The sequence below is a fragment of the Hemiscyllium ocellatum genome, chromosome 13 (assembly GCF_020745735.1).
Source record: "Hemiscyllium ocellatum isolate sHemOce1 chromosome 13, sHemOce1.pat.X.cur, whole genome shotgun sequence".
Lineage (NCBI taxonomy): Eukaryota > Metazoa > Chordata > Chondrichthyes > Orectolobiformes > Hemiscylliidae > Hemiscyllium > Hemiscyllium ocellatum.
The window spans coordinates 21,252,457-21,324,545 of record NC_083413.1 but is presented as its reverse complement, the minus strand read 5'-3'; the positions used below and the strand labels follow the sequence as shown (position 1 = coordinate 21,324,545).

Below are 72,089 nucleotides of genomic sequence, written 5' to 3'. Positions count from 1 at the left end.
GACCACTCCCCTCTCTTTACACAGGTCACTTCTAAAACATGACCACTTTGGCCTGAAGTCTCATCTGTTTACATATAAACAAAAGGCCTTTCAAAATCCTTCTCATCTCTGTATCAAATCAGACTGATCAGAGCCCAGCCCAGTTTATTGCCCCTCTGAACAAAATCAAGGACAGAGTCTCCTTGAGCCAAGGAACAGCTCTTAGGAAAAAAAGGACTAGCTTTGTGACAACATTGTTCTGCTTTAACATTGTTAATTTTAAATAGTGACAGTATATGTGTTTGATTCAGTATGAAATTCAGTTTGTTTGCTACAGATTTTCTTGTGGTCTTCTTACTCTCAACGTCTTTTTCCCCATGTCTCCACTCCCCACATAGTGTCCCTAGCACTCCTCTGATTCCTGCCCCTACCCTCAGTACCACTTCACCTCCCACTATCACTACCCCAGCTCCCATTCCCACCCTCTATCCTCCCCATCTGCTGGACCCTGTTCTGAACTCGCACAAGAGCTCTGGCCTCCCCCTGGTGGCAGAAAAGTGCTGGTGCCACTTGTTCTGTCTTCCTCGACCAATTTCTACCAGTAGGTGGAGCATAGTCAATGCCAACTTCATCAAATGAGTGTAAATTTAACACGTAGTGGATTCACGGTACTTAATTTATATTTTCTTTCTTCTTTTAAAACTTTTTTTAAAAGCTTGTTTTATTTATAAATGCAGACATTCAGAAATGTAGGCCATTTGAACTTAATAATGTTTTAAAGTTGTTTTCCACTGAGAAATATCCTGAAGTACCTAATTGTACAATGTTTCTTTTATACTTCAGAGAGTTAATTTGTTTTTCACACGTATAGTGGAGTATTTCAGACTGTACATTTTTTTTCAAGGAAAGGATGTCCGCAGGAACCTAACTCTAGCTTTAACAATGATTCCTATGAGAAATGATGCTTCACTAAAAGTTTATTCACTTAAACTACCAATTTTTATGAAAGCACCCAAACATATATGAGCATATATGTTTACATATACATATATATATATACTTCCTCCCTCGCAGTAGTGTGGGTGTACCTTCACTCTATTGACTGCAGATTGTAGCTCATAAGGTCATAGAGTCATAGAGATGTACAAAATGGAAACAGACCTTTCGGTCCAACCTATTCATGCTGACTAGATATCTCAACTCAATCTAGTCCCTCCTGCCAGCACCCGGCCCATATCCCTCCAAATCCTTCCTATTCACATACCCATCCAGATGCCTCTTAAATGTTGCAATTGTACCAGCCTCCACCACTTCCTCTGGCAGCTCATTCCATACACATACCACCCTCTGTGTGAAAAAGTTGCCCCTTAGGTGTCTTTTATATCTTTCCCCTCTCACCCTAAATGTATGCCCTTTAGTTCTGGACTCCCCCACCCCATGGAAAAGACTTTGTCTATTTATCATATCCATGCCCCTTTTAATTTTATAAACCTCTATAAGGTCACCCCTCAGCCTCTGACCCTCCAGGGAAACCAGCCCCAGCCTGTTCAACCTCTCTCTATTGCTCAAACACTCCAATCCTGGCAACATCCTTGTTAATCTTTTCTGAATCCTTTCAAGTTTTACAACATCTTTCCGATAGGAAGGAGACCAGAATTGCACGCAATATTCCAACGGTGGCCTAATCAATGTCCTGTACAGCTGCAAAATGACCTCCCAGCTCCTGTACTCAAACATTGTCTTCTTGAGGGCAATTAAGGATGAGAGTAAATGTTAGAGTTGTAAATTATGTCTAAGTCCTGTGATAGATGTTTTCAAAATTGTCTGTACAAATTAGCATTGCATCTCTTCGATGGTTCAAATGTTCTGTGTTTGATTGAAATACATTAACTATTGAGGCACACCGTGTTTGATTGGTCAGACCTGCTTGTGAACCCACTGTTGAACAAACAGGAAGCCAGACCAGACCTGTTCAAAGCACTGTGACTAAAATCTGCTACACACGTAGAAACTCATATCATCTCGACATCGATCTGAGATATTTAAAATATCCATCACCAAACTTATTTTAAAAATCAAAAGAACTGCAGATGCTGGAAATTAGAAACAAAAACAGTAATTGCTGGAAAAGCTCAGCAGGTCTAGGCTCTACCCCTACCTATTGTTTCCTTCTTACCCCTCCCCCACCCACCTTATCTCCTGCATATAAATCATTTTTTTCCAAGCTACCATCAGGTTCTTCAGAAGGGGCACAGGACCCAAAATGTTAGCTCTGATTTCTCTCCACACCTAGCTTTTCCAGCTAGTTCTGTTTTTGTTCCAAACGTTTTTCTTCTCGAGAGTCAATGAGTTTAGTGTGACATCCAAAACACAAGCCCAGTTTTGACACAAAGCTCGTTTATATACCTTATTAATCCCCTCTCTCTCAGTTCCCAGAGCATCAATGCAGCTCTAGCTGCATGATATCTTTTGTGACTGTGTATGTGACACTTTATCGCAGTTGTGGTTCATTTTACTAAATTAAAAGGTTGCAGGTTGAATACCTGCTGCAGAGCCTTAACTCCCAAACTGTGGATGACAGGCTTCGCTGCAGTACTGTGCTGCATGGTCACATGTGTCAACTTTCCAATAAAACACTGGACAGAGGGCCAATTGTGATCTGTCAAGTGAACGTAAAGGATCCGACAGTGTGACTTGAAGATGAGCAGATGATGCACAGTCCTCTGGCTACTATTCCTTGACACTCACAACTAAAATGAATTTATCTGGTCATTATTGCATGCTGTTTCTGGGATTTTGCAGTGCACAAATTGTCTACTGCATTTCCAACATCACAACACTTCAACAGATTCTTCCTGAACTTGTGAAATGCCTTGGGATGTTCACCGAGTCAGCCCAGTCTCAGCTGTCTGAACGAATGTCGAACAAAATCGCAAGAATGTCAATAACCTTCTTTGTTTCACCAGGATAAGTGCTACCATCTTCTCTCAGCTACCTCACACTCATTCTATCTCTGCCACTGAACCTATCCCACACCAAGGCCCTACTACTCTCACTACTGCCTGCAACTCCTTCCTTCACTCACTCCACCCACAGAATTCCCTCACACCACGAACACTGCCTGGCCTCTGCACTGTGTCCTCCCTCACTCAGGACCTGCAGCACTACCAAGAGCTGTGCCAGCCACGTTTATCTCACTCAATCCCTCCCTTTGTCCCATTCCAGGAGAAAACAGTCTCCAAGAGGGCAAAGAGAGCCAAGACAGTTGGAGGGTGACTGACTTTTAGCTCCTCACCCCCTACATGGATAGGATTCCGACCCTGACCATATGAGCAGCCAAAGAATTGTATTCAATCCCCTGCACTGATATTGGAGACTGAACTTTAATGACTGTGAGGGACTCCCTGACTTTGATTTGACAGAGAATTGCTCCCCTTTTACTCTGAGCCATTTGCTTGAAGCATATGCAGGGTGTGTGCTGTGTACAGTGCTGTCACCTGATGCAGGTGTGACATTGGCATTGCACAGCACATCATCACTGATCTATGCTGACAACCACGACAAGCTGCCTGCCTTTGTGTTTGTGCTAAAAGCCTCAGCAAGACACTAGTACTGTGGGCCCTTGAGCTCCTCCTGAGGCAAAGGGAAGTACAAAAAGTCAAGGCCAGGATGCTGTCAGTAGATGCTAACTGAAGGAGCTTTAAGTGACCTGAGATGCAGCATGGACCAATCGAGGTTCTGGGTGTCTCTCTGTACACAAAACCAGCATTGGAATGACAATCGCTGGTGCGCGCCACAACGTCCACCAGTGATATACTGAAATGTAAGTGGACTGGAGATGTGCCATGATGGTGCAAAGAGGTACGTGTGGGATGCCAGTGTGTGCAGCTACTGCCCTGGACCATGCCCTAAAATGTGAAATGTTGCTGGGTGCCAAGCTGGAGATCCAGCCATCCGGTCACTGAGCTGGACTCACCACGTACCCACGTCGGGAATTCTCGGTGGCATTTATATCTGGAAGCTGGGTCCAAAGGAAGCTGGGTCAAAGCGCATATTAATAAAATGAGCTTAGCTATTAATGAGGCTGATAATAATTGATGACCTCCATGAATAGGCCACTCACTGGTATGAATCTTGGCTCAATATCTGCGTCCTGTTTCTCCCGCTATTGAGAAATGCCTCGCTCAACTTCTTACAGCCATTCTCCCAGATTTCCACTCTAACCCAATCCTCTCAGTGCCTGAGAAGATTCCACCCAGGTCCTGTTAACTGCAAGAGACTGTTCTACTTGGATCAGAAAGTAGCCATTGTTTCCAACTCTCAGAGGACAATGGCAGCAATATTTATAAAACTATAGGAAGTAGGAACAGAAGACAGCCCTTTGGCCCCTCAAGCCTGCTCTGTCATTCAATAGGATCCTGACTGATCCAACATTCCCCACGTCCACTTTCCTGCCCTTTCCCTATAACCCTTCATTCCGCTACTGATCATAATCATAGAATTGCTACAGTGTGGAAGAAGGTAATTCGGCCCATCGATTCCACATCAATCCCTCCCAGACCCAGCCACCTACTCTATCCCTGTAATCCTGCATTTCCCATGGCTAATCCACCTAACCTGCATATCCCTGGACTCTATGGGACAATGTCGCACTCTCCTGATGAAGAGCTTATGCTTGACACGTTAACTGTTCTGCTCCTCAGATGCTGCCTGACCGACTGTGCTTTTCCAGCACCATACTTTTTGACTCTGATCTCCAGCATCTGCAGTCCTCACTTTCTCACAATTTCTCGTGGTACACATTGGCACCAATGATATAGCCAGGAAAGGGATTGAGGATCCGAAAAGTGACTACAGAGAGTAGTGATCTCAGGGTTTGCTACCAGTGCCACGAGACAGTGAGGTGAGGAACAGTCAGCGAGTGCAGCTTAACACGTGGCTGCAAGGCTGGTGCAGGAGGGAGGGCTTCAGATACCTAGACCATTGGAATACATGAAGGACAAGTTGCATCTGAACTGGAAGGGCACAAATGTCCTGGGTGGGAGATTTGCTCGTGTGATTTGGAAGGGTTTAAACTAGATTGGCGGGGGGGGGTGGGAATCGGAGCCACATGTCTGAGAGGGAGACAGTTGCAGATGGGGCAGTGACAGGATGTAGTGAATCTATCGGGAAGGTTTCTCATGTGATGAAACAAAGGGATTGGTTAAAGTGTGCCTGCTTTAACGCAAGGAGTGTCAGAAATAAGAGTGACGAACTTACAGCATGGATCAGTACTTGGGGCTACGATGTTATGGCCATAACGGAGACGTGGGTTTCACAGGGGCAGGAATGGTTGCTTGATGTTCCAGGGTTTAGAACATTTAAAAAGAACAGGGAGGGTGGAAAATGATTGTTCCACAGAAAGGGCATAGCAGACATATGGAAACAGTTTAAGGAGCAGTTGTTGCAAATGATGCATGTATTTATTCCTCTGAGACAGCTAAGAAGGGGTAAGATTAAGGAACCTTGGATGACGAGAACAGAGGAGCTTCTCGTCAAAAGGAAGAAGGCAGCTTACATAAGGTGGAGGAAGCAAGAATCTAACATAGCTTTAGAGGATTACAGGCTAGCTAGAAAGGAGCTCAGAAATGGATTGAAGAAAGCCAGGAGAGGGCACGAAAAAGGCTTGGCAAGAAGGATTAGGGAGGACCCAAAGGCATTTTACTCATACATGAGGAATAAGAGAATGATCAGGGAGAAGGTAGGGCCGATCAGGGATAGCGGAGGGAACTTGTGCATGGAGTCTGAGCAGATAGGGGAAGCCCTGAATGAGTTTTTTGCTTCAGTTTTCACTAAAGAAAGGGACCTTATTAGGAATGAGAACTTTGAGGAGCTGGGATACAGACTTAAACAGATCAAGATTGATCAAGTTATTGTGCTGGAAATTTTGGAAAACATTAAGATTGATAAGTTCCCAGGTCCAGACCAGATTTATCCTAAGCTGCTCCGGGAAGCGAGAAAGGAGTTTGCTAAACCACTGGAGAGGATCTTTGCCTCCTCACTCTCCACAGGAGTTGTACCGGAGGATTGGAAGAAGGTAAATGTCGTTCCTCTTTTCAAGAAGGGTAATAGGGAAATCCCTGGCAATTACAGACCAGTCAGTCTTACGTCTGGGGTCAGCAAAGTTTTGGAAAGAATTCTGAGGAACAGGATCTGTGACTATTTGGCAAAGCATAGTGTGATTAAAGGCAGTCAGCATGGCTTTGTGAGGGGCAGGTCATGCCTCACAAATCTTATTGAGTTCTTCAAGGAGGTGACAAGACAGGTCGATGAAGGTCGAGAAGTGGATGCAGTGTATATGGATTTCAGCAAGGCATTTGATAAGGTTCGGGTAAAAAATTAGGTCTGCAGATGCCGGAGATCACAGCTGAAAATGTGTTGCTGGTTAAAGCACAGCAGGTTAGGCAGCATCCAAGGAATAGGAAATTCGACGTTTCGGGCATAAGCCCTTCATCAGGAATTAGTAAATTTGATAAGGTTCCCCATGGTAGGCTTATTCATAACGTCAGGAAGTATGGGATACAGGGAGGTTTGGCTGTCTGGATTCAGAATTGGTTAGCTGACAGAAAGCAGAGAGTGGTTGTAGATCGAACATATTTTGCCTGGAGGACAGTGTTGAGTGAGGTCCCGCAAGGCTCTGTTCTTGGGCCTCTGCTCTTTGTAGTTTTTATAAATGACTTGGACGAGGGGGTTGATGGGTGTGTTAGTAAATTTGCAGATGACACAAAGGTTGGAGGTGTCGTCGATAGTATCGAGGGCTACTGCAGGCTGCAGCGTGACATGGACAGGATGCAGAGCTGGGCTGAGAAATGGCAGATGGAGTTCAACCTGGATAAATGCAAAGTGATGCATTTTGGAAGGTCGAACTCAAATGCTGAATATAGGATCAAAGACAGGATTCTTGGCAGTGTGGAGGAACAGAGGGATCTGGGTGTGCAAGTCCATAGATCCCTCAAATTTGCCACCTAGTGGATAGGATTGTTAAGAAAGCATATGGTGTTTTGGCTTTCATTAACAGGGGGATCGAGTTTGAGAGCCGTGAGGTTTTGCTACAGCTCTACAAGTCCCTGGTGAGACCACACTTGGAATATTGTGTCCAGTTCTGGTCGCCCTACTATAGGAAAGTACAGAGGCTTTGGAGAGGGTGCAAAGAAGGTTTACCAGGGTGCTGCCTGGATTGGAGGGCTTGCCTTATGCAGAGAGGTTGAAAAAGCTCAAACTTTTCTCTCTGGAGAGAAGGAGGAAGAGAGACCTGATTGTGGTATACAAGATAATGAGAGGAATAGATAGAGTCAATAGCCAGAGACTTTTCCCCAGGGCAGGATTGACTGGTACGAGGGGTCATAGTTTGAAGATCTTAGGAGAAAGGTATAGAGGAGACGTCAGAGGTAGGTTCTTTACACAGAGAGTTGTAAATGCATGGAATGTGTTGCCAGTGGTGGTGGAAGCAGAGTCATTAGGGACACTTAAGTGACTGCTGGACATGCACATGGATAGCAGTGAGTTGAGGGGTGCATAAGGTTAAGATATTATATTTTACATTAGGATTAAACCTCAGCACAACATCCTGGGCCAAAGGGCCTGTTCTGTGCTGTAATTTTCTATGTTCTATGTTCTATTAGCCTGGCCAATCCACCTAACTTCACATTGTTGGACTGTGGGAGGAAACCGGAGTACCCAGAGGAAACCCACGCAGACACGGGGAGAACATGTCTGTCACACGGACAGTTGCCCAAGGGAGGAATCGAACCCAGGTCCCTAACACTGTGACCCACCATGCCACTGATGAAGAATCTCTCTCTGCCTTAAATGTACAAAAGTGCTCTGCCGCACAGCTGTCTGTGATGGAGTAATTAAAATTTTGGACATTTTCTGTTCATCCATGGGATGTAGATGTCAGTCACCCAGCCTGCACTTATTACCCATTACCAGTTGCGCTTGAGAGGGTGATAGTGAGTTGCCTTCTTGAACCGCTGCAGTCTATTTGGTGTAGGGACACCCACAATGCAGTTCGGCCGCGATGTCCAGGATTTCGACCCAGAGACATTCAAGGAACGGTGATCCATTTCAAAGTCTGAATGGTGAGTGTCTTAGAGGTGTGGTCCCATGCATCTGCTCCCTTTGTCCTTCTAGATAGAAGTGGTCAGGCTGTTGGAAATGCGGTCTGAGGAGCTTTTGTGAGGTGCAGAAGCCCAGAATTAAAGGAGAGAGAGATCAGGGACCAGAGAGGGGGAAAGGTCAAAAATGGCTTTTGAAACATGTACGGGAATCACTGTTTCCTTGACCACGTGCGTCCGATTAAAAAAAAATAGAAAGTAATGTATCACAAGTCATTTTTCTTTTGTAAATGCCTTGGGCTCGATCTGTCTCTAAAAAGGAGTTTATTTTTTCATGGTAAAGCTGGCCTCCGAAAGATGGGTGTGCTTTCTGTTAACTTCAGCCCCGAGGTTGCCGTTTTGTCTCAGCGTTTTTTGCTCACAAGCAACAAAAGGCCTTTTCATCGTCATGAACTGAGATTACCCTCTGCTGGAGGGTTACAGACTGCCGTGTACAACAGAAGAAAAGGCAGCCGGGGCTCCCAGGCACTTCATTTTTGCCTTTGTTTCTCCAGCCGCCTCCATCCCTCCCCCAGCACCCCAGCAACACAGCCCCACTCCCCAGCCAGCATCCCAACCCCTCCTTTCTCTGTAGAGGTGACGGATGAAGTCATGTGAAACCTTTCAGTGATGTAACAGATTTAAAACTGTGCTCTTTCTTCAGTGGATTGCTGTCACTTCAACAAGTGAACTGGGCTTTTCAATATTTTAGCAAAGTGGGCTAAAAAGCAGTTTTAAATCGAGCAACTGATCACAGGAGGAGGCCATTTGGCCCATCGTAGTGGCCAAGAGCTAGTAAAAGAGTTTACAAATGATAGAACTATAGAGCGATTGTCAAATTCTTTGAAAGAGCCAGCCAATTAGTCTCACTCCCCCACCCCCTCTACACTTCGTCCCACTCCTCTCACCCTGAAATTACTCCTTTTCAGGCGTTTATTCAATTCCCTTTGAAATGTTGACTATTGAATCTGCTTCCACTGCCCTTTCAGACAGCGCATTGCAGATCACAACAACTCGCTGTGTGTAGAAAAAAAAACTCCTCATTTCGGCCTTAGTTCTTTCATGGGAATGTCTATTAAATCCGTGTCCTCTGGTTACCGCCCTCCTGCTGCTGGAAAGGTTATCCAATAGGCAGTGATTGTCCAGGTTTTTGAATCCCTGCCTGGCCTCTCCCCGCAATATCCAGGCAATCTCTTACAGTCCCACAATCTGCGGAGAGCTTGGTAATTCTCCAATCCTGGTCTCTTGCACATCTCTCCTTTTTTATCTTTCCAACATTAGTGGCCATGCTTTCAACTGCCTGGACTCTAATTCATTTCTTGAACCTCTCTGACTCGTCCCCTCTCTCTTCCCCTTTAAGACACCATTTAAACTCTACCTCTTTGGCCAAGCTTTTAACCTATAGTCTAAATATCACCTTATCCAGTTCACTGTAAAATATTGTTTGATAATTGATCCTGTAACACATATTTCATTCCATTTTTGCCCTACTACTGTAAAAGTTGAATCATAGAATCCCTATAGTGTAGAGGCAGGCCATTTGTCCCATTGCGTCCACACCAACCCTCCGAAAAGCATGCCATCTAGATCTATCTCTTCTACCCTATACCTATAACCCTATATTTCCCATGGCTAACCCACCTAGTTTGCACATCCCTGCACACTATGGACAATTTAGCATTGCCAATTGACCCAATGCACATCTTTGGACTATGGGAGGAAATTAGAGCACCAGGAGGAAACCCATGCAGACACAGGGAGAATGTACAAACTCCACCCAAACAGTCATCTGAGGATTCGAACCCAGGTCCCTGGTGCTGTGAGGCAGCTGTGCTAAAATATGACGATAGAGTATGTTCCAATATGAGCCAATACCCAACATGAGCAAATCTAATGTAGTTTACAAAATACCATGCAAGGACTGCACAAAACACTATATAGGACAAACAGGAAGACAGCTAACAATCCGCATACATGAACATCAACTAGCCACGAAACGACACGACCAGCTATCCCTAGTAGCCACACACTCAGACAACAAGCAACATGAATTCGACTGGGAAAACACTACTATCATAGGGCAAGCCAGACAGAGGACAGCCAGGGAATTCCTAGAGGCATGGCATTCATCCACAAACTCCATCAACAAACACATCGACCTGGACCTAATATACCAACCACTACAGCGGACAGCTGAAACTGACACCCGGAAGCGGCAAGGACAGACCACTATAAATACCGGAAGAAACATCAAAGAAGCGCTTCGCAGGAGGCTCCAGAGCGCTGATGATGTCTCCTAGCCAGGGGACGAAACGTTTGCAACAAAAACTTCCAGCTCGGCGAACAGAACCACAACAACGAGCACCCGAGCTACAAATCTTCGCACAAACCTTAGAGTATGTTCTCAATGCTTCCACCAAGACTGGATGTCAGACAATTGGTTTGACTAGTCTGAGGGTAGTGGAAGGTTTGGGAAAATGATAGAGTCAAACATCATCAATATAGCTGAGGACGTTGTGTGCAGATAATATGGCAATGTCTGGATGCGCAAGAGATCTGGTCCAAGGACAGATCCTCCCAGGACATGGGAAGAGAGGAATGGGAAATGAAAGAAATAAAGAGTTCCATTTCTATGGAGTCTTTCATATCTCCATGACATCCCAAAGCCAGAAGTGGACTCCCAGTTTAGAGCAGCCACTGCTGGACAATCTGGAGGCTATGTTCACAGGCCAGAGCAAATCTAATAAAGGCTGTCCCGATGAATGGTGTGATAGATGAGAGGAGTTTGGAACAGAACAATGTAGTCGTTTCTGATGACTGTGACTAAGACATTTTTGCAAGTTGAGTATTGTGTGCAGTTTTGGTTCCTTGACTTCAGGAAGGATATACTTTCCATCGAGGGTTTGCAATGGAGGCAAACCAGATTCATACCTCAGGATAGAGCACTGCCCCCTGAGGAGAAATTGAGGACATCACACTTGTGTTCTCAAGACTTTCAAAGAATGAGCGGTCATTTTATTAAAATGTTCAAAATTCTTAAAGGACTCGACAGGGTAGATGTAGGAAGGATGCTTCCCTCCATTTGGGGCTTTAGAACTGGAGACATGATCTCAGAAATAAGAGGACAGGCCGCTCAGGACTGAAATGAGGAGGAATTCACTCAGAGGGTGATCAATCCTTGGAATTCTCTATACCAGAGACAAGGGAAACTCAGTCATTGAGTGTGTTTATGATAGAGATTGATAGATTTCTGATTATGGATGAAATCAGGGATGTGATAATTCTGGCATCAATGATTAGCCTTGATCTAGAATGGTTGAGTAAGCAAAGAACATAGAACATAGAAACGTACAGCACAGAACAGGCCCTTCGGCCTACAGTGTTGTGCTGAGGATTATTCCTAATCTGAAATAAAGTAACCTAACCTACACACCCCTCAATTCACTGCTACCCATGTGCATGTCCAGCAGTCCCTTAAATGTCCCTAATGTCTCTGCTTCCACCACCACACTGGCAATGCATTCCATGCATTCACAACTCTCTGCGTAAAGAACCTACCTCTGGCGTCTCCTCTATACCTTCCTCCTAAGATCTTCAAACTATGACCCCTCATGCCAGTCAATCCTGCCCTGGGGAAAAGACTATTAACTCTATCCATGCCTCCCAATACTTTGCATACCTCGATCAGGTCACATCTCTTCCTCCTTCTCTCCAGAGAGAAAAGTCCGAGCTTAGTCAACCTCTCTTCATAAGACAAGCCCTCCAGTCCTTGCAGCATCCTGGTAAACTTTATTTGCACCCTCTCCAAAGCCTCTGTATTTTTCCTATAGTAGGGCGACCAGAACTGGACACAATATTCCAAGTGTGGTCTCACCAGAGTCTTGTAGAGCTGCAGCAAAACCTCGCAGCTTTTAAACTCGATCCCATGTTAATGAAAGCCAAAATGCCGTATGCTTTCTTAACAACCCTATCCACATGGATGGCAACTTTGAGGGATCTATGCATTTGAACACTAAGATCCTTCTGTTCCTCCACACTGCCAAGATTCTTGTCTTTAATCCAGCTTTCAAGTTTAACCTTCCAAAATGTATCATTTCACATTTATCCAGGTTGAACTCCATCTGCCATTTCTCAGCCCAGCTCTGCATCCTGTCTATGTCGCGCTACAGCCTGCAATAGCCCTCAATACTATCAATGGCACCTCCAACCTTCGTGTCATCGGCAAATTTACTAACCCACCCCTCAACCTCCTCATCAAAGTCGTTTTGAAAAACTACAAAGAGTAGAGGCCCAAGAACAGAGCCGTGCAGGACACCACTCACCACTGACCTCCAGGCAGAATACTTTCCATCTACAACCACTTTCTGCCTTCTGTCAGCTAACCAATTCTGAATCCAGACAGCCAAATCTCCCTGTGAGACAGTTGTGACCACTGTCACCAAAGTGTTCTCCCACGTGAGATCTGATACCTGTCCTGGCTCATTGCCGAACACCAAATCCTAAATGGCCTCTCCCCTTGTCAGCCTGTCTACATATTAAGTAAGGAAACCCTCCTGAACACACCTGACAAAAATGGTTCCATCCAAACCATCTGCAGTAAGGCGGTTTCAGTCAATATTGGGAAAGGTGAAGTCACCCGTAACAACCACCATGCTACATCTGCATTTTTCCAAAATCTGCTGACCTATGAGTTCTTCAATCTCCCTACTGCTATTATGGGGTATGTAGAAAACCCCCAATGACATGGCTGCTCCCTTGCTGTTCCTAACTTCCACCCATACTGACTCAGTAGACAAACCTTTCTCAACAACCTGTGTCTCTGTAGCTGTGATGCACTCTCTGATTAGCAATGCTATGCCCCCTCCTCTTTTTCCACCCTCCCTGTTCTTTTTAAACATTCTAAACCCTGGAACACCCAGCAACCATTCCTGCCCCTGTGAAACCCACGTCTCCGTTATGGCCACAACATCGTATCCCCAAATACTGATCCATGCTCTAAGTTCATCACTCTTATTGTTGTGGTTCTGCTCGCCGAGCTGGAAGTTTTTGCTGCAAACGTTTCGTTCCCTGGCTAGGGAACATCATCAGTGCTAATGATGATGATGTTCCCTAGCCAGGGAACGAAACGTTTGCAGCAAAAACTTCCAGCTCGGCGAGCAGAACCACAACAACGGATACCCGAGCTACAAATCTTCAATCAGATTTCATCACTCTTAATTCGGACACTCCTTGCATGAAAGCTGACACACTTTAACTGATCCCTTTGTTCTATCACATGAAAAACCTTCCCGATAGATTCACTCCATCCTGTCACTTCCCCATATCTAACCACCCCCCTCTCAGATATGTAGCTCTGATTCCCACCCCCCAGCCAAACTAGTTTAAACCCTCCCGAATCACACGAGCAAATCTCCCACCCAGGACATTTGTGCCCCTCCAGTTCAGGTGAAACCCATCCTTCATGTACAGGTCCCACCTTCCACAGAAGGTATCCCAATGGTCTAGGTATCTGAAGCCCTCCCTCCTGCACCAGCCTCGCAGCCACGTGTTAAGCTGCGCTCGCTGCCTGTTCCTCATCTCACTCCCTCCGTCCTGCTCTTCAACTTCCAACCTAGCTCTCTGTAGTCTCTTTCAGATCCTCAATCCCTTTCCTGGCTATATCATTGGTGCCAATATGTACCACGATTTCTGACTGCTCACCCTCCCTCTTCAGAATCTTGTAAACCCAATCAGCGACATCCCGGACCCTGGCACCAGAGAGGCAACATACCTTCCGGGAGTCCCATTCCTGACCACAAAATCTCCTGTCAATCCATCTAACTATTGAGTCCCCTACCAGTAGCGCTTTTCCATTCTCCCCCCTTCCCTTCTGAGCCTCAGTGCCAGAGACATGACAACTAAGGGTTTCCCCTTGAAGGCCGTCACCACCAGCAGTATCCAAAATGGTATACCTATTGCTGAGGGGAACGGCCACAGGGGATTCCTGCTCTGTCTGTTGTTTCCCTTTCCTCCCCCTGACTGTAACCCAGCTGTCCTCATCCTGTGTCTGAGGAGTGACCACCTCCCTGTACATCCTCTCAATTTCTTCCTCAGCATCCCAGATGATCTGCAGTTCATCCAGCTCCAGCTCCAGTTCCCTAACTTGGTTGACGAGGAGCTGGAGTTGGGTGCACTTCCCGCAGATGTGTTTGACAGAGACATGTGTCGTGACTCTCACCTGCTATATTCTGCAGGAGGAACATGCAACGGCCTTATCAGCTAAACCCCACTAATCTGAAAGCCCACACAGGACTTGGTGGGCGGCACGGTGGCACAGTGGTTAGCACTGCTGCCTCACAGCGCCTGTAGACCCGGGTTCAATTCCCGACTCAGGCGACTGACTGTGTGGAGTTTGCACGTTCTCCACGTGTCTGCGTGGGTTTCCTCCGGGTGCTCCGGTTTCCTCCCACAGTCACAAAGATGTGCGGGTTAGGTGAATTGGCAAAGCTAAATTGCCCGTAGTGTTAGGTAAGGGGTAAATGTAGGGGTATGGGTGGGTTGCGCTTCGGCGGGTCGGTGTGGACTTGTTGGGCCGAAGGGCCTGTTTCCACACTGTAAGTCTAATCTAATCTAAACAAGGAAGACTCAACAAGAAAAGAAAGAAAATGAGAAAACCTGAAATCTTACCGATGTTACAGACCCTGAGTAAGGTTAGAGGAGGTGGGTGGGAGGGAGGCCCTACAGTTTTGGCTTTCGGGTTTAGGTCTCACCCACTTAAAAATTTCCCGGCAGCCCTCATTTCTCTCTCCTTGCCACTCTGTTCAAGCTTGAGGGACTGAAAGACCTATTTTGTCTCCTTCCCTCCTTTGAGAAAGAAAACATTTCAGTCTGAACCAATTTGAGCGCATCCACTTTGGAGATAAAAGAGGGGCTTTCTGAATTCATTGCTTAGATGAGAGAGTGACTGAGGACTCTTGTGCAGTTTTAGTGCCTCTACCTCTAAGCTAGAAGGTTTAGGTTCCAGTCTCACCTGCTCCAGAGAAGCATCATCATATGGTTAAACATATCTGTGATTGTGACCGACAAGAGCAACAATTGTCTCTCCTGAATTGCTTGAGAAATATAAAACTTTTGACCACAAAATGACAACTGGCACTAGATTAATTGTTCATTTTATCTCTGAGATTGATTGAATTTCCTTAACCAAGTGTATTAAAGGATATGGGGCAATTGTGTATATATCAAATTAGCTCACAAATCAACCATGGTTTCGATGAAAGGCAGAACAGGTTTGAGGAGTGAAATGGCCTCCTCCTGTTCCAAGGTTCTTAATTTCACAGGATGTGTTTTGTGACGTTGGTCCTGTTAATAAAAGACATAGTGCCAACTGATAGGACCTTCAGCGAGATTATTACACTGACCGTACCAGAAGAGAGTAGAAGGGAGAAGGGAGACAAGTGCAAGAGACCCCAGGGGAAGTACCTGTCAGGAACACGTTGAATCTTTTGGAAACAGCAGAGACAGACGACACTGCCAGTCCGCAAGGCGGTCAGGTCTGCCAATCAAACGTTGGCGTGGAGGCAGAGCCGAGGAGTCAGACATCGCACAGAGCCGTGGTAATACGGGACTCCATAGTAAGAGGAACTGAACGGGGTTTCTGTGGCAACAGGCAGGATTTGAGGATGGTGTGTTGCCTTCCTGGTGCCAGGATTAAGGAGATCACAGACAGAGTGCAGGAAATCCTCAAGGACGAAGGTGAAGAGCCAGAGGTGGTGGTACATGTTGGCACAAATGATGTCGGGAAGAAGAGGAGGGACATTCTACAGCGGGACTTCGGAGAACTAGGAAGAAAACTGAAAAGCAGGACGTCCAAGGTGGTTATCTCCGGTTTGCTTCCAGTTCCTTGGGCTGGAGAGGCCAGGAACAGGGAGATAATGGACTTGGATGTGTGGCTGGAGAACTGGTGCAGGAAGCAAGGATTTAAAATTCTTGGATCAGTGGGGTATGTTTTGCAGTAAGGTTAAATTATACAAGAGGGACAGGTTATACCTTAATAGGTGGGGGACCAGCATTCTGGCAGGCAGGTTTGCCACTGCAACACAGCTGCGTTTAAACTAAATAGCAGGGAAACGGGACAAACTAAGTTTAAGAAGGAAATTGAAGGGAAACTTAGAACAAGAAAGTCAACAAAGACAACAGTATCAATGGAGCAGAAAGCTCAAAAAGTGATCATGCCATAAGGTTAAGTGAAATAGGGATTGATAGGAAGGGTGAGGGCAGTAACAAATTAAAAATATTATATATGAATGCATGAAGCATAAGAAATAAGATGGATGAGCTTGAGGCTCATTTGGAAATTGGCAGTTACGATGTTGTGGGCATAATGGAAACATGGCTTCAAATGGGCAGGGCCTGGGAAATGAATATTCAAGGCTATACGTGCTATCGTAAGGACAGACTGATGGGCAGAGGGGGTGGGGTAGCCTTGTTGGTAAGGAATGATATTCAGTCCCTTGCACGGGAGGACCTAGAATCAGGGGATGTAGAGTCAGTATGGATAGAGCTGAGAAATTCTAAGGGTAGAAAGACCCTCATGGGAGTTATCTACAGGCCCCCAACCAGTAGTCTGGATGTAGGGTGTAAGTTGAATAAGGAGCTGAAATTGGCCAGTTGCAAAGATATTACTACAGTTGTTATGGGGGATTTCAACATGCAGGTAGACTGGGAGAATCAGGATGGTACTGGACCCCAAGAAAGGGAGTTTGTGAAGTGCCTCCGAGATGGATTCCTAGAACAGCTGGTGCTGGAGCCGACCAGGGAGAAGGTTGTGCAATGAACCGGATTTGATCAGGGACCTCGAAGTGAAGGAGCCATTAGGAAGTAGTGACCATAATACAATAAGCTTTAATCTGCAATTTGAAAGGGAGAGGGTACAATAGGAAGTGACAATATTTCAGTTGAATAAAGGGAACTACGGAGCTATGAGGGAGGAGCTGGCCAAAGTTCATTGGTGCAATACCCTAGCAGGGATGGCAGTGGAGCAACAATGGCAGGTATTTCTGGGTATAATGCAGAAGATGCAAATCAGTTCATTCCAAAAAGGAAGAAAGATCCTAAGAGGAGGCAGGGGTGGCGAGGGAAGTTAAGAAACATATAAAGTCAAAAGGGAGAAAGTATAACATAGCAAAGAGGTAAAAACAATGACTGCAGATGCTGGAAACTAGATTCTGGATCAGTGGTGCTGGAAGAGCACAGCAGTTCAGGCAGCATCGATTTCGCTGCTCATTGGATGCTGCCTGAACTGCTGTGCTCTTCCAACACCACTGATCCAGAATATAACATAGCAAAGATAAGTGGGAAAACGGAGGACTGGGAAGCTTTTAAAGAACAACAGAGGATTACTAAGAAGGAAATATGCAGAGAAAAAATGAGGTACAAAGGTAAACTGGTCAAAACTTTATGGGAGGATAGTAAAAGCTTTTTTAGGTATATGAAAGGGAAAAAAATGATTAAGACTAAAATTGAGCCCTTGAAGACAAAAACTGGTGAATATATTACAGGGAACAAAGAAATAGCAGAAGAGTTGAATTGGTACTTTAGATCTGTGTTCACTGGGGAAGACACAAACAATCTCCCTGAGGTAATAGTGGCTGAAGGACCAGAACTGAAGGGAATTTATATTTGCCAAGATTTGGTGTTGGAGAGACTGTTAGGTACGAAGGTTGATAAGTCCCCGGGGCCTGGATGGTCCACATCCCAGACTGAAGGAGGTGGCCCTAGAAATCGTGGATGCATTGGTGATCATTTTCCAATGTTCTGTCGATTCAGGATCAGTTCCTGTAGATTGGAGGGTGGCTAATGTTGTACCACTTTTTAAGAAAGGAGGGAGAGAGAAAGCAGGGAATTATAGACCAGTTAGTCTGACCTCAGTGGTGGGAAAGATGCTGGAGTCAATTATAAAGGATGAAATTATGACGCATCTGGATAGTAGTAACAGGATAGGTCAGAGTCAGCATGGATTTATGAAGGGGAAATCATGCTTGACTAATCTTCTGGAATTTTTTGAGGATGTAACTCTGAAGATGGACAAGGGAGATCCAGTGGATGTAGTGTACCTGGACTTTCAGAAAGCCTTTGATAAAGTCCCACGTAAGAGGTTAGTGAGCAAAATTGGGGCGCATGGTATTGGGGGCAAAGTACTGACTTGGATTGAAAATTGATTGGCTGACAGGAAACAAAGAGTAGTGATAAATGGCTCCCTTTCGGAATGGCAGGCGGTGACCAGTGGGGTACCGCAGGGATCAGTGCTGGGACCGCTGCTTTTTACAATATACATTAATGATATAGATGATTGTATTAACAGTAATATTAGCTAATGATCCAAAGCTGGTGGCAGGGTGAAATGTGAGGAGGATGTTAGGAGATTACAGGGTGACCTGGACAGGCCAGGTGAGGGGACAGATGAATGGCAGATGCAGTTTAATGTGGATAAATGTGTGCTTTTCCACTTTGGTGGCAAGAACAGGAAGGCAGATTACTATCTAAATGGAGTTAAATTAGGTAAAGGGGTAGTATAACGAGATCTAGGTGTTCTTGTATATCAGTCAATGAAAGCAAGCATACAGTACCAATGTTGGTTTTCCCTTATTTGAGTAGACATTTCCCTGAAAAAAGCAAGTAAAAATGTTTGAACAAAACATGTTTTTTGTTCAGCAATGCTCAAGTTCTGCACAATTTAATGACAACTTGTTATGCCCATTCTTTAAGGAGGGTTGAAGCATAAATGGGTCACCTTTACAGGGCACACTTCAACTACATGGACTAAAAAGGTGCAGCACCATAACAAAGTGCACTCAGGGAAATGAGGAATATTGTATTATGATGTATACCACAGGACTTGCTCTCCTCATGGTCACTCCAGTGGAGGAAGAGAAAGGTGGGTGTGGGGTAGGACAGCTACAAAGGGCAATACAGGAACACAGATGAGCGGCAACCCCTTGTTGGAAGAGGCTGAAGAGGAGAGGCCTTTACCACCTGGAAAAAAAAACTCCGTCCTGAAATCCTTCTCATGAATCGAACATCTATCAATTGTGATAAAACGCTGTCACCATAGCACCTTTTTCCCAAGCCAACAATCACTGATTTACAAAAATAAACAAGTGACACATTCCTGATATGTTGTCCAAGGCTCACGTTCACCAGGCCGTAAGACCAGTGCATAAACTAACATTTAACTGAAGGAGGATTGCATAGCTCCCAATGGAAATCCATTTGTCCTGTTGGACCCAGTTTCATTGCAGATTTGTTCACGGTACTACACAATGGACCAAATGGCTCAGCATTTCTCAATTTCTGTGGGAATTATTTAGAGATCCCACTCAGTTTGTCATCTCTAGTTTGATATATTTCTGGAGGTTTCATTACATGTCCTTCCTGCCTTGATAACTCAAAAATGAAAAGTGCTCAAACAAAATGGGAGAAAAAGAGAGTTTATTGAGTGTCTTGATGATTATACCCTCCTGGTTCATTTGCCACACTGTCCTCGAGCTTAAATTCAAACTCTTGTAAACTCCAGGACAATCCTGGATTGTTGGTACGTTACACACTTTTTGCAAAAACTATAATATCAATCCAGTTCATATTTTCTAACAGATACTTGATGTGGAGCTTTAATCCAGTCCAGGTTTTGTACCCACATAATTCAGATTGATTAAGTAAAAGGTCTTCCTATGTTGCAGTTGGAGATTGTGACAATTACCTTACCTCTGTGAGCTCTGCTTACCATCCTTTCTGTCAAAGGAAACAGTTATTATTAAGACCCTTCATGAATTGGGCCAGCGCTATTAAATCTCCTGTTAATTATCTCTGGATCAAAGACGTACAGCAAAAGGAGCAGGAATAGATCATTCAGCCCATCGAGAGTGGTCCACCATTCAATATCATCATGATTGATCTTCAGCTTAAACTCCACTTTTCTGCCCACACTTCTGGATTCCCTGGGGGTAAAAAGTATCCATCTCAACCTTAATAATCACTCACTGATGAGCATTCACTGCCCTCTGGATTGGAGAATTCCATCGATTTACAATACTCTAAAATGAAGAAGAAATTTCTCTTCATCAGAGTCAAAGTCAGTTCCTAAATCCCCAAAGCCAGTGCACAAAGCAAAAGTTAATAGTGTAATGGAATACCCCCTACTTCCCTGGATAGGTACAGCTCTAACAACACTCAAGAAGCTTGACCCCATTCGGACTGCTGGAATGGCACCACATCCACCACCTTCAACATTCATGCCCACCATCATTGATGCACAGTGGCAGCTGTACGTACCATGCATAAAATATACTGCAGAAATTCATCAAGGGTCCGTCCAAGAAGGACATGGACAACAGATACATGGGGACATCATCACATACAAATTCCTCCAGACCCCCTCCCCCAGCCACTCACCATCCTGACTTGGAAATATATCAGCATTCCTCATGTATGACTGAGTCAACCTCCCACCCTACCAGACTACAGGTGTACCTAGGAGAAAGTGAGGACTGCAGATGCCGGAGATCAGAGCTGAAAATGTGTTGCTGAAAAGGCGCAGCAGGTCAGGCAGCATCCAAGGAGCAGGAGAATCGACGTTTCGGGAATGGGTACCTACACCACATGGGCAGCAGTCATTCAAAAAGGCAGCTCACCACCATCCTGTCAAGATACATTAATGATAGGTAATAAATGGTGGCCCAGCAAAAAACATAAACCCTTTATCCTGAGACTGCTCGAGATTCCTCAAAGGAACCAATCTCTCATATAAATGTTGGTTTTATTGATTTTGAATTGTTCTGATGAATGCAAGATGAAAAGCTTTGACAAATGGTGGCTTTTCTCGATAATGCACTGTTCCTTACATGAAGTCTCACTAATGCATTGAACAATGATCATCTCCTGTCCCCATTATCCAGCTCCTGGCGCCCAGAGCTCAGCACCCAGAACCTGACCACCCACTCTTTTGGGTGATCCACTTCCCTCACTGGCTCTGAGAGCTGCTCCTCCAATCAGAGCTTGCCTATCTCTAGCATTTGTTGCTGATAGGCTCAATAGTGAGCCTATCAGCAACAAGCACCGGAGAGAAGCAGTCTGAGACTGGAGCAACAGCTGCTCACCATTTCCTTCTATTTCTGGTTGTACTGTTTCTCTGGTGATTTGAGGGACACAGGAGTGGATTTGTCCCCCACTCCCGCGTAGCTTGACCACTGGTTTCACACATTATAACAGACATTATAGTTCAAAAACACTTCCTCAGCTGAATTAGCCCTCCGGAATATCGTGCAATCAGAAAAAAAAAGGTATTATGGAAATATAAGCTCTTTCTTTTTCTTTCTAGTCTGCCTGGAGTGTTTTTTTTCTGAAACTGTGTCTCTCTTCCGACATTTGGCACAGTCAGTTGGTCCAGATTCAACACTCAACTTTCTTCCTGGCCTAAACCTGACAGAACAAGATCAGTCACTTGTTATAGAAACAGCCTGATTTAATCCTCCTTTCATAAGTGGCAAATATTCACAGCTGCTTCTTTCAGCTTGTGCGTTGTTATTTGCACATCTGGTTTCGAATCTGTTTGTCGGCTTTGGTGAATGTTTCCGGGATTAACACGAATGAGTCAATGGATGTTCCGTTAATAAAAATGACCATCCTAGTGCTGACTGAGAGAGTTTGTGCATTGCCTGGTTTCACAATGGGCTATTTCACGGTGGAAAGTTTAAACATCAGTAATGTTGGAATAAGGGGAGACCATCCCGTCCCTTGAACCTTTTCTCTCAATGTATTAGATCATGAAAGAACAGTAACTTAACGACTTACCTCCTTGGTTCTGTCTTCAACAGAACCCATTGGCTTACAAAAATCATCCCCTAATCTCAGTTGCCCATTTCATAAATTTATAAAATCATGAGGGGCATGATTAGGGTAAATAGACAAGGTCCTTTCCCTGGGGCGGTGGAGTCCAGAAGTAGATGGTATAGATTTAGGGTGAGAGGGGAAAGATTTAAAAGGGACCTAAGGGGTACGTTTTCCATGCAGAGGGTGGTATGAGTATGGAAAATGCTGCCAGAGGAAGAGAGTTCCAGATTCCCACGTTGTGCAAAGTTAACCAATGTGAACTGGAGCAGCAGTTGGCATTATTGGTCTGGCTTGTAGTGGGTGATGCTTTCAGCTCTTCATCCTGCCCATCATTGTGCGTGATTGATTATCTGAATGTGTTTAGCTTCAGGTGTGTGAAGTACTGAACCTAACCTTTTTTTTTAACAACTGTTCATGGGATTTGGGCATCACTGGCTACGCCAGCATCCATTACCCATCACTAATTCATTCTCTTTCAGATTGTGGGGATGAGCTGTTTCTTCAGCTCCAGTCCATATAGTATATGGACACCCACAATGTCAATAGGGAGGGAGTTCCACAATTTTGAGCCAGTGACAGTGAAGGAATAGCGGTACATTTTGGAGTCAGGGTGGTTAGTGGCTCGGAGGGAATCTTGCAGTTGGTGGTGCTACCCTTGTCCTTCTGCATGCAGGTTTAGAAGGTGCTTTTGAAGAGCTTTGGTGAATTTCTGCAGCGTACCTTGTAGATGATGCAGTCTGCTGAGACTGAGTGTCAATGCTGGAAGGAGTGATGTTGATAGGCTGCTAGTCGATTGGGATGCTTTGTTCTGGATGGTGTCAAGCTTCTTGAATGATGTTGGAGCTGTAGTCATCCAGGAAAATGGGAAGTATTCCATTACACGCTTGACTTTGCCTTGTGGACAGGCTTTGGGGAATCAGCAGGTGAGTTACTCGCTGCAGGACTCCTAAACTCTGACTCACTCTTATAGCTACAGTATTTATATTATGTTCTTAACATTCAAATTAAAATGTGGACCAAAGTTTCAAAACAAAAAATACTTGAAGCACAGATCAGATATGTCTGACTGAACTATGAGATGGGCTGAAGGGCCTCCAGTTGTTCCTAATACCTGGATGGTTGGATACCATCAAGCTGTGTTCCTTTAAGGGGACAGCATTCCAGGAAGAACAATTCAGAAATGATGTTAATTGATGAGACTTCAATCAGTCTTTGGCTTAAACAGGATCAAACCTTAAGAGTGATGGCGCAAAATTCTGCTCCCCATCTCCTAACTCACAGCACGTGTCAGTCACCCATCACTCAGGTGCCCACTCACCTCAATTTGCTTCTGATCCTCCAATATCTCAATGTTAACATTCTCCTCCATGTGTTCAGATTGTTCCATGGCCTCACTCCTCCCTGTCTGTATAACCTGCCCCAGTCCCACAGCCATCCAGAAACGTTATGTTTTTTCCAATTCCTGATTTTCTCAGTTTTCAGCAGCCCATCCACAATCGTCCTCACTAAACCAGCTGAGCCCTATTGCCCACCTTATAACCGACCTCACTGACTGAGAACATTGGTACCCACCCTAATTTCTCCAAGAGTTGGTATCAGAAACATTTGATAATACAACTGTGAAGCACTTTAAGATATTTCATCATGCTGAAGTATTTAGGCAAGTACAAAGCTATCACTCCTTGTATTGCCTCAACTATTTAAATTACCCAGTCAGCTGGTGGGAGATCTGATAAAAACTACACTGTTTTCAGATGCCACTTTAAGCGTGGCATCTACTGAAAACATAAAAGGTTTACAGTCCGACTTCCTTCATTGAAACGGTTCAGAAAAAATTTATAAGGATGTTGCCAGGGTTGAAGTGTTTGAGCTATAGTAAGAGACTGAACAGGCTGGGGCTGTTTTTCCTGGGGTATCAGAGACTTATAGAAATTTATAAAATCATGAGGGGCATGATTAGGGCAAATAGACAAGGTCCTTTCCCTGGGGTGGTGGAGTCCAGAAGTAGATGGTATAGATTTAGGGTGAGAGGGGAAAGATTTAAAAGGGACCTAAGGGGTACCTTTTCCATTCGGAGGGTGGTACGAGTATGGAATTTGTTGCCAGAGGAAGTGATGGAGGCTGGTACAATTACAACATTTAAAAGGCCTCTGGATGGGTATATGAATAGGAAGGGTTTAGAGGGATGTGGGTCAGATGGTGGCAAATGGGACTAGATTAATTTGGGATATCTGGTTGGTGTGGACAAGTTGGACTGAAGAGTCTGTTTCTGTGCTGTACATCTCTGTGACTCTGTGACTCTATGTGATAGAGCATATGGAGGAGACAGTCCAGCCTCTCCAGCCTGTTCTCTCAATCAATTAGAAGATGGCTGATCTGCAGCCCAAATGTAACCATCTAATCTTCCTCCTATACCCTTAGTTCTGACCAGGTTCTTCAATTGAGTGAACAAGGGATTATTGTGAGTCCTGTGCTGTTCAACTCTAAGAACCCACCATCACCTTTTCCAGGGAAACTAGGGAAGTGTATTAAATGCTGGCTCAGCCAGCAATGTCCATATACTATATGTGAATATTTAAAAGAAAACTCAAGAACAAAGTTGATCAGTAAGTATGTACAAGGCTGAGATAGTTGGTCAATAATCAAGGCTTATTGGGGTTGTCAGCAGTAAACTGAGATTAAGGATTATCAGAGCAACCATGATTTCACTGAATGGTGGAACAGAATCAATGGGCAGAATAGCCTACTTCTGCTCCTATGTTTTAATATCAATGTGCTTTTCTGCCTGATAGCGTTGAACATATTTGAAAGCTCCATGGGTAGCACTGAATTGGTGCAACTCTTCCTGTTCCACTCCAGGGATAGAAGGGAACGTCACTTTAATTTCACACTCATTTCTGGCAGAGCAATATTTCCTCAGCACTGCACTCAACCAGCTTGAGTTACTGCACAGGTCCTTGGAATGGGTCAGGAACCGTGAAGCCCAACACAAGGAAAGATGTTGTGAAACTTGAAAGGGTTCAGAAAAGATTTACTAAGATGCTGCAAGGGTTGGAGGATTTGAGCTGGAGGGAGAAGGTGAATAGACTGGGGCTATTTTCTCTGGAGCTTTGGAGACTGAGGGGTGACCTTATCGGGGTTTATAAAATAATGAGGATCATGAATAGAGTAAATTAGACAAGGTCGTTTTCCCCATGTGGGGGAGCATTGGTTTAAGATGGAAGGGGAAAGATTTAAAGGGGACATAAGGGGAAACTTTTTCACGCAGAGGGTGATGCATGTATGGAATGAGCTGCCAGAGGAAGTGGTGGAGACTGATACAATTACAACATTTAAAAGGCATCTGCATGGGTATATGAATAGGAAGGGTTTGAAGGAGTATGGGTCAAATGCTGGCAAATGGGACTAGATTAATTTAGAATATCGGGTTGGCATTGAGGAGTTGGTCCAAAGGGTCAGTTTCTATGCTGCACACCTTTATGAGTGTATGTTGGCTCACAGTGTAGTGTTGAGGGAGAGCTACACTGCCAGAAACGAGTATGAAATTAAAGTGGGGTCCCTCGGTGCTACTAAAATATAGAAACAATGTCAGAGGTTGGCACCAAGTTAAAATGCTCATTTGGAGAGCTGGAGACATTTCTAATACTGGACATGATTTGGAGATGCCGGTGTTGGACTGGTGAGGACAAAGTTAAAAAAAATCACACAATATCAGGTTATAGACCAACATGTTTATTTGGAAGCACTAGCTTTCAGAGCACTGCTCCTTCATTAGGTGGTTGAGTGTAAGATGGTAAGGTCTTATGATTGGATTCTCCACAACCACCTGATGAAGGTGCAGCGCTCTGAAAGCTAGTGCTTCCAAATAAACGTGTTGGACTATAACCTGGTGTTGTGTGAGTTTAAACTCTAATACTGGAGCAATTCTACAATTTGGGGACTTTCTCACAGACGACAGCAACCACACTCAATATCTTGAAGGGGAACTGCCATGGGATGTCCTAAAAGAAATGGTGTGGGAGTATATTTTTCTGACAGAGATAAAGGGGACTGACGGGGGATCCCAGTTCCCAGTGAGTTCCCCTTTACCTTACACGTGTTCAGGTCATCACAGAGGCGATTGGATTAATGAGGTTTCTTGGACTCTTTCCTGGCTTGAAGCCATGGGGCCAGTCTGAAAGGAGGGGAAGGTGGTGAGCGAGAACAATAAACATCAGTCACAGTGCGAGAGAAGTGGTGGGCTAGGGAGGGTGATGGATAAATCTGTTCATAAACCCAACATTGACTGAAAGGAGACCCGTCCCCTTTCTCTGGACGTTAGCCAAAGCCTGAAAGAAAGAGACCACTAGAGAGAGAGAGAGAGAAGGGGATGGATGAAAACTGAGTAACAGAGCGGGTGTGTGAAAACTAACATGAAAGCATAAACAGAGGGAGAGGTCGGAAGAATAGCTGCACAGATCAGGTGAAATTAGTTGTCACGATATGAGAAACAGTACTTTCTCTTCCCTTTTTTTAAACCACACACTGCAAGTTTTTTTTACTGGGGTGGAGGGGAATGGGGGGAGGGTGGGAGGTTTCCGTGACAACGGGGTTCATTCGGCTGGAGTGGTCTGTAAAGCCTGGCATGGTCCGGGACCGGCTGTGGACGGAGAACCGACAGCCAGTCCGTGCTGAACTCACCCAGTACCGCCAGGCTCAGGCAGCTGCTGGACTGGCCTCTGCTCCCCTCTCCTCCCCTCCCCTCTGCTCCCCTCCCCTCCCTCTCCTCCCCTCCCCTCTGCTCCCCTCCCCTCCCTCTCTTCCCCTCCCCTCTCCTCCCCCTTCCCTCCCTCTCCCAACCCCCGATTGCTGAGAGCGGCCGGGGGGAAGCCACATTCATTTCTGTAGCACCTATCGCGTCCTTCGTTAAGAGTCACTTTTGAAGCCTACTGTCGGAATCGGAGCACGGACACGGGGTGGGGAAAGTGGGCCATTCGGCCCGACGTGTCTCGACCTGCTCCTCTCAGTCAGCTGTGGAGGACTCAGTGCCATCCTCCTGCCGCACTCCATATCATTAAAATAAAATCATCTGATGACTTAAGGAAATTGTGGCAGCCAACTGGTTCATACCAAGTGCCCACAGCTGGCAATTAATAGCTTACCAGCAATGTTTGGAGGGTGTTGGTTAGCTTAGTTGACCGGACAGCTGGTTTGTAATGTAGAGTGATGCCAACAGTGTGGGTTCAATTCCCTCACCAGCTGAGGTTAACGTGAAGGACTCTCAACATCTTCCCTCACCTGAGACCCTAATGGGAGAGTAGTCCTATGCGTTGATAAGACTATAGTGGCTTTTTTTTTCAAAGCCCTGCTGGTCAATGGCAATATATTGGTTTATTGCCAATAAATGTACGAAACATCTGCGGCTCTTTTCCAAAATGTAGGCATGCGGCCAATTGGATCGACCTCACAGAGAAGACGGAGGATGGAGATGGGGTGGGAGGGCTCACTTTAACACATAGTCCTGAAGGAGTGCATTTTCACTGCACTCCATCAGAACTGCATTGGCAGCACTAATTCTGAGACAAGGAGGAGGTAAAACAAAAAAACAGAATGGTAAAGTTACCACAGCCTTACCATACCACAGGGCTGCTGCCTGATTAGAGAGAGAGAGAGAGATAGCTGGTTCAACATGAGGGTCCACGTCCCTCAGCGGTAAGTGAATTGAGCCCATACTGTTAGTATCACTGAGCACTGTAAACCAGATGACCAGGGGAGGGAGTGTTGAGACCAGGTTCTCGAGTGGGTTTCTGTCAGAACTACTTTCCATTCAGCCACTGAGCACAGAGCGCTAACCTCCATGGGTCCCATTATCAAAGTTGGTGAATGTGGCATCAATCACGGCTCCACAGTACAGCCCAGGCTGGACCTGACAATGCAGAAAGCCGTGGTCTGAGTTCCCTGCCCCCACCCTCATCCAGCCCCAGTGGTGTGATGTGTGATTGCTGCAACTGAATGGGAATCAGTTACAATAGTGTGTGTGTGAGAGAGGGAACAAAATTAACAGGGAAAAAGAAAGCTGGAAACACGACCTGTAAATGCAGTGTGGCATTTTTATCAGCAGTATCCAGCAGGATAATACTCATCATATTCCAGCAACCTCCTCAGGAATTCTCTTAGATTTATCCTTTAAAACAACATGGAGAAGATTGAAAGAGGTGCAATTTTCCTCGATATTATCCAGCTGTTCTAACATAGACAGGTATAGCACAGAAAAAGGCCCTTTGGCCCATCGGGTCTGTGTTAGCAAAACGAAAGACATTGAATGATTCTAATTTCATTTTCCAGTATTGGTAGATAAGTTCTAAACACCAGGACACCTACTTGGTTCTTTGCACATAACCTCCACTTAGCTATCTCTCTCAAGCAGCAAGTACATTCCCCACTGTGTTGGGACGGCCTCGGGCCATCATCATCATGGGCAGTCCCTCGCAGACAAGGATGACTCTCTTCCTCTCTCAGGGTCAGCCTGTAGGTGGCTGTAAAGACCAATGTGGCATCTGCACTCTCCGTTACACTTGGGGTCAGAAGGTAGTCAGGGGAAGGGTTGGGGTAGCGATGGTGGGGCAGCATGCCCCTTACACTGTTTTCTCCTGGCTTCTGCTTTTTCCCAACTGCACACCTTGAGGTGCCCAACACCTTCCTGGATATTCTTCCTCCACTTTGGACAATCTTGGGCCAGGTGTCGCTGGGAATACTGCACTTCACCAATGCTTCCTCTGTCCACCTGGGGCTTGCCTGCCATTCTGAAGCTGGGAGTAGAGCACCTGCTTGAGGAGTCTCATGTCCGTCATGCAGACAATGTGCCCAAGTCCTCGTAGCCGATCAAGGACAGAGGACAATCCAAAGTGAGTTCTCACTGCGCAAGGAATTGTAGGGTCAGAGGTTTGTGCTGGCAAATATTCCTTGATATTGAAGAAACTTAACAAAATGCCATGATTGATTTCCCAGTGAACGAACTGTGGGAGGGGAACATTTCCTCCTGAACAGAGCCCAGCTATAAGCTTAGTTTGTAGAAAAGGGAATCTTGTCAGGTTTTTCCAACTGGACCCCCCTCGAAGCCATTGAAAATTCCTCAGGTTCAGACAAAACTATTTGAAGACATGGAGACAAGGGGCGGGATGTGGATATGGAGACAGTGGTGGTTGCACAAATAGCATTTTTTTATTGTTTCATCACCAACTAACACTGGCAGAATAACACAAAGGGATAGAACACAGCAGGACAGTCTCTGAAACTGACATCTGCAGTTTACGATTTAAGAACACAATCATTCTAAATTCCTCTTGTGACATATTAACACAAGAAGAGACGTACATTTATATAGCACCTTTCACAACCTTAGGATGCCCCAACATGCTTTACTGCCAACAAATTAATCCTGAAATGGAGTCACTATTGTCAGAATTGCAGCCGCATCCAGTGTGCAGCATGCTCCCACTAATTGCAATACAATGCTGTTATATTCTTCTCTTTGACATAAGCATGCAAAACATTGTTGAACCAAAAATGTGGGCTCTTGGGGAGGCTAGGAATGTCACATGGGATCACTATGTAGGGTGCTTCAAAACTGAATATAAGTCATGGGACAAATACATAAAATTCTTGTGAGACAGGAGCAATTAACATCAGTTTAAGATATAGCCTCTGAAAGGTACATGTACCTCATATCACAAGATGTATAGCCAGATAATGCATTTTGGAGAGATTAATTAAAAATTGGGCTAGGAAGAACTTTCCTCCTGTTCTCCAAGTAGCGATTGTGAGATCCTTACATCCACCTGAGAGGACAGACTGAGCCTCAGTTTAACAACACATCCAAGCCAACTTTCCTTCACTGTGTTAACCTTGACTGTGTGCACAAGTTGCTGGAGCAGGACACAACCTCACAAATGTCTGGCTCAGATCATCAAATCCCTACACTGTAGACAGGTCCTTCGGCCCAGCAAGTCCACGCTGACTGTCCAAAGAGTATCCCACCCAGACCCATTCCCCTATTACTCTACATTTACCCCTGACTAATGCACCTAACCTACACATCCCTGAACACTATGGCCAATTTAACATGGACAATTCACCTAACCTGCACATCTTTGGTCTGTGGGAGGAAACCAGAGCACTGGAGGAAACCCACACAGACACAGGGAGAATGTGCTCAAGGCTGGAATCGAACCCATGTACCTGGCATTGTGAGGTGGCAGTGCTAAGCACTGAGCCACCATGCCACCCCTGAAATGACTCTGAAATAATCATTGAATTATTTTTAGATTAAATTTACTCACAATGTGGAAACAGGCCCTTCGGCCCAACAAGTCCACACTGACCCGCCAGAGCGCAACCCACCCATACCCCTACATTTACCCCTTCACCTAGCACTACAAGCAATTTAGCGTGGCCAATTCACCTGACCCGCACATCTGTGTGACTGTGGGAGGAAACCGGAGCACCCAGAGGAAACCCACGTAGACACGGGGAGAATATGCAAACTCCACACAGACAGTCGCCTGAGATGGGAATTGAACCCGGGTCTCTGCTGCTGTGAGGCAGTAGTGCTAACTACTGTTCCACCGTGCCACCCACACAATTAACATCACTTGGAGAAAAGGATGGGGGTCGGATCTTGACCAATCATGAAATACATGATGAAGGGCTCTGGCCCGAAATGTCGAATTTCCTGTTCCTTGCATGCTGCCTAACCTGCTGTGCTTTAACCAGCAACACATTTTCAGCTCTGATCATGAAATACAGCAGATATGGCATGTTCTCGTCCTCCCTTAACATCCCACCAAGCACAGGGAAAAGAGACCTTCAAAGGATAAGGCACTGCAAGGGGGTGTTCATGATAATACCACTAGATCAGTAACCCAGAGGCCTGAGCTATTGCTGTGTGGACATGGTTTCAAATCCCATCATGGTAGAATTTAAAACTTTGATTCCTAAACCTGGAACTGAGAGTTAGCAACCATCGATTGTTGTCAAACCCCATCTGGAAATCTGCCATCATGATGGCTAGCATGAGGGGCTATAGCTTTAAATTGAGGGGTGATAAATATAAGACAAATGTCAGAGGTAGTTTAGCAGGGGCGTGGAAGGCACTGCCTGCAACATTAGTAGACCCGCCAGCTTTAAGGGCATTTAATTGGTCATTGGATAAACATATGGATGAAAATGGAAGAGTATAGGATAGATAGGCTTCAGATTGGTTCCACAGGTTGGTGCAACATTGAGGGCCGAAGGGCCTGTACTACACTGTTATTAGTTTAGATTATATTACTACAGTGTGGAAACAGGCCCTTCTGCCCAATCAGTCCACACCGACCCTCCAATTATGTTCTATGATCTATGTTCTATGTTCTATACCTCATACTATGGCTCCAGACTCCTAAAGTGCCCTCTGAAATCCTCCCAGCTGGACAATTAAGGATGGGAGGAAATGCAGGCCCTGCCAGTGACACCCAAATCCCATGAAGTAATTGATTTGAACAAGACTGGGCTTCCCATGGTTTCCAGTCTGCTGTTGGTAACACATGCTTGGCACCCTCATGCCATTCAACCTCTCAGTGTGGCAGGACAAACCCATCATAATCAATCTGTCACTGTCTGAGGGGCCATCTTTTCCAGGATAACGTTATACCCAGGGAAGATGCTGACATAGCTGAAGCCACTCGATCAGTCATTCAGAGTAATGATCTGAGGATGATTTGTGATTGCTTGTCTTCATCCAGTTTGGCCAACATCTGACTCCAGACCAACTGCAACATGATTCATTCTTAACTGCTCTCTGCCCTCTGCCCTTTGGGCAGTATGGTGGCTCAGTGGTTAGCACTGCTGCCTCGCATGCCAGGGACCCGGGTCCGATTCACACCTCAGGTGACTGTCTATGAAGAGTTTGCACAGTGTCGCTGTGTCTGTGTGGGTTTCCTCCAGGTGCTCCAGTTTTCTCCCACAATCCAAAAGGTGTGCAGGTCAGGTGAATAGGCCATGCTAAATTGGCCATAGTGTTAAATGCCTTTGTCAGGGGTAAATATAGGGAATGGGTCTGGGTGGGTTACACTTCGGAGGGTCGGTATGGACTTGTTGGGCCAAAAGGCCTGTTTCCACACTGTAGGGAATCTTAAAAAAAAGCCATGCAAGCAGTTCAGTATGGATTAGGGATGGACAGCAAATGTTAGTCTTGCCCCCATGCCTTGAAAGAACAAAGGGAAAAAGAGTACATCCTCTGCTGTGCTCTTCCAGCACCACTAATCCAAAATCTGGTTTCCAGCATCTGCAGTCATTGTTTTTACCTCAGTGTTGAAGATCCAAAAGCATTTTGTATTGAAAGGTAGGGGAGTTTTCCCAGTGTCTTGGCCAACATTCCTCCCAGTGTGAATAGAAATGTGGAGAGTTAATAAGGAACAAATTTCGTCCTCATGGCTGATTGTGGGATCTTTACCTGATCAGAGTCACGCTGCTCATTGTGGGATCTTGCTGTGCATAATACAATAGTGAGCACACTCAAAAAACACTTCATTGACTGTGAAATGCTCAAGTTGGTCACGAAAAATCATTGATAGGAAAGTCTTTCTTTCTTTCCTTAACTGGCTGCTTCAATTTGTTGGCAGCACTTTTGTAGTTTGGTTGAGGGACCATTGTCATTTAGAATCCCCTGGGGCACTGGGGCCTTGGCAGTGCCCATTAACATACAGTGGCCTGTGGCATCTTGCTGTGCATGCACATGCTCCACTGTGCATCCCGACCCAACGGTAGTGCCTACACATTAGTGGCAAATGTGTTGTATTGACTGTGAAGCGCTTTGCACTGTCCTAGAGCCATGAAAGACGTTAAATAAATGGGAGTCCTTTCTTCCTGTAGTAACTGTGGCATTTGTTATGAAGGGTCAATGATTGTGACAGGGATATTCAGTAAAACTGTCGACGGGAGATTAATGTCCTTGGGTTAAAACAAAATCATGAGCAGGCTGTGTTTTCAGCTCCCTGGACCCACTAATTAGGACTGGATCTTGTCATTGAGCCCATTATTAAAGCTGAATGACCGTCCCTCAAACAGAGAGAGTCGTATTTAATGCTAATTACATGGATATTACATTAGGTAAAGCTCCCAATCATTGAAAATTCCTTCATCTCTTGAAGAGGCACGTAGGCTGTCTTCAATGGTGACTGTTACCTACACACCACTGAACTGAAACAGGCACCTGAACAACAACAAACTCACTAACCTGCATTTACATGGCACAATTAGAATCATCATGTCATCCCCAAAGCTCCGCACAGGGACACTGTTATCAAGTAAAGTTTGTCTCCAAGCCTTTGAAGGGAGTGTTAGCACAGCAAGAGCAATGCTTGGTTGGAAGGTTAGGTTTAAAGTAACATCAGAAGGATTAAAGCGATATAGAGATTTCTACATCAGAGAGCTTGGGGTGGTGGTGATGGCAGGTTTGGGGGGTGGGGTTGCAGGCTGATTAGTGGAAGAGTATCTGAGCTAGGCCAAGCCAGCGCAGTGGTGCAGTGATTATAATCAGGATGCTCAGGGACCAGGATGAGATGAACCCAGACATTGCGGGTGTACAGCCAAGGATAGAAGTACAGAGGGTCAGCGTGATGGAGAGGATGTTACAGAGTTACAGAATCATACAGTGTGGAAACAGGCCCCTCACACTAACTCATCCATACTAACCAGGTTTCCTAAACTCAACCAGTCCCATTTACCTGCATTTCACCCATATCCCTTTAAACTTTTCTTATCCATGCACCTATCCAAATATCATTTAAATGTTATAATTGTACCCACCTCTGCCACTTCCTCTGGTAGCTCATTCCACTAATGCACTACCTTATGTGTAAAAAGGTTGCCCCTCAGGTCCCATTTAAATCTTTGTCCTCTCAACTTAAGCCTGTGCTTTCTAGTTTTGAACTCCCCTTTCCTGTGGAAAAGATGTTGGCTATTCACCTTATCTATGCCCTCATGATTTTATGAACCTCGATAAAGTCACCCCTCAGCCTCCAGGCAAAAAAAATCCCAGGCTGTCCTTATACCTCTCCTTATAACTCAAACCTTCCAGTCTCAGTAACACCCTTGTGAATCGTTTTTTTACACCTTTTCTAGTTTAGTAACCTCCTTCCTACAGTCGAGCAACCAGAATTGTACTCAGTACTCCAAATGTGACTGTACAGCTGTAATATGACATCCCAACGCCTACACTCAGAACACTGACTGATGAAAGCAAACGTCCAAATGCCTTCTTGACCACACTGTCTACCTGTGACACTAGTTTCAAGGAACTACATACCTGCACCCTCTCTGTTTGATAACACTCCCCAGGGCCCTACCATTAATTGTATAAGTCCTGTCTTTTACCAAAATGCAACACCTCACATTTATCTAAATTGAACTGCCATTTTAAACCACTAAAACATCTAGCCCACTGGCCCAGTTGATCAACTTCTCATTGTATTCTCCCATTGTACCCTGTTGATGGTTATTGCAAAGCAAATGAAATATAAAAGTTGGAAAGTTTTGCTGTTGTGGTTGGTGAGATCACATCCGAAATGCAGTGTTTCATTTAACTGACACCGGGGGATGGCTGGGACTTGGTCATGTGGTGAAGAAAGGTTGGACAGGCCTTAATCCATCGGAGGATATGAGACGTCATATTATTGAAACACGTAGGATCCTGAGAGGACTTGACAAATTAGATTCAGCAAAGATGGTTCCCCTTGTGGAAGACACTTGTATTTGGGGACACAATTTAAAAATGAAGAGATGTAGAATAGGAACATAGAACAATACAGCATAGAACAGGCCTTTCGGCCTTGGATGTTGCGCTGACCTGTGAACTATTGTCAGCTCATCCATCTACACTATCCTACACTTTGAGACGGAGGTGAGGTGAATCTCTTTTCTGAAGGTTATGAATCTTTGAAAACCTCTTTGGCAGAAGCGGGGATGGGTGGGTGGTGTCATTGAATACATTTAAGGCAGAGGTAGACAGTCAAGAATCTATCTGGGGATCGGCAAGCATGTGGAATTAAGGCCATGATTTTGTTCAATGGCAGTGCAAGCTGGAGGGACTGAATGACGTTCTCCTGCTCCTGGTTTGTAGGTAACATTGTTTGGACTTTCAGCGTAAGTCGACAACTGCCGGGATCATCAGAAATGAAGGGGGGGTGGTGCGGAGATGAGAGTGTGGTACTGGAAAAGCACAGCAGGTCAGGCAGCATCCGAGGAACGGGAGAGTCGACGTTTTGGGCATAAGCCCTTCATCAGGATCAGAAGTGGAGTTTGATACAAATTAACACATGGTCAACCGAATTTTAGGATGAGGTTTATGTTGCTGCAATAGAAAGATTTTCAGTCAGAAAGTAATTCAAAGGATTTGGAGAAAGGCATGAGAGTGGAATTGAGGATTAGTCAGTGTATTGAGTATAGGAGTCGGGAGGTCATAGTGTGGCTGTAGAGGATATTGGCTCGGCCACTTTTGGAATATTGCACTCTGTTCTGCTCTCCCTGCTCCAGGAAAGATGTTGTGAAACTTGGAAGGGTTCACAAAGATTTACAAGCATGTTGCCAGGGTTGGAGGGTTTCAGCTGTAGGGAGAGGCGGAATAGTCTGCGGCTGCTTTTCCTGGAGCGTCGGAGGCTGAGGGATGACCTCATAGCAGTTTATAAAACCATGAGGGGCATGGATAGGATAAATAGACTAAGTCTTTCCCCCTGGGGTGGGGGAGTTCAAAACTAGAGGGCATAGGTTTAACGTGAGAGGGGGAAGATATAAAAGTGATCTGAGGGGCAACTATTTCATGCAGAGGGTGGTGTGTGGGGGAATGAACTGCCAGAGGAAGTGGTGGAGGCTGGTACAATTGCAACATTTAAAAGGCATTTGGATGGGTATATGAATAGGAAGGGTTTGGAGGGATATGGGCCGGGTGCTGGCAGGTGGGACTAGATTGGTTTGGGGTATCTGGTTGGCGTGGACAGGTTGGACCGAAGGGTCTGTTTCCGTGCTCTGCATCTCTAGGACTCTGTCAGAGCAGCCATGATCTTGTTGTATGAAGGAGCTGACCCGATCGGCTGAATGGCCTGCTTCTGCTCTTATGACTATGAAGATGGGAGGCCAATTAGAAGTGCAGTGTAATAACAGAGGAGTCACTCCCAACTCACATGATACAGTCAGTGTGTGTCTCAGTGTCAGCCCCTACACATGTACGGTATGCGGTGGTGAAAAGGGAACAATTCATTCATGCTGTGTGTCTCAATCAGCAGCAGACAGAGAGAGGATTTTGATGCCATTAGTCCAGACTGGATTGCAGATCACAGGGAAACAAGTTCATTTCACATTCAGTCCACTGGATATTTGTTAATCTGTTAGTGGAATCAAACTTTACAGGTAATTGCACAAATTCCAAAACTCTGTGAAAAGCTTCTACTATTTTGAGACTTCTTTGAGGTTCATCACTAATTGCCTGGTTGAAAAATGCAATATCCCATCGAGCCCGTAAATCCATTTGGGAGAAATGGTTGAGACAAGGACTGCATTTTGCCAAATGAATGTTCTGAAGGTGCTTCTGCACAATCCTGAATTTTTCATTGTGTTCACAACCAATGGTAAACAGCTTGCCGAAATATACAAAAAGTGCCCTGTAACCACATTCTAGGCATGGGGGTGAATGTGCCATCGAGGAGGTGTATGGGGAAGCACAAGATTCTAGATCAATACCACCACCTAGTGGGCGCAAATCAAACTGACATTCAAGGAGGTCAGACCATTGATTGTGAAATCTTGCAACACAGAAGCAGCTTATCCCACCCATTATGCTCCTTTTTAAAATAATTATTCAATTAGTCTTAAAATACCAGACACTTGTGCATATAACAGAAACAAGGAAAGGTCCACAGCACAGGAGTAGGACATTCAGCCTATCATTTCTATGCTGGATGAGAAAGCATTATCCAGTCTAATCCCATCTCTGGTCCAGGCCTGCACTGAAGGAGTGTTGCGTTGTCAGAGATACCATCCTTTTACATGGTGATATTGAACCAAGTCCATATCCATGCTGTCAAACTGACATTACCAATCCCATTATGACTATTACAAAGAAGGAATGTTCTCCTCAATATATTTAACCCTCATTCAAACTCACTGATACAGGTTCTCCTGTCACCATCTCATTGGCAACTATTGGACCTTGCTGTCTACAAATCAGCTCCTGCAGTTCCTGAATTTCAAAATTATGGACTTCAAAGAATCTTCAATGTTGGAAAGATGTTATGAAACTTGAAAGGGTTCAGAAAAGATTTACAAGGATGTTGCCAGGATTGGAGGAATTGAGCCATAGGGAGAGGTTGAACAGGCTGGGGCTGTTTTCCCTGGAGTGTCGGAAGCTGAGGGGTGACCTTTTCAAGGTTTATAAACTCATGAGGGGCATGGATAGGATAAATAGACATTGTCTCTTCCCTGGGGTGGGGGAGTCCAGAACTAGAAGGCATGGGTATAGGGTGAGAGGGGACAAATATATAAGAGACCTTAGGGGCAACCTTTTCACACAGAGGGTGGTACGTGTATGGAATGAGCTGCTAGGGGATGTGGTAGAGGCTGGTACAATTGCAACATTTAAGAGGCATCTAGATGGGTATATGAATAGGAAGGGTTTGGAGGGATTTGGGCCAGTTGCTGGCAGGTGGGACTAGATTGAGTTGGGATAGCTGGTCGGCATGGACCGAAGGATCTGATTCCCTGCTGTGACTCTAAAACACTTTGGAGCCTCTTATTGTGAATAGTCCTGCAATAATGCAATCCTTTCCATTTTAAGGAGCCTCCCCCTTAAGGTGAAGTGAATTTTTTTCTCTCAGAGGTTAGTAAATCTCTTTACCACAGAGAGGTATGAGTCATTAAGAATACTGAAGCCTGAGATAGACCATTTTTAATTGGTAAATGGATCAAAGGTTATGGGGAAATGGTAATAAGAGAAGTTAAGGATTGTCAGATCAGCCTTGATCCCATTGAATAATGAAGCAGGCCTGATAAGAGCTGAAGTAGGCTATTCAGCCCATCTCTTTTGATCTAATTCAATTTCCGTTTTAAAAGTTACCATTGGATTTGTTTCCGATAGCTTTTCACAGGCAATGTACTCAGAACAATCAAACTTAGTGTAATTTTAAAAACGTGTTTCTCCTCAGTGAAAACCAAAAGAACTGCAGAAGCTGGAAATCAGTAACAAAAACAGAATTACTGGAAAAAACGGGTTCTGAGGAAAGCTCACTGGATCCAAAATGCTAACTTGATTTCTTCCCACGGTTGCTGCCAGACCTGCTGAGCTTTTCTAGCAATCTCTGTTTTTGTCCCTCCTCAGTCCTCATCTCACCTATCAAACTAACCCCAGCCCCTCTCCCCGTTCACTGGTGTGTGTGTGTGTGTGGGTCCAGCTGAACAGAAGGTCACATCAGCCAAGTCACAGCGAGAGTTAACAAGAAAGCTGTGAAGAATATGCAGTACACAGAGTGAAGGACACAGTCGAGGATGTGACCAATCTGCAGCCACTCGTCCTCCAGCTCCCGCTCTTGGTCATGTCGTTCCAGGCCCTGTTTGATTTCCTCCACTCCCTCAGCGATCCTATTCAGCAATGCCTGAAGAACATCAATCTCCTCTGACAAGGAACTCTTCATTTCACAATCTGCAGGGAGAAAGGATTCAGTTGGGTCAAGGCGCTCTACATGCTCCTAACGCTGGGAACAATGTTATGGTAAATGTGTACGTCAGAAGTGGGAAGGGTTTGAAAGGGTCTGAGGCGTCAGCTCAGAGAGTAGGGCTTTCTTAAATTTCCTTTACCTCACAATTGATGGCTGTGCGAGTTTTGAGCTTGAGAATTCCATCTTTTAACCTCTGTGCCTCTCTCTCCTGCCTTAAGACATTCAGTAAAGTAAATTAATAAACTAGCCATTTGTTCACCTTGACCTTGCAGGGTCACACAGTACAGAAGAGGGTCTTCAGCTTGTTGAGTCTGTACTGACTAAAACTACTCTAAATCTATACTTGTTCCATTTTCCAATATTTGTCCCCTTGAATGTTATGACATTTCAAGTGCTCATCCAAGTACTCTATGCCACCTCAAACTCCAGCCTTATGCCACCCCCCGAGTGAAAAAAATCCTCTTCAGGTCCCCTCTAAAGCTCCTGTCTTTCACTTTAAAATTATGCCCCCTTGTTATTGATCCATCAACTCAGGAGAACAGCTGCTTTCTCCCCACCCTGTCCATGCCCTTGTTGCTCCTTGTATAGTTCTGTGCCAAATCCTGTTGATTAAAATTTTCCCCTAAAGTCCTTAGGACATGTTAGACTGTTAAAGTTGCTATAAAAATGTAAATTGGCGTTCTTGCTGCAATAATCTTATTTCTATAAACTCGTTTCAGAAGAAATATCACTCTGCTTTTCCCTTCATTTTCTCCTGAGTGCCTGTTATGTTTCAGGACTTTGTGGGAAGCACAGCAGGTGATGTAAAATGACAAGCTTTTCGACTAGGGAAGGCACCACAGTTGAGACTGATGCACTCCTGCACTCTCCAGCAGGGGTCAGCAAGAGGAAGTGGGAACTCTGGTTGGCTCCAGCCTGGTGCCGGTGAGGGTTTAGGAAAATTTGGCTTTGCAAGCTGGCCAATAATTGGCTGATGCCAATGATAAACTGAAAGTGATAGAAACAGCTAAATGATGAGGCTAGTTTGTCTAGACTGCAAATGTACTCTCTTAAATTTTAGATTAATGGGTGATATATTGCTGGAGTTTAAGATGATTCAAAGAGATGTCAGTGAGCGTAAAGAGAAACTACTTCCTCTGGCAATGGGATGGAGGAACTGGAGAATTCAAAAGAAGAGGGTGGATCCTTCAAACTCAGGCCAGGCCATTCAGGGGCCCTGTGTGCAGCTATGCTTCCTGTCTCGAAGATATGGACTGCTCCACTGAAACACTGCTGAGGTTGAGAATGAAACAATTTAAGAACTAAGATCAATAGACTGGTGTTGGTCGAGATTACAGAGGGTCACGGAACCCTTTGTTACTGGGATTTTTTAAAAAACTCAACCTATTCAATCTTATTGAATAGGGGAGCAAGCTAGAAGGGTCAATAGTCTTCCCTATCATGGAAAATAACAGGTGCAGTAGGCCATTCAGGCCTTTGAACCTGCTCAGCCATCCAGTATGATCATGGTTGTTTCTATGTATCAATGCTCTAATTTCAATGTATCTAACCTTCTACTATACCTGTCTTGGAAGTTTTTGGTAGGCACAGTGTCGAGGAAACTTTACTTTCAGTTTAAAAGAGTAGAGGGGGCTTTACTCTACACCTAACCCTGTGCTGTCCTTGCCCTGGGAGCGTTGATTGGGACAGTATAGGATAGATTGGCAACTTGCATTTGAGAATAATACTGTACACAATGGATTTTTTTTGTGATGGGCAGCTTACTAGCAACGTCAATTGGATGTCCAATTTTGGGAGGGGCAACTTGAAAACTCAGGGGGTATAGAATCCCTACAGTGCAGAAAGAGGCTACTTGGCCCATTATGTCTGCACTGACCCTCCAAAGAGCACCCCACTCAGAACCACCACATCCCTCATAACTCCATGTTTACCATCACTAATCCACCTAGAATATCCCTGGACACTACAGGATAATTTACCATGGCCAATCCACTTAACCTGCATTTGTTTGGACTGTGGGAGGAAACCCACTCAGACAGGGTGGGTGGTGGGGGGGAGAATGTGTAAACTCCACACAGACAGTCACCCAAGGTTGGAATTGAACCCAGGTTCTTGGCATTGTAAGGTAGCAGTGCCAACTACAGAACCACCATGCCATCCCTAGTCTCTGGAGTGAAGGTTTCCATTTACATCCTGAACACCCCCGAACCCAGGTGAACTGGCAAAGAGCCTGAGAAAAGAGTGATGTTACCTTGGACTGTGATTTTAGTGGCCGGTGGGACACGGGAAATCTGATGGTAAACGGGTGGCTTCCCTCTCCGCCAGAACAGTTTCGCCCCATAGTTCAAAACGATGGTTCTCATCCAAGCTGGGATTGGCTTCCTCTGTTTCGCATTCTGGTGGATGATGTTTATAATGATGATTGTCTCAAACAAACTGCTGACCATGAAGGTCAGAGACACCAGGAAGAAAATGGCTGCCAGGAGATCAGCAAAAGCAACAGTGTCAGATTGGTATGGGGAGCGTTCCTACTGCTGCCTTCAATCATTTGGACAAACCAGGCATTCAGCAGAGAGTCTGCCTGTTGCCAGACACTATCCAATGTGTTTGCCATCATAGCTTCTTGCAAACCAATTATGACAAGTTACATTAGTCACTAAATAAAATGAGGAAAATACACTGTCTTCGGGCCAATATTCACATTCTCAAAGCATGTAAACGCATATAGATTTTCTTGTGCATTTCATCATTAAACAGTAAAAGAATACACAGAAATTCCAAGTGCACTTTAGTCACAATGATTGTTTTACCTCCATGGTTACTAAATGCTAGCAGATCTTTGTTCAGTAAATATGGACCTGCTGAAATATTGTGTCGTTTTATAAACAAACACACAAAGTGCTGGAGAAACCCACCAAATTGGCAGCATCTGTGGAGAGAGAAACCGATGTTAACAGTTAGAGTCCATTATGACCGCTTTTCAGAGAAACAGGTTCTGAAGAAGAATCATATTGGAATTGAAACCTTAACTCTGTTTTTCTCTCCAGGTGCTGGCTGAGCTGCTGAGTTTCTCCAGCATTTGGTTCAGATATTCAGCGTCCACAGTATTTTTCTTTTATTTATTAAGTGGTTGTGTGTTTTGCACGAATGTAAGGCTTATTGCTGATACCTGGTGGTGCACTCAGAAATACAGCTGCATGAGCAGTTACACATACCTCACATTGAAAGGGCAGGATACGCACGCGTGCACACACACACACACACACACGCACAGGCAAAAACACACGTTTAGAAGTTCAACAATGTAATTGACCCTCCCTAGTCAGCAGTTTGTGTGCACAGTGGATAATGATGTACAGCACTATGGCAACAAAGAGTATTACAGCCTTTTTATTCATTCATGAGTCATAGGCATCATTGGCAAGGTTAATGTTAGTTGCCCAGCACATGCCCATGAGAGCAGTTGTGAGTCAACCACATTGCTGTGGATCTGGAGTCACCCATAGGCCAGACCTGGTAAAGGCGGCCAATTTCTTTCCTGGAAGGGCATAAATTGATGATAGTTTCGTCGACTTGAAGTTCAGATCAAAACACAAATTCCACCAGCTTTCATGGTGGGACCTGAACTCATGTCCAAGTGATGAGTCTGGGCCTCTTGATATTTAGCCCATTGACATTACCACTGTGCCAGCTGGGAACATATTACGAGTAAGCACAATGGAACTCCAAGTCTTACCTATCAATGGAGTGTGGGATGAGTTACTGGGTAACAAGTCCTTCACAATGATGAGGAAAACTGAATAGCCTAACATGAGGGTCATCTTAAAGGAGGCTCGGTCAAAACTATGAGCAGGCAGATAAAAGCTCACAATGTCCGTCAGCATGAGGAAGGCACTCGGGATGAGTATGTTCACAATGTAAAACATTGGCCTCCGCTTCATTGACACCTGCATGACGAGAGACGATGATTGTGAGGGCTTGGTCCAGTCACTGAACTAGAGCAACAGCTGAAAGCCAGAAATGAACGACAACAAATACACAAGAATACCATCACATTCAGGATTCCTTGTTTCAAAATCACAGGGCGGCATGGTGGCACAGTGGTTAGCACTGCTGCCTCACAGCGCCAGAGACCCAGGTTCAAATCCCACCTCAGGTAACTGTCTGTGTGAAGCTTGCACATTCTCCCCATGTCTGTGTGGGTTTGCTCCGGGTGCTCCGGTTTCCTCCCACTGTCCAAAGATGTGCAGGTCAGGTGGATTGGCTACAAGCTAAATTGCCTGTAGTGTTAGGAGAAGGGGTAAATGTAAGGAATGGGTCTGGGTGGGTTGCGCTTCGATGGGTCAGTGTGGACTTGTTGGGCTGAAGGGCCTGTTTCCACACTGTAGGTAATCTAATCTAATAAATCACAAAGTAGATTAATAATGTTGACATGGAGAAAGTTATCTTAATTTGTGGAAAATACCAGAAAGAGGGACCAGAAATAAAAGACAGTTGCTGATAAATTAAGTAAGGAATTCAGGAGAAACACCTCTATATAGAGAGTGGTGAGAATGAGGAACTCTCTACCACCAGGACTGGTTGAGACAAATAGAATAGGTGCATTTAAGGTGAAACTAGAGAAGCATATTACAGAGGGGAAAGAAGAGAAGCAATTAATTGATGGACTGAAATGAAGTTTGGTAAAAGGAGACTCAAATGAAGTAGAAATGAGAGCAAGGAGGAGTTGGGCCAAATGGTCTGTTTCTGGAGTTTATACATAATTGTTAGTATTCAATGGTATGCACTTGCATGCTTCCCAATAAAGATTGCAAAAAATAATTAATTACCAAGATAGGAATTTTCAGCTCATGGAGAGAGAGGCTGGCATTGTTCTCCTTCAGGCAGGACTGGTTGGGGGAGATATCACAGAGGAGTTTAAAAATATAAAATTTGGTCAAGTAAATGAGGAGAAACTGTTTCCACCGGCCGGTGGATGGTGGTTGAACCAAAGACCCTGGCTAAGTAAATGGGAAATAATCATTTCTACAAACCAGGAATATTGCTGACAAAAGATACTTTGCCAAAGCTTTTCATCTTGCAATCATCGGGTCAATTTGCAGAAAATGCCAATGCAAATAGAAAGTCACATTTATACTGTTTGAGAAACCATGATTTTGCTTATGCATTCTCCATGGCAATGTATCTACCAATCAGAGTCCTCTAGTCAACCAATCAGAACTCTCCTCTCATACGGTATAAATATTGGTTTTTCCCTTAAAGAAGTTATTCTTGTGAATTTTCTGATGAGTTCAAGATGTAAAGCTTCAACAAAATTTGCCTTTTCATCAGTAATTGGGAAGAGAGTGAGGGGGAGATGAGGAGAGATTGTGTGGGTACACGTTTGGAAGGAATCTACTGGCTGGAAGGAAGAAGACTCAATGGTAACGTTCACACAGGAATTGGTAAGAAGAACAGTGTGAATAGGATTAACTGGATAGCCCTTTCAAAGGGGCCGCTACAGAAATGATGAGCTGAATGACTTCCTTCTGCAGGGTCCCATTGAAGAACACCAGCCCCAAACTCTCTGTGGCAGCATAGTAGCTCAGTGGTTAGCACTGCTGCCTCACGGCGCCAGGGACCCAGGTTAGATTTGCACCTCAGACGACTGTCTGTATAGAGTTTGCACATTCTCCCCGTGTCTGCGTGGGTTTCCACTGGATGCTCCAGTTTCCTCCCACAATCCAAAGATGTGCAGGTCAGGTGAATTGGCCACGCTAATTTGCCCATAGCATTAAGTGCAATAGTCAAGGGTAAATATAGGCTCTGGATGGGTTAGTCTTCGAAGGATCGGTGTGAACTTGTTGGGCTGAAGGGCCTGTTTCCACACTTTAGGGAATCTAACCAACTCCAATTTTGATGGAGATCAGGCCAATCATGGACATGAATGTCAATTACTCATTACCATCTCAAGTTGAGCTACATGAGGCGAGGAGACAGACATTGTACTTACCTCCAAGGATATAAAATCAAAGCTTCCCCAGTCCCCCAGAACACTCTCCTCAGAAGCTGTGATCTGGAGGAGTTCCCACTCTCCTTTGCTTGCAAAAACTTTCTTGGATTTGGACGTTATCTCCTCAGAAGTCTCTTTGATGTGCAGTTTCACATCTTTGTCTACAAAGAAAGAGATTTGGTTAGGAGACAGAAAGACTTACATTTGTGCTATTACTTTCACAGAATTATAAAGAAAGACTAGATAGGCTGAGACTTTTTTCACTGGAGCATAGGAGGTTGAGAGGTGATCTTATAGTAGTTTATATGATAGTGAGGGGTATAGATAGAGTTAAAGACAGTGTCTTTTCCTTGGGACAGGGAATTTCAAGACTAGGGGACAAATGTTTAAGGTGAGAGGAGAGAGATTTTAAAAAAGACATGAGAGGCAATTCTTTTTTTTATCCGGAGGGTGATTCGTGTGTAGAATGAACTTCCTGAGGAAGTGGTGAATGTGGATACACTTACAACTTTTAAAAGACTTTTGGATAAGTACATGGTTAGGAAAGGTTTGGAAGGATATGGGCGAGAAGTAGGCAGGTGGGACCAGTTAGTTTGGGATTATGTTTGGCATGGACTGTTTGGACTGAATGGTCTGTTTCACTGTTGTATGACTATGACTCTGTCAGGACAGGCGAAAGTACTTTACAGTCAATTATTTAATTTTGATAACTGGATGCTATAGCGAAAACAGAAACATGTAGCCAATTTGAACAGTGCAAACTCTCACAAACAACAATGTGACAGTGACCAGTTATATGATGCCAGAAAACCCATTCTACATTCCAGGAAACGTACAGCAAAGGGTTATACACAGAGTAAATCTCCCTGAATATTGTCCTTATCAAACACTCACAGCGTGGGTGTAGCATGGACTTAGGTGCTTTAACCAAAGTTTACTGCAAGATGTGAAATGTGAGAGCAGGAAATTCAATGGAGGGTGAGCAGCTGGTGATTTTTTCCATCTATTCTCTTTCAGTTCATTCATTGATTTGTAGGAAGGTGCAATGAGGGCCTGTCTTCCAATTGTTAAAAATTTGAAAACTGTTTTTTTTTAAAAAGTAGTTATATATGTATTTAACTGCAAAACAGTAGAAATAAGAGGTCAGGGTCAGTATTAAAAAAAGTAATCCAAAATAAAATAAGGTTAACGGAAGGGAAGTAAACTTCACACATGGTAGCGCAGCTTGGTTGAGTGGAATGTGTGGCCGATAACATGTGGGAAGTCACACAACTTCCCAGTGTCTCAGAAGACCACATGTGCAGGAAATGCTGTCAGCTGTAGAAACCTGTGCTCTACATTTCAGAGCTTGAGTGGTGGCTACAGTCTCTGTGCCACGTCTGTGAACCTGAGAGTTCTATGAGAAACACATCCAGAGAAGTGTGGCAGATTGACTTTAATTTGGATAAATGCGAGGTATTGCATTTTGGTCAAACAAATAAGAGCAGGACTTATACAATTAAAAGAAGGGCATTGGGTAATGTTGTAGCACAGATAGACTTAAGTATTCAGGTGTATAATTCTTTTAAGTTTGCACCACATATAGATAGAGTGGTTGAGAATGCACTTAGCACACTTGCATTCATTGCTTAGACCTTTGAGTACAGAAGTTGGGATGTTCTGTTGAGATTGTACAAGATGTGGGCGAGGCGTCTTCTGGATTACTGTGCTCAGTTCTGGTTGCTCTGTTGTAGAAAGGCTGTTGTCAGGCTGGAGTGGATTCAGAAGAGATTTACCAGAATGTTGCTGGGAAAGGACAGTTTGAGTTATAAGGTGAGGCTGGATAGACTGTGCCTTTTTTCACTGGAGTGTAGGAAGTTGAGAGGCGATCTTATAGAGGTTTATAAAATCATCAGTATCATAGATTAGGTAAATAGCAGATATCTTTTCCATAGGGTGGGGGATTTCAAGACTAGGGGGCATATTTTTAAGGTGAGAAGAGAAAGATTTTAAAAAGACATGAGGGGAAACATTTTTTATACAGTGAGTGGATCATGCATGGAATAAACTTCAAGAGAAAGTGTTGGATACAGGCACAGTTGCAATGTTTAAAGGAGGTTTGGATAAGTACATGAATAGGAAATGTTTGGAGGTACATAAATGCAGGCAGGTGGAACTGGTTTAGTTTGGGATTATGATCGGCATAGACTGTTTGCACCATAGGGGCTGTTTCTGTGCTCTGTGACTCATGACTGTAAGTGATCACACCACAACAAAAGGGCCTTGAGGCAGAAAGAGAATGGACACCACCAGACAGTGCCAGAGAAATGAGCAGGCAATACAGCTGTCCCCTCAGCGCTCACTCAAGCTCACTCAGCTTACTACCTTGGAAGTTGATGAGGGCACTGGTTCCTCAAGGGGGTGCAATCAGAGACAGTTTTGTAGCTCCAAAGTACCTTGGATGAGGTGAAGAACACAAAAAAGGAAGTGCAAGAGTGAAAAAGATTCATTAGTTGGGAGGTGTTTCTATGGTCACAGATGTGATTTTATAGTGGTCTCCTTGGTAACAGAATTAAGGATGTCATAGAATAGCTGAAGGACATTCTATAGTGGAGGGTGAACAGCTTGATATCATGGTCCACGTTGGTACCAATGACTTTGGACTGGCAGAGGATATGAGCTTGGCAATCAAAATTTAGGGAGCTGGGGAAAAAGTTAGCCATAAAAAGTAGTAATCTTTGGATAGCTCCCAGTGTCACTTACAATTGAGCACGTAAATATAGGTTAACGCAGATGAATGTATGACTGAAAAGATGGTGTGGGGTAGGCCTTTGAATTCCTGGGACTGGCTCTGTACAAGCCGGACAGGTTGCATCTGAATGGAGCTGGGACTGAGTTCCTAGCAGCGTGTTTTACGAGTGCTATTAGAAGGACTTTAACCTAACTTGGCAGAGGTGTGCAAACTAACAGAGAATATCCAAGAAAAATGTCAGGACCTGCAAAATACCTGGAGAGACAGACAACAATAGCATCGAGAATAGTAACTTAATAGATGAAGTCAGGGTAAGGGAGAAATGAATGAGGTCTAAATCAGGGTTACTGTGCATGTATGTGAAATCACAGAGTACACTTAACAAGATTGGGGATTACAGGTGTGGATTGCAATGTGGAAATATCATGTTGTGGCAAATGGCTCAAGGGAGGGTAGAAGTGGGTATGAAATATTCTTGGTATGAAGTGTTCAAAAAAGATAGAAAAGGAAGGAAAGAGGAAGGGGTGGTGGCATTTGTTTGGAAGAGCATTACAGGAGAAAGAGGGTGTAACAGAGGATTCAAGGACACAATCGGTTTGGCTAGAATGAAAGAACAAAAAGTATGCAATTGCATTGCATAGACACGACAAAAATATAGGCCCAGTTCTGAGGAGAACAGTGGTGCAGGCTAGAATTCCAAAGTCCCAGGTTAATGATTTGGGAGAGTAGATTCAACTCCACCATGGCAGATGGTGAAATTTGAATTCTTTAAAAATCTGGAATTAAAATCTTGCCGAATGGCGACCAGAGAACAATTTGGTTCAGTAATGTCCTTTAGAGAAGGAAATCTGCCATCCTTACCTGATCTGAAAGTGACTCCAACCTCACAACAATGAGGTTGACTCTAATGACTCTCTGAAATGACAGAAGCAAGCCATTCAAGGAGCGATATATGGTGGCCCAGGTGGCAATGCCCACATCCCATGAATGAATTAAACAAAAGCAAATTGAGGGAAGGAGGCCAAAGAACAAAACTGCTGGGAATTTACAAAGAAATACCAACATCACCAAGTGATCCAAATCAAGACAGGATACTGGTGGTGTCAGGCTTCTGGTCAGAAAGTTTGGCCAAGGGGATCAAATGTCAATGGCAGGGTGGAAGGTGAGGGGGTTGGTGGTGGTGGGGGCTCATCTACAAGTCAATGATTGTTGGTAAGGTTTAAGCTGATGATGGAGAATGGTAATGATCAATCTTGAATAGGAATAAAATCAATTGGCAGAGAATCAACTTTGAGTTAGAACTAAACTGGACTGGATAGACTGTAAAGTAAGGTTAATGGTAGGATCTATAACTGAATCATGCTGAAGAGGAGATAGTTCAGGTACAGTCAAGGTACATTCCTTCAAACGGGGAAAGGTAAAACAAACAAATCTAGAGCTCCCTGAATGACCAAACAGATAGGAATCAAGAAGAAATAAAATGTATGCTTCTGGTGTAAGGTGGAAAACGCAAATGAGAAGCAAAAGATATACAGAAGGTTCAGAGAAGTGGTGAAAAACCATATTAGAGAAGCAAAGAGGAATTGTGAGAAAAGACAGGCAGCCAACATAAGGGGCAATTCACATAGTCTTCTAGAGAATATAAAAAGAGTGGTAAAAGGCGGAGTAGGACTGAATAAGGATCAAAAGGGGGATTTACAGCTGGAGGCAGGGGGCATTGCTGAGGTATTAATTGAATACCTTGCAACATCTTTATCGAATAAATGGATAATGCCAAAGATATGGTGGCAGAGGAAGAAACTGTGTCACCAGAAATACTCAAAATTGATAAGAAAGCAGCATTGGATAGACTGATGGTAATTAAAGCTGACAAGGCACTGTCAAGATGAGACACATCCAAGGATATAGAATGAAGAGACAGTGGAAATTTCAGGGGTACAGACCAGTTATGAGGATAGATTGGAGAGCATGAAACTGTTCTCTTGGAAAGAAGGCTAAGAGCAGATCTGATTGAAATCACTAGGTTGAATAAAGTAGATAGGGAGAAACTGTTCTCACTTTTCAAAGTAAGAAGAAGGAGCGGGCATAGATTTAAAGCGATTTGCAAAAGCGGCACAAATGATATGAGAAAGAAATCTCTCCACGCAGTGAGTGGTTTGGATCTAATGTGTTGGAAGCAGGTACAATTGAATCGTTCAAGTGGGCATGACAGTTATTGAAAGGGAAACAATGTACAAGGGAATGGGGAAAAGGGAGCAGTATGCTACTGAGTCATGACTCTCATTTGGAGAGCTAGTGCAGTCGTGATGGACTGAATGGCCTCTTTCTGTGCCATAACACCTCTATGATGCAGTGTAAAGCTCCACCTATACCTCGCCAATAATAGATCTCAAAGTCAGTATGAAATTAATAGCAACAATTCCAGAAACATAGCTGTTATCCTTCCCACACACTAACAAGCTCAGATACCACTTCTGAATTCATTCGGTCTTCCAATCCTGAACAAGAGCTGAGATTGCCCATGCAATCCATTATGTTTTCACTAGCATATTGCCTGCCGAGTTTGTACACTTCCTCCAACTTCTTGCTGTTGCCTTTAAATTACATTTCTCACATTAAATTGTGTCTGTGTTACTACACAACTCAGAATTACTCTGATTAGTCATTACCAGAAAAGGTGATGGATGAAACTGTAAGTGGACATTTCTGAATGTCGAACGGAAAGTACAAGATATTGAGATTACACGAACTGACGATCCTCAGCGGTTTCCCATAGATGACCAACCCTGTGTGATGCACATACAGATATGGGGTCTCAGCAGATTTATCTTCATCTACCCTGTTTCAAACACAAACAAATTTGACATGTTAATAACTCCCTTTTCCTTAGTACTATCTTAGTTTTATTTAATAAAGGACATCAGGCAGGTAGAAAATGGAGCTTTTCTTTCTAATCTTGGAGAAGAGGGTTTGGTGTCTGTCGTGGCTCAGTGAGTTATACCTTCTTGACCTTAAAATAGAAGGTCAGATTTCGAACGCCACCCTGTGGACTTGAACACACAGTCCAGACTGACATACAGATGGTGCTGTCTTTCAGAACAAACCATGAATGAAAGTCATTTTATTCTGGATGGAATGTTTGTTCCTACCGATCTGACTTCCCATTAGGCGGGTTTGGCTAAACGCCTGTAGTGTGAATATACCAGAATGTGACAGTGTCCATATGTTTGTGAAAGCATGTGTGCACATGTATAGGAATGTAAGTGGTTAGGCGTATTTGTACATTCCCATTTAAGTGGGGAGATGACATGGTTAGTCCGTGTGTGTATATGTTTCTGTAGTGGGCTGAATTATAAATGATTCTAGATGAAATTGAGAAAGCTGGGGAAGCGGGGACCACATCGAAGGGAACAAAGATTGTCCCACATTCATTTAACAGCCATTTGGTCTTACAGTAGAATAAAAGGGGAATTCCACTCCTGAGGGACACAAGAACATGGACAAAGTGGTAGACCATTTGGCCCATTGAACCTGCTCCACAATTTAAAAAGATTATTGCTGATCCTTTAAATAAATGCCATTTTCCCTTATTATCCTCATATCCCTTGATACCTTGAATATCTAGATGTCTATCAATCTTGGTCTCAAACATGTTCAAGGCAGAGCTTCTACAGACCTCTGGGTAGAGAGTTTCAAAGGTTCTCAGTCCACCCCTTATTCTGCAACGAGGATCCTCTGTTCTAGACACCACCATCAAGGGAAACACCCTTCCTTCCTTATCTGCAAGAACTTTAATATTTGAATGAGATTATCCAGTGTCCTTAATCTCTCCTAACAGGAGGATTCTACCATCTCACAGAGCCAAATTGTGTAATCACAGGGGGCACTAATTAAAGCCTAGCAGCGCTCAATGTACTGTACCAACAGTGACCATTGCTAGTACTGCATTCCAGTCACAAGACAATCTTCGATGGATCATAGCTTTGTAAATGCTACATGATCAAGAGAGGGGTATATAGTGTGATGGGGATGGTGGCAGACATTTAGAGACCATGAGCAGAACGCTTGGGGGATCCTTCCACAGAATCCAAAATCCAAATTAAGGATGGCCTGTCCGTGCCCATCACCAGACTGTGCAGGGAAATCTGTAGGGCTGGCTGCCTTTTGTGCACTATTACTGCTTAGGCTTCAATCAGCCCAATAGTGAGTAGGCCACTGCAGTTGGGAGAGACATGAATGCGTAGGCAGTGAGCAGACCACCAACTGGATTTAACAAAGACCTGTCTTCAGGCCCATCAGTGAGGGAGTATTAAATCTAAACCAGTGTGTGCTCTCACACAGACGATGTATATAAATGTTTTTGCGTGTTATGACCACAGCTGATTGAACTACCGGAAATATTACTTCCCAGAATGAAATCCAGTTTAATAGACCATATTTTTTGTTTTAGTTAATGTGGTGGTCATTCACAAAAATAGTCACATGAAGCTGAAGAGCTTCCTTAACACAACAGACATTAATTACACAAAAGATAGAAACAAAAATGAACTTGCTACCTAAATATAGAAGGGTTAGATAATTCTTAAAATCACACAATGAAACAAAGTCCCATCCTGTTTTTCAACACTATACATTACAAAGACTCAAAACTGGAGAAACTGATCCTCTATACCAGATCGTTAAATTCGACTTCTTTCCTGTGTTCTCTGAAGTCTTCTTACATCAATACTTACACTGAGAACTTAGATTTTCATAGCTTCTCATAGCCTGCAGCTTTCTAACCAAACACTCCTGGATTGGAAGGTACACAAAGCATACTTTTCCACTGAGGTAATTGTACTTTCCTCAAACTGTCCTATAATTCTTTCTGGAAAGAGATTGTACTTGCTTCTACTGCAATCAAGTCTCCTCCGAGTTACCCTAAACACTTTTAGTTTGTTTCATAAACTAAAATCAATCCTGAACCAAAACTAAACTAATGGCATTCAGTGTTTCCTCACCTGTCATAAACCAGCACAGTAAAAACAATTTTGCTTTAACATTTCAAGCATCCTTGCTGTCTGACACCTACTGGATTAAGCCACTGTTCTGGAGGGACTACATGACCGAATGACTGTTTGTTTAAAACTTCAGAAAAGTAAAACCTTATAAAGCTCTGTTTTAAAATGAAAACTTTTAAACATATATAAATCAGATACATATTATCACAGTATATAGATGTGACTACAATGGTAGCAACCTATATGTCACATTCACTGAAAATTGTGTGGAAATTTCTGACAAGTGAACAATTCTGATAAGATAAATCTTCAGAGAGTAAGGCACTGAGCAAACACTTTGGGGTGAGACTCAGCATGTGCACCCTGGTTGAGAAATTTCAACCTGACAAGAAGGTAATGCACTCAAGACTACTCACATCTCAAGGATGAGGACATCGGGAAGCCAGAGCTTCTCCTTAGGCAGAGCGACCAAGTCTTTCCCGCTGAAGTCTGATGGGTCCCACACCAGGAAGTCATGAAACCACCTCTGCAAGGCAAGATATACATCTTTGTACAAACTTTAATAGAGGGAGAGCAGCCTTAGAACAAACCCTCCATCCATCCATCCAACAGCCTCCTCATCTCCCTACACCCTTCCCCCATGCTGCTGTCTGGTACTGCCCTGCCCTACCCATCACAGCCAGTTCCACCACCACTACCCCTACCCCGCTGATAATTCTCAGCATTTATTGACTCTATTGTTTACCTGTTCCATCCAGAGATATGTTGTTAGAATTTCTTGCTTCTCATCCTTGAAGAGAAAAGCAAAATGAGTGGCATGAAAATTTAGCATCTGAAAAGTTTTGACAAAGCATAAGAGCATGAGTGTGGAGTTTCTCCATACCAGACCCAGTATCGCATGGAGTTGGATGGTGAGGTTGATTTCCAATGGCTGAGTGAAGTTCTTCACGGGGCGAATTGCTGTATTTTCAAAGACATCAGCAAATGTCTTTATGAACCGGGCTCCATCCGAGTCAGAGAGACTGAGCAGGGAAAAGTTACCTGTGAATGAAAAGAAGTGATAGAGTCACAGAAAAGGTCCTTTGGCCCATCGAGTTGGTGCTGGTCAGAACCAACCACCTAACTATTCCAATCGCATTTGTCAGCACTTGGTCAATAGCCTTATATGCCTTGGCAGCTAACAGTACATCAAAATTATTTTTAAATGTTACAAGGATTTCCTCCTTTACCACCCTAACAGGCTGTGAGTTCCAGATTTCTACCTTATAAATGTAGATATAAAGAATTTATTCACACTGCCTCTAAATCTCCTGCCCTTTGCTTAAACTCCATGACCCCTGGTCATTGATCCCTCCACCAAGGGGAAATGTACCTTCCATCTCAATAATATTCACCCTCAGCCTCCTCTACTCCAAACAAAACAAACCCCAGTCTATCCAATCTCTCTTGATGACTATGAATCTCTAGCCCAGGCAACATTTATGGCTAACTAAGTTCACCAAGCAAACAACCAATCTGTTAGCAAACTAGTCAAATATTTATAATGCAATAAATATCTATGTAAGCATACACTTTGGGTGCTATGTGCAAGTCTGAGAAGTAATTTTCATGGATGTATTTAACTGTAATAAACATCCAAATATCTGACTCAGTAAAAGCCTGATTCACGGTTGCAGATATTACTTGGGCTAATATATAGAGACCATAAAGTACGTAGTGTTGTCAGCAAGTGATTACATCCTGGCAGCAGAGCAAATGTGCTAGAAAATGGAATGAGAAACTGAGGGTGTGGGAAACTGACAAGTCAGGATTGAAGAGACAGTCGTGAAAAATATTATTTTCCTAATAGGCATGCACCACTTATGTATTCAGAGTAAATTTCTACTTTGCAGCCACGCATGAAGACTACAGAGCTGTGGAGTAGCAGGAAACATTTGTAAGCACTTTTCCTTTCAAAGAAAAGGGGAGACAACAGCTGTACCATTCTTTTTCAGTATTGGGGCTTTTAGAGATCGATGAAAAAGTGGTTTCAAAGAACTAATGCAATTCCAAGTAAAATGCAAAAGAAAAATACTTAGAAATAAAACAGTTTTCAACACTAAAAAAGGGTCCCCTGTACTAAGAGATCAGTTGGTTCCACATTTGTACTCCTCTGATTCCACATGAAAATATGAAAGGGAATACGATGTCACCATCCTTCTTTTAGCATGAATGCCATCAACAGGCACCAGCCTGCAACTTCCACTAAATGAAAGAATGAAAGCAATTACTTTTAAAGCTACAACAAAGAGAGAGGCAAGAAAACAGGTAGACAAGCCAACAGAGAAGGAAAAAGGTTTCATGCTGCATTACAACTTTTCACTTGCAATTTTTAAACACCAAAATGCAAAACAGTAAGAATGGAAGGTGAAGATCTGAGCATGGAATGACATTCAAACAACATTCTGTCCAAACTCCAGTTGCTTAAAGAAAGAATGAAACTTCACTTTGCAGACCAATACTTTGCAAACAAAGAGAGACAGGCTGTCAAACCTCTTATTGCCTTGAGAAACAAAAGGGGTGTGAAAAAGTAAAATCCTCTGGTATTTTGAGTGATGTCCACAACAATCCAAACAAAATTTTCCACATAATGGAAGATAAACTTAAGTTCATAGGTTTGAATTTGTGTCATACTGACAACACCCAGAGGAAAATATTGTCTCTTTTGTAGACTGACATTAATCGCCATGTATGATCAACAAAGCTAACCTCAGCAGAAAGACTAATGGAACAGTTATTATCTCTGTCTTACTGCTGGACAAAAATTACACCATTGGTGTGTTGCTAAATGTGGTGCAAATTTGAAGCAGTTGTAACAGGTAAACAACATTTACACAGTCTTGATTCTATAACGACTATTGGAACTGTCAGTAGAGTAAACAAAACATCCAGGTCTTATATAATGTGAATGGTCTCATCCACAAAACAGTGTTCAGCACATTGCAACATATGTCAACTACTTTTTACAAGAGATATTCAGATAAAATGCGCAAGAAGTGTTCAAAGAAATCCAAAACACTCTACAGTTCTCCACAGTAGCACATGAAGAATAGTCAAACAAGATGCATTGTAAACTCCTACTATGGGATGCAAACAGTGTGATGAAGTCCAAGCGATAACTGAAATGTTACTGCTTGTAGGCTTCTGTCAGACAGGACCATGGTCAGTTTAACACCACATGAACACTGCTAGGAAAGCTGAAGCATTTATCCGTATCTTGGTGATATATGTCAACCTTGACACTGGTGCAAATGCAAATACTGTGCATAAACCAAATCTTGCATAAAATGAAATGTGGTACAGTTGGATTAAAGGTTTATATTGGGTCTGACATCCCATGCAATGGCATTATAAGTCCTAAACATCAATACAATGTCTTAGGATAGATGCCTGAGCCTTTTCTATATCATTGCTGTACCAGTATGCACACACTTACATGTCATTTTGATCACAAGTTAACCAATATATAAATTCCAACACCAAAGATTCCAGACAACAACATCAAGTCAATCCATGATCTGATGGGTCTCTTCCCAGACCAGTTTGATTTTACAGATAATTTTAATGACCCTACAGTATTAATATAAAAGATGATCTACTCTTAGGAAATAAGGCAGGACAAGTGACTGAGGTGTCAGTGGGAGAGCACGTTGGGGCCAACAACTGTAATTCTATTAGCTTTAAAATAGTGACAGAAAAGGATAGACAGGGTCTGAAAGTTAAAGTTCTAATTTGGAGGAAGGCCAATTTTGACAGAATTAGGCAAGAACTTTCAAACATTATGATTTGGAGATGCCGGTGTTGGGCTGCGTTAAAAATCACGCAACACCAGGTTATAGTCCAACAGCTTTTGGATTGCTGCTCCTTCACCTGATGAGCAGTGCTCTGAAAGCTAGTGCTTCCAATTCAAACTGTTGGACTATAACCTGGTGTTGTGTAATTTTTAATTTTCAAACGTTGATTGGGTGCAGATGTTCGTAAGTAAAGGGACGGCTGGAAAATGGGAAGCCTTCACAAATGAGATAACCAGAGTCCAGAGGCAGTATCTTCCTGTTAGGGTGAAAGGCAAGCCTGGTAGGTGCAGGTAATGCTGGATAACTAGAAAAATTGAGGTTTTAGTCAAGAAAAAGAAGGAAGCATATGTCAGGTATCAGCAGAGATTGAGTGAATCCTTAGAAGAGTATAAAGGCAGTGAGAGTATACTTAAGAAAAAAATCAAGAGGGCATGAGATAGCTTTGGCAAATGTGGTTAAGGAGAATCTAGTGGGATCTTATAGAGACATTAAGGGCAAAAGGGTAGCCAGGGAGAGAACAGAGCCTGTCAAAGATCAGCAAGGCAGCCAATGTGTGGAACCGCAAGAGAAGGGAGAGATACTAAACAAATATTTTGCATCAGTGTTTACTATGGAGAAGGACATGGAAGATACAGAATGTGGGGAAGTAGATGGTGACATCTTGAAAAATGTCCACATGACAGAAGAAGAGATGTTGGATGTCTTAAAACACATAAAGGTGGATAAATCCCCAGGACCTGATCAGGGGTGTACTCTAGAACTCTGTGGGAAGCTAAGGATGTGATTGCTGGGCCCCTTGCTGAGATATTTGTATCATCGATAGTCACAGGTGAGGTACTGAAAGACCGGAGGTCAGCTAGCGTGCTGCCAGTATTTAAGAAAGATGGTAAGCACAAGCCAGGGAACTATAAGCCGGTGAGCCTGACATTGGTGGTGGGTAAGTTATTGGAGGGAATCCTGAAGGACAGGATTTACATGTATTTAGAAAAGCAAGGACTGGATAGGGATATTCAACATAGCTTTGTGCATGGGAAGTCATGTCTCACAAACTTGATTGAGTTTTTTGAAGAAGAAACAAAAAGCATTGATGAGGGCAGTGTGGTGGATGTGATCTACATGGATTTCAGTAAGGCGTTCGACAAGGTTCCTCATGGTCGACTGGTTAGCAAGGTTAGATCACATGGAATACAGGGAGATGTAGCCATTTGGTTACAAAACTGGCTCAAAAGTAGAAGACAGAGGGTTGTGGTAGAAGATTGTTTTTCGGCACTGAGTCCACTGCTTTTCGTCATTAATGATTTGGATGTGAGCGTAGGAGATATAGTTAGTAAGTTTACAGATGACACCAAAAGTGGAGGTGTAGCGGACAGCGAAGAAGGTAACCTCGGAGTACAATGGGATCTTGATCAGATGGGTCAATAGGCCAAGGAGTGGCAGTTGGAGTTTAATTTACATAAATGTAAGATGCTGCCTTTTCAAAAGGTAAAACAGAACCGGACTTATGTACTTAAAGGTAAGGTCTGAGGGAATGTATTTTCCAAGCAATGTATTTTCCAAGCTTGATGCCAATAATATTGGTTTGTAGTTTACGTGGGAACTGAAAACTTTTTAGAACACATTTCATGAATACTGTTTTCTTAGGACAGCATTTGGATTATCCATTAGACACAATATACTCCAGCAACATAAGTTGTCTCAGTACATGCAGTTCTGAAGAAAATAAGACATGATCATGGCATAAACCTTCATAGTACATGAAGACAGAAAGAAAATAATATTTCATTTTCAGCAGCAGAAAATATCAAATCAACATGAACTATATTAACTTTATTTGAATGAACCTACCCTTCAAATAATTTCAGACAAAACTACCAAAAATGGATGTACAAAAGATGCAAACACCACAAAACAAAAAGGTAACTCATAAAGGTATGGACAATTCTTTCAATTTTGTTGCCTGTATACCTGTATTTTAGTTTTGTGACCAAAATGTCTCCACCTTGAGATGTGCCTTGCAAAGATAGAAGTCCAACAGGAAAATCAAATATTTTTAAATTCCTCAAAAAATGCTTAATCTTATAGCGAGTACATTCTTCAGTACTATGATCCCTGTATGGTGGTACATGTATGGAATGAGCTGCCAGAGGATGTGGTGGAGGCTGGTACAAATGCAACATTTAAGAGGCATTTGGATGGGTATATGAATAGGAAGGGTTTGGAGGGATATGGGCTGGGTGCTGGCAGGTAGGACTAGGTTGGGTTGGGATATCTGGTCGGTTTGGACGGGTTGAACCGAAGGGTCTGTTTCCATGCTGTACATCTCTATGACTCTATGACCTTGTTGGATCTAGCTGCATCCCAAAAAAGGCTTCTGAGTGTATCCATTCCAACACGACTAGTCTGTTAAATTCCATTCTAAAGTCCTTACGACAGGTCAGGCAAACTATTCCACCACAGAAGGGATACTCTCATTTTAATTTTCCAAATGCAAATGTCCTACCCCTCTCTATTCACAGCATCTTATTATTCACACTGACCACTAACCATTGGAAATGATCTGTCACAACTTCTCACAAGCACACCTCCATTACCACAACATCTATTTGCAAAGATCCAAGGAAATGACGTAGAAGTACAATTTAAATCAATCTCTCTGATGACTATTCCCAATGCACTTAGCACATTTCCAAATCCAACCAAGAACAAAGGTACACTTCTAAACTTTGAAGTGGATATTATTGAACCCAAGTTTGAAGCCAGTCTCCTCTTTGATCTCATTCATTTTGGTCATAGCCACACAGGGTAGGCAAGGACCTGAGGATGGCCTGAAACATTCGACAGGTTCCTGAGCTGGTACATTCTTTATGATCATTCAGAGATAAGCTGGGACTCTCTAGGAATGTAACAAATGATTATTCCACCATCTCTATATTAAAGTGTGCTTGACCATATACACATCAGTCACATGACACAGAAAACCCCAAGGGATTGGCACATAAATTTACCTATTGGCTCTCATCAAAAAATGACATCAGAAAATTCATTAAATCATGTGAAAAATATCAACTCCATTAACTTTAACAATAGGAAAAAAAAATTGTTCATTTAATTGAATGTACTTCTGCGCTATGGTACAAGATTGCAGCTGATATTTTCCATGACCAGAGATACAACTATATTCAGGTGAGTGACTATCTCACCACATTCCCTTTTTGTGAAACAAATTAAAGATATCAATAGTGCAAGAGTTGTTGACATGTTAACTGATACATTCAGTTTGGTGTTCAACAAGTTGTGTCTGACAATGCTTTGCAGTACACAAGTGCACTCTTCCAAAAGGGTGCAGGAAATTGGATATTCAACAAGTTGCCTCATCTTTCAATACCTTCAATCTAACTGTCTGTCAGAATGCACTATTCATACAGTGAAATCCTTGATCATTAAATGCTAAGCTATTTGACATGTTCAATCTATGAAATACCATGACATTGTGTACAGTCCAGGTCATATGACTACACTCTTTAGGTTTTCCTGTTGCTGTGCAGACCTCAGAGATTCCTGTAGTTTCAGGAATCAGACATCACTGCATCTGCATCACTGCATCTGCATGCCAATTTCAGAATGGCAATCTGTAACTAATGGAGCACTTTTGACAAAGGTGAATATTCTTTAACTAAATGTGTGGCTGACACAAAACAGGTGGGAAGGCTAGTGTGAGTTTGACATAAAGAGTCTGCAAAGGGATATAAATAAGATTAGAGAGTAGACAAAAATTTGGCAGATGAAATGCAGTCTGGGAAAATATGAGGTTATACACTTTGCACTTGGCAGTGAAACAGTATTTAAATGGGGAAAGACTGCAGAAAGTTGCAGCAAAGAGGGATTTGGGAGTCCTCACGCATAACTCATAAAAAGCTAACCTCTAAGTTCAGCTGGTAATAGGAGAGGCAAATGGAATAAAGGCCTTTATTTCGAAGGAATGGAAAACAAAAAGGAAATTTTGTTAAAACCATTCAAGGCTCGAGTTAGACACAGCTGGAATACTGTGAACCATTTATTGCAAGAAATATTATATTGGTATTGGAGGCAGTTTAGAGAAGGTTTATTAGGCTGATACTAGGTATGGAGCCACTGTCTATGAGGAAAGTTGAATTGATTGAGCTTATGTTAGAGTTAAGAATGAGAGGTAATTCATTGAAACATTCAAGATTGTTAAGGGAGTTGATAGGGTCAATACAGAAAGGTTGTTTCCCCTTGTGGGAACACACAGATGTACATAAGCACACAAACACACCTCAGGAGACTCAGTAGTGAGAATGTTTTCAGTTCTTTTTTCAAGACGGCAATCAGACTTCTTACTAAATTCTCTACAAGGTTACTTTAAAAAAAACACTCAAATGCTTTAGGTAACCTGTCCCTCTCCAGGCATTCCCCAACTGAAAACCTGACAATGCCCAACGACCTACAAAAGGCTATTTAAACAGAACATCCATAAAACCAGTTAGGTGACCTTCTGAAGCAACAAGAGGTGAAGTCCAACCAAGTGGCTTTCAAAAAAATACCTTGTTAGAGTCATAGAATCATAGAGATGTACAGCATGGAAACAGAACCTTCGATCCAACCCATCCAGGCCGGCCAGATATCCCAACCCAATCTAGTCCCACCTGCCAGCACCCGGCCCATATCCCTCCAAACCTTCCTATTCATATACCCATTCAAATGCCTCTTAAATGTTGCAATTGTACCAGCCTCCACCACTTCCTCTGGCAGCTCATTCCATACACGTACCACACTCTGCGTGAAAAAGTTGCCCCTTAGGTCTCTTTCATATCTTTCCCCTCTCACCCTAAACCTTTGCCCTCTAGTTATGGACTCCCCGACCCCAGGGAAAAGACTTTGCCTATTTACCCTATCCATGCCCCCCATAATTTTGTAAACCTCCATAAGGTCACCGCTCAGCCTCCAGGGGAAACAGCCCCAGCCTGTTCAGCCTCTCCCTATAGCTCAAATCCTCCAACCCTGGCAACATCCTTGTAAATCTTTTCTGAACCCCTTCAAGTTTCACAACATCTTTCCGATAGGAAGGAGACCAGAATTGCACGCAATATTCCAACAGTGGCCGAACCAATATCCTGTACAGCCGCAACATGACCTCCCAACTCCTGTACTCAATACTCTGATCAATAAAGGAAAGCATACCAAATGCCTTCTTCACTAACCTATCTACCTGCGACTCCACTTTCAAGGAGCTATGAACCTGCACTCCAAGGTCTCTTTGTTCAGCAACACTCCCTAGGACCTTACCATTAAGTGTATAAGTCCTGCTAAGATTTGCTTTTCCAAAATGCAGCACCTCACATTTATCTGAATTAAACTCCATCTGCCACTTCTCAGCCCATTGGCCCATCTGATCAAGATCCTGTTGTAATCTGAGGTAACCCTCTTCGCTGTCCACTACACCTCCAATTTTGGTGTCATCTGCAAACTTACTAACTGTACTTCTTATGCTCGCATCCAAATCATTTATGTAAATGATAAAAAGTAGAGGACCCAGCACCGATCCCTGTGGCACTCCACTGGTCACAGGCCTCCAATCTGAAAAACAACCCTCCACCATCACCCTCTGTCTTCTACCTTTGAGCCAATTCTGTGTCCAAATGGCTATTTCTCCTTGTATTCCATGAGATCTAACCTTGCTAATCAGTCTCCCTTGGGGAATCTTGTCGAACACCTTACTGAAGTCCATTTAGATCACATCTACCACTCTGCCCTCATCAATCCTCTTTATTACTTCTTCAAAAAACTCAATCAAGTTTGTGTGACATGATTTCCCATGCACAAATCCATGTTGATTATCCTTAATCAGTCCTTGCCTTTCCAAATACATGTACATCCTGTCCCTCAGGATTCCCTCCAACAACTTGCCCACCACCGACATCAGGTTCACTGGTCTATAGTTCCCTGGCTTGTCCTTACCGCTCTTCTTAAACAGTGGCATCCCATGAGCCAACCTCCAGTCTTCTGGCTCCTCACCTGTGACTATTGATGATACAGATATCTCAGCAAAGAGGCCCAGCAATCACTTCTCTAGCTTCCCACAGAGTTCTAGGGTACACCTGATCAGGTCCTGGGAATTTATTCACCTTTATGCATTTCAAGACATCCAGCACTTCCTCTTTGTAATATGGACATTTTTCAAGGTGTCACCATCTATTCCCCTACATTTTATATCTTCCATATCCTTTTCCACAGTAAATGCTGATGCAAAATACTCATTTAGTATCTACCCCATTTCCTGCTTAAAAAATTTCGATCATTCACTTATAGAATATGGGTGCTGGCCAACTTTCTCAATGTTGAAAATGTGTTGCTGGAAAAGCGCAGCAGGTCAGGCAGCATCCAAGGAGCAGGAGAATCGACATTTCGAGCATGAGCCCTTCTTCAGGAATGAGGAGAGTGTGCCAAACAGGCTAAGATAAAAGGTAGGGAGGAGGGACTTGGGGGAGGGGCATTGGAAATGCGATAGGCAGAAGGAGGTTAAGGTGAGGGTGATAGGCCGGAGCGGGGGTGGGGGCGGAGAGGTCAGGAAGAAGATTGCAGGTTAGGAAGGTGGTGCTGAGTTCGAGGGTTGGGACTGAGACAAGGTGGGGGGAGGGGAAATGAGGAAACTGGAGAAATCTGAGTTCATCCCTTGTCTTTGGAGGGTACCTAGGCAGAAGATGAGGCGCTCTTCCTTCAGCCGTCGTGTCACTATGGTCTGGCAATGGAGGAGTCCAAGGACCTGCATGTCCTTGGTGGAGTGGGAGGGAGAGTTGAAGTGTTGAGCCACGGGATGGTTGGGTTGGTTGGTCTGGGTGTCCCAGAGGTGTTCTCTAAAACGTTCCGCAATGTCTCTTGAGAAGCTAGTGGTGAGTGGTTATCTTAAACCACTGGAAACCTTGTGTGGGGATGGAGGGATAATGGTGTGGCTGATAAACACACTGTATCATTAGGCTGAAAGTACTTAACAGCTTCTTTAAGGTCTGATCAAAAATTAATACAAGGGGACACATGCACTTTAATATGAAGCAAATTTATATGGTTAATCTACTTAGTACCTATTAAAGACGTATGCAAAACTATTAGTTTAAACTGCAGAACATAAACACATACATACATATATACAAAACTTATGCACACACACGCACACTCACACACACACAAAAACAAGTGAGTCTCAGATTGCCCACTATCTTTTGGGGACTGATTGCAACCGTGGCACTCAGAGCTCTTTCTCAGACTCCACAGCATCAGTCTTATGAACCCCAGCTCGATGATGTGAAGTCCAATGAGCTGGACAAAGTTCCTGATACTAATACTGTTCTGAATCTAAGGTTATGTGCTAAATCCTCTTTTTGTAATAACTTCAATACTTTTCCAGCCCTCAAAAATAGGTGGAAAAAAAGTCCAGGCGGCCTCATCCAGACCACACAAGCAGATAGTTCCCACTGCTCTGCAAGGTCAGCCAGTTTTCCACCAGTTAAAACAGGCTGTATTTGCATTAGGCCTGTTTTTCATGCCCTCTTCCACTTAACTTCAACTGCTTGTTGCTATGTCCAATTAATCCTTAATGGTCTGGTCTGAATATATCATTTTTAAGCTGAACACTACACACATCCACCATGCTGTCAGCAAGGAAGATCCAGGAATTTGACCTAGTGACAGTAAGGCAGAAACAGTATTGTTCTAAGTCCAAATGTTGTGTGACTTGGAAGGGAACTCTCAGGTGGTGCTGTTCCCATGTATCTCAGCATGGTGGGTGGCATGGTAGCTCACTGGTTAGCACTGTTGCCTCACAGCACCAGGACCCAGGTTCGATTCCTGTCTTAAGTGACAGTCTGTATGGAATTTGCACATTCTCCCCGTGTCTGCGTGGGTTTCCTTCGGGTGCTCTAGTTTCCTCCCACAGTCCAAAGATGTGCAGGTCAGGCGAATTGGCCATGCTAAATTGCCCATAGTGTTAGCTGCATTCGTCAGAGGAAAATGGGTCAGTGTGGGTTACTCTTCGGAGGGTTGGTGTGGACCTGTTTGGCCGAAGGGCCTGTGTCCACTCTCTAGGAAATCTAATCTAATTTCCTGCCCTTGGGTTTTAAAATGTCAGAGATTTAGAAGGATCTACTGCAGTGCATTTTGTAGATGGTATACTCTGCTATTGATGGAGGGAGTGAACGTTAAAGATGGTGGATGTGGTGCCAATCAAGTAGGGCTGCTTTTATTCTGTTTGGTATCAAGCTCCATGAGTATTATCAGTGCTGCATTCATCCAGGCAAGTGGAGAATTTTCTATCACATTCCTGACTTGTGTTTTGCAAATGGAGGACAGATATTGGGTAGACAGGTGGTCTGTTGTCACTGCAGAATTTTCAGTTTATGACCTTGCCTTGTAGCCACAGTATTTATATGACTGGTGCAGTTCAGTTCATTGTCTATGGCAATCTCCAGATGTTGATAGTAGGGTATTCAATGATGTGATACAATTAAACATCAAACAGCGATGAATAGATTCTCTCATGTTGGAGATGGGCATTGCTTGACACTTATATGGTGTGACTGTCACTTACCACTTAATAGTCCATATTGTCCAGGTCTTGCTGGAAATGGCTTAATTTGCTTCAATATTTGAGGAATCATGAATGGTGCTGAAAAGTCTACAACCATCAGCAAACACCTCACTTCTGACTTTAAGGAAGATTATTGATGTGTCTTTTCAAAAATAAAATCCAGGTATCACCAGGTTACTTCAAATAGCTTTTCCACAATCCTTCAAAATTCAAATTTTCATTAAAATATTAAATCTTAAGACTTCATAACAGACTACACGACAAACCATTGTTGATTGTAAAGCATTTTGGAATGATATGAGGTTAGGAATAGTGCTATAGAAATGCAGGTGTTTTGTTCTCTCGCACATGTTTAGTGATTCAGAAACCTAGAAGCAGTTGTGATTTTCCTTCTATGTTTGTGAAATTATCAATGTGATAGAGCAATCATCTTCACCAACATTAGATTACAGCACGAGCCCTGGATCAATCCAGGCTAAGATTACTTCCACATTCTCACTCCATTAGCTTGTATAAAATCCAAATTCATCTCTCTCCATAGCATGAATAAATCCCACAATAATCCTGCTGTCCCACTCTCTCACTATACCCTTACACCAAACCCAAACTCCCATAGCCCATCTGAATTCCAAACTAACCCATTGCCCTGCTCATTCCCTATCGCCTTTTATCAATCAAAAATTAATCTTACTGCCCCATTCTCTTCCCATATCTATGCTAATCCCAAACTAATCCCACTATCCTGCTGTCTCCATAAACTTTCTCTTTCTATATGGTTAAAACAATTAATCTCTGATTCCAATCCGAAGAGGAACTTGCCTTTCCCTATGTAGACCCACTGAAATCCCTTCATTTTATTTTGTAAATTTCATTTTAGCCTTTCCTGTGCCAGCCAGAAACATTTTGTTTTTCACAAGACTTGGATTCTTACCCTGAAACAGATAAATGAGCCACATGGAGAGCAAGAAAGGGCTCCGATGAATCCTGAAGATGTCGAGAGCCATTCGTTCAAGCTGTGTCAACAACTCAAAGTCACAATTTATAGCGCCACCCTAGACATTGCCATAGTTACTGGACCATCTCTGTCCAATTAACTGCTCGATCTTTAACTCTTTCATTCCTATTTTTCTGATGAGAGAATTCCCGTGTTTCTCTTCAGTCTTGATGATTGCAATGTTACAAGTGGTATCTTTAGTAATGAGTTGCAGAGATTGGAAATGTGTAATGGAAACATTGGGTAGTACAGTTTGATCTTTTATAGGTGTTTTCTTTGGTTCAGTTTGATATTAGTTTGTATGTTTAAATTAGAGCTTTCAGAATCAGACGTTTGTGAGTTCAAGTGAATTCAACATGACACTGCAAAGTGGTACTAAGGTAGTGCTGCATTGTCAGTGATGCTGTCCTTTGGGTAAATCTATAAATCAAGGCTCGTGTCTGCCCTCTCAGGTGGCTGTCACTATTTGAGAGTGAGCAGGGGAATCCTTCTCAGTATAATGTTTAGTTCTCATTTGCCATCTGCTCATTTATCTCATTACTTCAGATAGGACTTTCCGGTGTGGTAATTTCCAAATTTAATACAGTGACTCAATCACATCTTCTAACAAAGTTCTGTTTATCGTTACCTCAGTCCTCCTTGATGCACCTTGTATCTTTATCAATCAGTGACTTACACTCAATCACAAAAATAATTAATTAACTATGCTGTTGAGTGAGAAACAGTTCTAGACTCAGCTCTTTGAGCATCAGTGAGTGCTCCTTTTCATTATATACACTCCCACCAATACCTTCTAGGAATATGCTTTACAAGGGTTTGCATGGTCTCGTGTGCATGTGGATGGTCATTATCTACTCTACCTATACTGTCTTATGTCTTGCATTTAACACATCTTCAAACAAAGTTCTGCTCAAATTACCTCAGTCCTCATTGATGCATTTTGTGTCTTAATCAATCAGTATTCGGTCTCATCATCAAATCCCATTTGCTGTCTGTAATTAATTTACTTCATCTGGGGACTTATACAGACAGGGTGAAAACAGCTTAATCCCCAACCCGTGCCTGAGTAGGGGGAAGGAGAAACTCAGGTCAAACATCAGTCCAGATGGACATCCAGTGTCTGCAACCCAGCAAGACAACGGATCTTCATTATCTTGGACAGGAATGTAAAGGGACATGAATCAGCTGTGCTCTATAAAGGACAGAAATTTGTTCTAGATTGCAACCCAGCCAAGGAAGGCCCTTTCTAGCATAGTAGGGAGGAAGCCTCAAACCATCTGAGGTGATCAGTCTGAGCACTGCACCTCAGAAAGGATGTACAGATACTGAACCTGGTGTAGCAAAGTTTCACCAGAATTATACTGGTGTATAAAAAAGGTAACGAGGACAGATTCTATAAAAGGCCATTGTATTGCACGCAATTTGGAAGATTATAGGATGATCTAAGTGAGGTGTTCAAGATTTTTACCTATATTATTAGGGTGGATCAAGAGAAGTTATAAGAAAATTATTGCTAGTTCATTCAGAGATTATGACAGAAAGCACTCATGTAGAAAACAATCAGAAAGTATCTCTGTAAATGTTGTTCCTGATAGCAGTTAATTGAAAATTTCGAACCTGAGATAGTTTGTGTTAGACAAGCTTTTTAAGACATATGGAACCATGGCAGATAAACAGTGTTAATATACCAAACAGCCATGACTGAATTAAGTGTGAAACATGCTTTAGTGTCTGACTAGCCTTCAACAGTTACCAAATTCCATATCAGTGCAGGTGTAAGTCATGGTACATAAACTGCATTTTATCATTTGAGCTATTGAGTGTTTAAATATGAGCCAATGTTAGATAAAACTCTTCACATTGCACTGTATGTGTTTGCTCCTTTGTAGACACAGCTGGTCACATGCAGCTTATCTAGACTTGATAATAATAACATGAAATAATAGCCATATGTTCTGTGATTGTCCAGCAAAGCACTTTGGGATTCTTTAGAATGTTAAAGACGTGACATAACACAAAGTGTTTTGTTGTAGAAAATTGGAATAATGATTTATTTTGTGGCAGCGTTTTACTCCATAAACCCATGATGCACCTCATCATGAGGAACAGATGGAGACAATTGGTTTTTTTTAACATTATTTTCTGCTGTGGAATTATTTCAAAGACCAGCAGGGATGTTCTTCCGGATGCAATGTGTCCCATGCCCAACAAATATAATCCCTGAAAACTGATTATCTGGTGAAATCTTGCTGTGTACAAATTGGCTGCTGTGTTTTCCTACTTTGCAATATTGGTTACACTTGCTTCATTAGCTGTAAAGCAATTCAGGGTGTTCAAAGATTAGAGTCATAGAGTCATAGAGATGTACAGCATGGAAACAGACCCTTCGGTCCAACCCATCCATGCCGACCAGATATCCCAACCCAATCTAGTCCCACCTGCCAGCACCCGGCCCATATCCCTCCAAACCCTTCCTATTCATACACCCATCCAAATGCCTTTTAAATGTTGCAATTGTACCAACTTCCACCACTTCCTCTGGCAGCTCATTTCATACACGTGCCACCCTCTGTGTGAAAAAGTTGCTCCTTAGGTCTCTTTTTATCTTTCCCCTCTCACCCTAAACCCTCTCATTCTGGACTCCCCCACACCAGGGAAAATACATTGTCTATTTATCCTATCCATGCCCCTCATGATTTTGTAAACCTCTATAAGGTCACCCCTCAACCTCCGACGGTCCGGGGAAAACAACCCCAGCCTGTTCAGCCTCTCCCTGTAGCTCAAATCCTCCAAACCCTGGCAACATCAACAAGGATTGATGCTGGGTCCACTACTTTTTGTCATTTACATAAATGATTTGGATGTGAGCATAAGAGGTACAGTTAGGAAGTTTGTATACTTTCTCTGGATTCGCGTTATCTCATTCCTGAAGGCTTCCCATTTTTCAGCTGTCCCTTTACCCGCGAACATCTGTCCCCAATCAGCTTTTGAGAGTTGCTTTCAGAATGGAAGTCTTTTTTATCCCAGGCTTTCACATCGACTCCTTAACAATGGAAAATCTTTTTTCCATGGCACTGCGACTCAGTCACTGCTCCTTAAGTCCCTCCTTTGATTAAAAATATTAAAACTAGGAACAAAAGCAGGCCATTTGGCCCTTTCAGCCAGCTCTGTAAATCAGCAATTTGGAAATGTTGCATTTAGTTCCCACATCCATGTTATTTATGTATAGTGTAAATATCCAGTGCCCAATCACTGATCCTTGCATTATCCCACTAATCACTGCCTGCCACTCAGAAAAAGACCCATTTATTCCCAATCTCTGATTCCTGTCTGTCAGCCAATTCTTGACATCCATTAACATATTAACCTCTATCCGATATGCTGTAATTTTGCCCATGAACCTTTTATGCAGAACTTTATCAAAAGCCTTCTGAAAATCCAAATGCATCACATCCACCAATTTCCTCTTCTCAGTTGTACTAGTTACATCCTCAGAAAAATCCAGTAACTTTGTTAAGCCTGATTTGTCTTTCATAAAATCTATGCTGGCTTTGTCCAATGTGTTCATACTTAGCAAATGTTCTGTTGTGAAGTCTTTTATAAGACACATTGGCATTTACTGCAATCTTGTTCAGTTAACTGTGATTCTAAATTCTGGTCTAAACAGTGAGAACACATTTGCCAGCTGCCAATCTGTAGGATCTACTCCAGAGTCTATGCCATTTTGCCAAGCAACACCAATGCATCCAGTATTCGGAGGGCCACTTCCGTTCATACTCTGGGATGTAGATTATCAGGCCTTTGTGATACATCATCCTTTAACCCCATTAACTTCCCCAAAACCATTTTCTTACTCGTGCTGATTTCTTCAATTCCACCCTCTCACTAGAGTCTTGGTTCCCTAACATTTCTGGAAGTTTATTTATGCCCTTTTTTTGTCTTGAGACAACCAGAGTCTGTGTTTCATTCATATTTCATTTCTTTGTTCACCATTAAAATTTTCCCTGGCTTCTGGGCTGTAAGAGAACTTCATTTGTCCTTCCGAACCTTTTTCTGTTCACATACTTATATGGTCAGTTTCTATGTCCCCTGCAATTCTACTCACATGCTCCATTTTCCCCCTTCTGTTCCCTTTCACTGAATCCTAAAATGGTCCCAGACCTCAAGCGAGCTGCTTTATTTCCAGCAATTTTTATATGTCTCCACTTTGGATCTAATACTATCCCTAGTTTATTTTGTAAATGATGGGTGAGCCCCGTTCCTTGGTCAGTTTTGTGCCAGGCAAAAAAGAAAATTAGAGTCATAGAGATGTACAGCTTGGAAACAGACCCTTCGGTCCAACCTGTCCATGCTGACCAGATATCCCAAGCCAATCTAGTCCCACCTGCCAGCACCCGGCCCATATCCCTCCAAACCCTTCCTATTCATATACCCATCCAAATGCCTCTTAAATGTTGCAATTGTACCAGCCTCCACCACTTCCTCTGGCAGCTCATTCCATACACGTACCACCCTCTGCGTGATTGTTGAAATTCATGTACATGTTCTTTACACATGACCATCTATGACTCTATCTCCTGTCTACTATGAACCCCTTCATAAAGTTCCCTATTCCATCTTTACTCATATCCTCTTATTTCCCTTTATGTCGATTCAGAACCCTGGTCTCAGATTCAACTATTTCACTTTTCTGGAGTTACGGTCACTCATTCCCCAGGGAGCCTGCACAATGAAATTGTTAATTAATCCTTTCTCATTGCACAGTATCCAGTCTTGAATAATTCCTTCTCTGGTTGGTTCCTCAACGTATTGGTCAAAAACACAAGATAGTTTTTATATTGTAGAAAAGGCAGGGAAAGAGGAGCAACTGGAACAGATGGTAAAGGTATCCCAAGCAAAAGGCAAAGTTCTGTTGGTAGTAAAAACAGTTAAGATGGTAGGTTTTGTTAGCAGACAATGGTTCAACTCTGAAAATTCATGCAACCAAGACAGTGGTGGGGTTGGAGGGTGTAGAGGTTGAAGAGTTCATAGTCTGAAATTATTGAACTCAATGTTGAGTCCTGAAGTTTGTCATGCCTCAGTGGAAAACTAAGGTTCTGTTCCTCCAGATTGTGTTGGGCTTTACTAGAAGACTGCAAAATGCCTCAGACAGGGACTCTTCCAGTTTTACCAAAACGTGATTATCCTCTTGACACTAGACCATGTGTACCCTGGAAAATCATAGAGCTAGAACATATCAGTGGTACCACATATAACCAAATGTATCCCTTCATTACTTGTCAAATTTTTAATGATGTTGCCCTCACACTCAGGATGCCTGCTTTGTTTAAGGTGCAATGCAAAGGCAAGTTGTTTTTGTTGTTGGTTTTTCACAGATTGCTGGAGATCTGTTAGCTCAGGTACAGCTGGTTAGTTTGTGATCCAGAATAGTGTCAATGAGGGTTCAGTCCCCACACCAGGTATGGTGGTTCATGACAGCCTAGCCTCCTTACTTGCCCTATACTTGTAGAGTGATGCCCCTCAAGCAATACGTCACCAACATATCTCTTGACTGGAGAGAGAGATCTGTTGCCTTCTGTTAACTGTAATTAGTTATTATTACATTATCCCTCTAATCAATAATAAATGTCCATTTTCTGAGGTAAATTCTTCTCAGTCACAGTCACTTTTCTGTTTTTCTCTAGAGCAGGTCAGAAATCTTTATGTTTCTCTTTATGTTTCATACTCTTTCTGTTTCAGTGGCCAAACATGCTTTTCAGTTCTGGTGAAAGAATGGAGTTCAAAAATGTTTAGTTTCTCTGTTATCTCCACATTTTTCAACCTGCAATAGTATTAGGGTTAGGGTTAACCTTAACATTAACCCTGTCACAACCTCTACCTTCTAGAAGAACAAGGGCAGTAGATACAAGGCAATATCGCCATCTGCAAGTTCTCCTCCAAGCTGTTCACGATCTTGACTTGGAACCATATCATTGTTCCTTCTTTGGGGGAGGTGAGAGCTTTGTAGTATAATCGCTGGACTGTTAAGCCAGAGACCAAGGTAATATTCTGGGCACCTCGGTGCGATTCCCACCACGACAGATGGTGCAGCTTCAATTCAATAATGATAACCATGAATCCATAATCAATAGTCTGAAAAACTCATCTGGTTCACAAATGTCCTTGAAGGAAGGAAACTGTTATCCTTACCTGTTCTGGCCTACATGTGACTCTGAAAGGCGTATGCCCAAAACATTGAC

General features: G+C 43.3%; 1 protein-coding gene across 1 annotated transcript; it reads right to left on the bottom strand.

The window, feature by feature from the left end:
- Nucleotides 1-38,449: 38,449 nt before the first annotated feature.
- On the bottom strand, nt 38,450-65,860 carry LOC132821699 (5-hydroxytryptamine receptor 3A-like). Its single transcript, XM_060834403.1, has 9 exons — nt 65,788-65,860; nt 53,308-53,465; nt 53,170-53,214; nt 52,841-52,950; nt 50,094-50,263; nt 44,694-44,854; nt 42,438-42,696; nt 40,953-41,177; nt 38,450-38,685 (listed from the first exon to the last, which is right to left on the bottom strand). Exons 1-9 carry the CDS (start codon nt 65,858-65,860, stop codon nt 38,450-38,452), a joined length of 1,437 nt encoding a protein of 478 aa, XP_060690386.1.
- Nucleotides 65,861-72,089: the final 6,229 nt, after the last annotated feature.

Excerpts from the sequence above, each read along its gene's own strand:
- LOC132821699 (XM_060834403.1), bottom strand. The coding sequence starts at position 65,860 with ATGGCTCTCGACATCTTCAGGATTCATCGGAGCCCTTTCTTGCTCTCC. Across the intron at positions 50,264-52,840 it reads GATGTCCTCATCCTTGAGAT|GGTAGATGAAGATAAATCTG; the intron begins GTGAGTAGTCTT and ends TGTTTGAAACAG. Across the intron at positions 41,178-42,437 it reads ATCCCACACTCCATTGATAG|CCATTTTCTTCCTGGTGTCT; the intron begins GTAAGACTTGGA and ends ATCTCCTGGCAG.